Raw genomic sequence first — 72,089 nt, 5'->3', positions numbered from 1 at the left:
CCCCCTCACCATTGTGTCTACGCACATCACTATTATCTTTAATGCATTTATCCTCACAACAAGCCTTATCAGGTAGGGCAGTGCTGTTACCCAACTTTAGTGACAGGAAATTGAGGCACAGTGAAACTGTGACTTGCCTGGGGTCACATGGGACGTCTGTGGTACCACAGGGAATTGAACCTAGGGCTCAAGAACCCTAGACTAGTAGTTTAGCCACTACACTGTCCTGCTGCTGCCTCTTGTAGAGGAAAATGCATGTTCAATACTAATATACAGTTAATTAAGCTGGGTGCTTGAGTTAGAGATTCACAGCCCTTGGCAAGTGCCAAGTTGAGATGGCGTGGGATGCTGGCCATGTCCATCCCCTCACTGACCTTAGCACAGTGATCTAATGTGGTGCCCTCATTATTACTACTGGAGGAGTCTTGTCAAACTCATTGACAGTGGTCTTTAGCTCCAAATTGCAGAGGTTGTGGGGGGGTGTCCCTGAGTCCAGTGTTGAAGTAAAACAAATTAGATTAATTTTACTTTATTTTTAAAGAATCTGTTCCTTTCCTGCACTGTTTTGGGCAGTCACAGCTCCTGACAGAATGTTAACAATAGTCTTTCTGGGTAAATGCTTTTGTTACAGTTTGTATTCTTGTGGCGTATTGTGCTTGTTATCCAGAAAGAAAACAAGCAGGAGGAGAGACGTTTTATAATATGGTCTTTCTGTGCGTGTCACTATGTTTGGAGGGGTAAAGAGGCCACGTTACAGGCATATCAGAGTCAATGTATTTGATCCGGATTCACAGTCATTCTCTTTAAGCAGACACTCCTAGTTGAGGAAATAACAGGACTCTTTTCTTTATGAACTCACTCTGAGAAGCCGCTGAGCATTCTGGCCTTGATCCAACAAAGCATTTAAGCATGTGCTTAACTTTAAGCATGTAGTCCCAAATGATTTCCATGGGACCACGTGCGTACTTACAATTAAGACATCCATAAGTGTTTTGCTGGAGTGGGGCAGATTGGTCAGCACCTTGCATTACCTACATAGACATAACAAGAGGTCCTATTTTAGCCACTAACAAAAGATTTGAGAGGTGGTTTATTCAGTTTGCCTGAGTTTCATCACTGCCAATAAGGAACTGAATGGTTTTAATCTATTATTGACTTACAATCGTTAGCTTTTAGAACCCCCTTGTGTGAGCCATTTTCCTCCCCTCCCTTTAAAGAATGCTGCAAGCGAATGCAGCCCTTTTAAATGCGTATAGGGGAGAATAAGGGGATGAGAAAAACATTCCCCAAAATTGCTTAACCTTTAAAGCCAACCTCTTTGAGGCATGTGGTTATCCTCCCATGTTATTAAATGTCATAGATGTGTTAATGTAGTTTTGCATGGAAGCCAAGCATAATTACAATCTTTTCATCTGTTCTAACACATTTATAATTGGCATGAATTCCCCTCAAAAAGATTTTTTTTTTTAACGTAGGATTTTCATAGTCAGAGAAGGGATATTAGCAGGCACCCATAAAGACGGCTTTTGGCAGAGCAATAAGCTGACTGCCTGGGTGAGAGCCAGTCAGCACACACTGGACCACTTGAAAACTTGCCGTCTGCTTGTTGACTCCCTGCAAGTTGACAACATGACAGTAGATTAAGTGCTACTAATTTAATAAAGCTACTCCTACGATGAGGCTGATCTATCAACAATGAGGCAAGGGGGAGGAGGATGGGAATAAAAAGAACATTGAAATGCCTGAAGTAATACTGAAACCCCCCACTATTGATCTTTCATGAAGTAGTTTATTTTTAGTCACCTGACTCATGTTCACCCAATCATTACCCATATTCATCAGAGACAATATAATGAACAGAGGTATTGATTAGCCGAGGTAGCTAGAGAGATTTCCCAGCAGTGCTAGCTCACACTGATAGGTCTCCAATGGGACTACATGCAAGTGCAGCCCTGTAACATAACTTATTGTGTTCCAGGTCCTTCAATTGATTTTGTTTGAAGAAAAAAAAAATACACAGTAGCTCTCCCTTGACCTTTAGCTGAAACCTCTCTGGAAAGGAGACCATGAAATGACAGAGCAAATAAACATTACCACTTACATTTTCAGATGCAGTGTTAAGGCCCAGTTGTGCTATGAGCCGAGAGCACTTGACTTGCACTGATTTCAGTGAGAGGTGAGTACCCTGCATGACTGGGCCCTTGGTTGCAAGTTCTAATCTTTTGCCAAACTGTCCCAGTATAGACCACCTGATGTAAGACAGCGCTCAGAATTTAAAGTGCCAGTCATATTATACTCCATCAGAGATGAACTATTAGCCCATAAAGATAAACATATGGTTTAGTAAAATTCACATTATGCTAATTCCCCTGAGCCTGGCATGGTTAAAAACTCCATGAAGCCCAGTAGTGCATTGACCCTCAACCTGGGATGCCGGTAAGCTTGAAACTTTCCGAACATTTTCGCTCATGGCAGGAATCCTCAAGCTACAGTTCCTTGAATGCCCTTCATCAGATTTCCTGCATGGCCTTGGATTGGCTTTGCCCCTTTACGTTCTTTAGGATAGTTTGCTGCTGATTACTAATTTGGGCTTTGGTGTGTCTCAGTTCATTGTTATCCACATGCCACAATTATTATAAAACTTCTGCTTTTTACAAGCTACATGCTGCTTAAAAGTCCAATACATGACTGTAAATCAGGAAGGAGGAAATAAAGCGAATGGGAAGAGAGATGGCGATTAAAAACAACCATGTCCAACACGAACAACAAAGTAAGGTCTTCCTTATTAGCTATATTAACAGTACTCAACTTGTACAAGGCCGGCCCTAGACCAAATGCCCCTCCACCCCCGACGTGAGAAGTGTTTTCAGCACACTCCTTCCCTCCCCCCCCTCCCCCCGGTTAAACTTTTGAATACCTTTTCATGGCTTTGAGGCATGATTTGCATGAATGATTTATCCCTGTCATATATGCCGATAAATAAGACGCTAGGCTCTGTAAATCTGTATTTCTTCATTATATACATGAAGCCACATACAGAATACCTGAAACATTTTACTTCAAGCATTCTATTTTCCCTTTTGTTGCTAACAACAAATACAGCACTCCAGGCCCAGTGCCCCCAAGTCCAGCACCTCAGATGGTTGCCTGGGTTGCCTGCCCCTAAATCTGGCCCTGAACTGGTATATTAGTGAGACATTGAGGAAACCATAAGTAGGACTCTTAGCAGTATAAATTTACCGCACCTGGGTCCCAAATGTCCTACAGTATATATGAGTTCAGCTCACCAACATATTCTCAGAACTTTTATGAGCTATTCTTTCACCATAGCTGAGTCTCATTTCTGTTTTTTAAGTGCCTTTACCTAACTCAGTAAACATATCCACCCTATAGTCTGGCCTTTGTTTTTCAATATGATATTTTTTATATTTTTCAATCTTATCTTTTCCTTTTTTTTAAAACCATAGTTTTTAAGACCAATATACTCAGGCCCGTATATTTTGAGCCTCCAGGTTTGGACTGGCATTTGACTCTTTTCCAATGTGCCAGGTCTCATCGAAAAATCCAAAGTGCTACAATAATTATTAATTTCACACTCTACACTGCATAGAGCGGCTTCATGTTATTGGCCAGTTTGACAAAAATATAAGCCAATGAAGTTGGAGTCTATTAGGCTCTGGGCATGTGTCGTGTGAAGTGATTTAAAATTATTATGCCACTGTCAAGTTTTTAGAGCGGTGCATTCTTACAAATTTAAGTGCTATTAAAAATTCAAAGCACTCTCATCATTTCACATCTTTCTGCTGTGTTCTTCACCAGAACCAACATTGCAATATTCTCTTTTTTTTCCCCTCCTCTTTCAAAATAAAAAATTGTGTGCCTCCTTATTTTCACAGTCATTTACAACATAAAAAACTCTGTACTATTTTAGCGTAAACTCCACTCCAGTGCAGAGGGTTTGCACAAGGCCTGTGTACCCCTTAACACAGGATTTAAGTACTGGGTTGAATTTCAGATAGGCACTCTCATACTATGCTGATAGGTGCCTTATAATTACCTAGATGATAGATACATATTCATCAGTTTGGAGGTAAAGTATACAGATATTCCAGAATGTCATTTTTCAATCTTCTGTTTCCTGAAAAACCACAAATGTTTAAATTTGGAAATAAAAAGATTCTTTCATGAAAACATTACAGTTGCTGTATATGTTTTCCCAGCTTGTTTCTCTGGTCATGTCATTTTACACCCAGTAGGTTCCACTTTGGTTTTGGTTTGTTCATCCCCCTTTAGCAAAGGAAGGGTCAGACAGAAAGGCAGGGTGATAAGAAACTGAACTTTTATTTCCCGGCCCGACTCTTATGATTAGGGGGGTCCCCTTTAAGGGGAGATAACACTGGTAACAAACTCAACCTGCCTCCCCAATGAGTAATGTCTTGTGATGGGTGGGTCATGTGGCTAAATCAGGAGTCTAGGGATAGATAAGAGAAGCCTGTGGAGAGCCAGAAGGCAGAAGAGATTATGGGTCCTTTCAGAAGAGCTATGGGAGACTCCAGGCAGAGAGTTTACTGCTTCAGCGAGAGTGGGCGGGTGGGGTGGGCAGCCCTACACAAAGACGCTTCTTAGCTCCCAGTGACGGGCCTAGGGAGTGCAGAGAGCCAAGATTCAACCAGAAAGGCTGGAGTATAGGGACCAAGTTGGCTGAAGGAAAAGCCTCACCAGGGAGTTTTGTTTTCCTTTTGAACATTTGTTAATAAACCAGACCCCAAGAAGTAGTGTTGTTATGTGAAAGCCTTTGTAGGCCCAAACTGTAGCAGGGGCAAGACTGAGCATTCGGCCCAACAAGTGACAAAGAGCAAATCCCCCTGTCATATGAGAGCAGTCAGTGTACACTGACTCCAAGGGTGACTGTTACAGTAATGAAACTCAAACGGGAACTGGTGAATTTCATTGAAAGCTGTGCATTGCATATTTGGTTTACAAGAAGTCAGGTCAAGAAAGTTATCACGTGACCCACTCTTGCACTTTTAATTACAAACCCATTAAATTAAATCCCCAAATAGCTATGCTCTCCTGAAGTTGGTCACAGCCAAGAAAAAGTTTTGCTCTGCGTGATGATGCAATATTTAAAGCCCCCAAATAGGCATTTTTGAACCATGCCAAAAAAATATGATATACTGTTACGCCATTACAAGCTATAGCTACACAGAGCAGGTCACTGAGGTACGAAAGAGGTGCCCTGAAAGACTCCAGAGACTCTAAAGCAAGAACATTTCTGAGTGAAGAAAACCTTACAGCAGAATCTGCCTGATTACCAATTCCAAACCCCAAGAATACACATATATGAGTAGGGTTAGATGCTCAGTCTCAGATCAGAAAAAGTATATTGAATGCAGACTGCTGAGGGAACTCAAAAGGTCACTAAGTCTAATAAAACAGTAATGATGAATGACTTCACTGCTTACAAAAAAAATGGCCATATGTCATGTTAAGACAAGGTTTAGAGAGGCAATTTTTGGACACGTTAAATGACAGCTTCTTGGAATACCTACTGCTGGAACACAAAACGAGCGAAACTTCTCAGCGTAGGTAACACACAGGAGTTGGTTCAAGAAATAACTGTAGTTGAGCCACTAAATAATAATGCCCACAACATAAGGTCAATCAACAGCCTCCAAATAGGAATAGTAACAAAAACTAGGAGTAGGACACTACATTTTAGAAAAAGAGATTTTTTTTTTAAAATATGTTATGGTTAAAAAAGGCCTTCACGTCAAACATGTTGCAACTAAAATCCTTCGACCAGCCATGGAGAAGATTTTAAACCACCCTACCAGAGTCACAGAAGGTGTGCATAATGCCTTAATGAAAAATGAAGCAGGAAGACATGAAAAGAGTAGAATATTTTCTTTTGTAATAGCGACCATTGCATAGGCTGCTGCGTCAGGGATCGTGAGGTACCTTGATTTGTCTGAAAACATCAGTGGGTTTTTTTTTTAAACGCTTACCTTCTCCCTGCACACAATGCAACTGCCATGACTGTGCTGTGCTTGAGATGGTCACGATGCTAGGACCAGGCCAATGAGCACGTGCCTGCCATTAAGGCAAACTCTGGGGGCTCCCAGGGCAGCCATACGCAGAGAATCTTTGGAGTGAGAACCTGAGATGTCACTGCTCTCCAGATACTCTGGACTTACCCCTCCTTACCTGTTGTTCCCTGTGAAGAGGGGGCTTGTAAAGTCTACTCCAGCCCATATAGTGACCGGGAGGGACTCAATTGTTGTTTGTCAGCCTACGGGGTCAGACTTACATCTTTGCTTGTCCCCAAAGAGTTCCTTAAGCTGCTGTAAGTGACTTGCCCAAGACCACACAGCAAAAGAAGGGGAGAGGTGCAAGGAAAACCTGACACCCAGTTCCCTGTTTTAACTCTGCTGCCTGAAAAGGCAGCGCTTTGGTGTGTTAACCGTGTTGTGGCCGATCACCTATTATGAAATGAAGGGCGACGGGTGTCTTGCATGCTCACTGCGGCTTGCCTCCCAGGCACTAAGACCAAACTATTGGTTCTTCTTTGAGTAATGGTCCCTCCTGTATTCCAGTGAGGGTTATGCACATACGACATGCGCCTGGAGCCAGAGCTTTTCAAAGTAGTAGAGTCTGTCAGTCCACACATGTGCCCTTGCATCACTGCATTGTTTTGCCTGAGGCAATAAAGGGTAGGGCAGTCCAACCGTGTCTTCAGTTCCTTCCTATCATTGCATGGCCGAGTTGGAGCTTCTGCTTTTCTCGGTTCCTTGATGACGTTCTGTCTGAACTTTCCAGAAAAACTGTTTTTATTTATAGATAGGCTTTTATTGATTTTGTAGTAGTTTTTTGTGTTTATAGCATTTTTATAAGATTAAGGACTTTGGGACACCAGTTTCCTGCCAAACCTCCCACCCCCGCTAGATCCCACATCTAAGTACTCAATTATGCTGAAGACGCCGCCCTCGCTCGCTTTGGCCAACGCTGTCTGTACTACTTGGGGGAATCCCATGTTGCATCTAGGTACAGTATCTGCCTGCCTTCCCTGCGCATACTCAGGGAGGCCCAGCCCTATGACTTAATAAGCTCGCCATGGAGCTGCCGTTAGCTCCTGGCCAAGGAGTCGTTCCCCCCCCTGTAAATCAGCCTGATCAGTGCAGTCCTCCTACCACAGAGTCCCAGTCCAGTTCCATCGACACCAGCGCTCTGGACCCCCATGCCAGCATCTAGTCATGAAACAAGGATGCATGCACATAAGCATGGCAGTAAGTCTTCCTCAGCCAGCTCCAGTTCTGTGTCTCAAACTACCTAGTGCTGATGGTCAAATGTGACTTTTTGAACTATGGGCAATTGGTCAATTTTACAAATAAACTAACTCAGCAGGATTGTGCCCACTTCCAAACAATTTTGGAGGAGGGGTTTCCAGGACCATACTGCAGTATGTGGTTGAGTCTGTGGACACATCCTCACATACAATGGCAACTGAAATCATCATGAGGAGGGACTCCTGGTTACATTCCTCTGGGTTCCCTAGAGAAGTACGGACCTCCCTTTTGATGAATCACTCCTGCCCCGGCCCCATGTCATTCGCGCAACAGTATTCTTAGCCTAGAAGTGGACTCCCTCCTGCAGAGAGGGGCAGTGGAACTAACCCCTACAGCCTTTTAGGGCACAGGGTTCTATTCCATATATTTCCTGGTGCCCAAGAAGAAAGGGGGATGGAGACTAGCCTTGGATCGCTGACACCTCAGTCGTTCCATTTGCAAGTCAAAGTTCTACTTTGATCATATCCAGGTGAGTGTGCGCCACCGTGCACTGGGTCCCGAAACTTTTTTCCCCTTAGCAAGCCCCATAGGGTTGGCTTAGGCACCCCCCTGGAGTGCTGCGCTCATGCCGCGGTATATGAGGTACTGTTGACCCTGCGGGCCCTCAGTTCCTTCTTTCTGCCCATGACGGTTACTGGAACATCTTGCCTCTTGCCTCCTAGCAAGTAACATTCCCCGTTTTGAACTGTTCTTGTTCTTTGTAGTTGAATATTTAGAGTTAATTAGTTGTTAAGTATAGTTAGCATTAGATTAGATAAGAAGCCCTTAGGGAACTTAGGTTTGGGCCATGCCTGGCTCAACCGGTTTTAAGTCTTGCGCCACTTGCGGCAAGTCCTTCCCGGTGAGTGACCCTCATGACCACTGTCTCTGCTGTCTGGGAGAGCTGCGCAGGAAGGACAAGTGAAGGATCTGCAAAGCCTTCAAGCCGTGGACCCAGAAAGGACGGGATGCTCGCTTGAAGGCTATCCTGATGGAATCGGCGCTCCACCCAGACACTGAACTGGCACGTTCTCCCGCGGCACCGAGTGTCTTCTCGGTGCGGAGCGCTCCACCGGCACTGGAGTCGACCCATCGCCAGTCACTGGTGCCGAGGAAAAAGAAGCTCCAGGGCACCGAGCACCAGGACTCCCCCGCACTGCCTGCGCGGCCTGGAGGGAGTCAGGAGATGCACCACCACAGGCTGTTGAGTTTACTCCGGCACCTGCATCTCCATGCAGGGAGCCTCCCCCAACTCCAGGGGTTGGGAGAGCGCCCCTTGCAAGGACCGTCAACACCGGAGGCATTCCACGCGCCACGCGCCATCATGCCCACACCTCCGTCCCCCCCTCAGCCGAGGCGTGGTTAGCCTTGGTATATGCACCAGTTAGGTACTCCTTGAACAGGGTGGTCATGGTTCCGACACAGGTCCTGACTTCCCTGAACTGATGGACAATTCCCGAGGAAGTACTGAGGGGAATTCTATTCCGAGACTTGGCCCCATTGGTCACCCTCATTACGGATGCTTCGAATATGGAGTGGGGGGTCCACATCAGGAGAGGAGCCTCCATATCAAAGTCCGGGAGCTCAGGGCAGTCTGCTTGGTTTGCAAGGTGTTTCTCAGGTTTCTGAGGGGGCAGGATGGTGCAGGTCCTCATGGACAACACAGCGGCCATGTTCTATATGAACAGGCAGGGGGAAGCGTGCTTCTCGGCCCTTTGCCAGAAGGCCGTTCAACTTTGGGACTTTGCGGTGAGGCACGACTTCCACATATCTGCCTCTCACCTCCCGGGGGTCAGGAACGATGAGGCGGACCACCTCAGCAGTTCGTTTCTACCCCGACATGACTGGTCACTACACCCGGAGGTGATAAGTGTTATCTTCCGTAAGTGGGGTGTTCCCCAACTGGACCTGTTCGCGTCATCCTGGAACAGGAAGTGTCCGAGGTTCTGCTTGCTCCAGGGTCGCGAGCCGGGCTCCATCTCTGACGTGTTCCTCATAGACTGGACGGGGACCCTCATGTATGCGTTTCCCCCCATTCCACTACTGCTGAAGATCAAGAGGGACAAAGTGGCTGTCATATTGATCGCCCCAGCCTGGCCGAGACAGCACTGGTTCAGCATGTTTCTGGACCTGTCCATTGCCCCACCAGTGCTGCTCCCGAGGTGTTATAACCTGCTCTCCCAGGACCAGGGTCGCCTGCTGCACCTGGACCTGGATACCCTCCACCTGACGGCATGGAGACTCTGTGGCTGATGGAGGGAGAGAGAGCCTGCTTGGCGCAGGTCCAACAGATTCTGCTGGGCAGCAGAAAACCTTCCACTCAGATTGTGTACCGGGCCAAGTGGAAACGGTTTACCTGTTGGGTGGAGTCCCGGGACATCTCACCAAGCTGCTCACCTACACAGGCGATTCTGGAGTACCTGCTCCACTTGAAGCTCCAGGGTTTAGCGCTGGCCTCCATCTCCATCTTGGCCTTCCACCAGCCAATGGAAGGGAGGTCATTATTTTCCCACCCCATGTCAGTTAGGTTCCTTAAGGGGGTAGAGAGGTTATACCCGCAGGTCCGTGACCCGGTGCCTCCCTGGGACTTGAATCTGGTCCTCGCCGGACTAACGGAAACCCACTTCGAGCCCATGGCTACATGCCCGCTGCTCATCCTCTCATGGAAGGTAGCCTTCCTGGTGGCCATTACATTGGCTAGGAGAGTCTCCGAGATAAGAGCCTTAACCTCTTTTATAAAGACAAGGTGCAGCTGAGACCCCACCAGACCTTCCTGCCTAAGGTGGTGTCCCAGTTCCATTATAACCAGGATATCTTCCTCCCCGTGTTCTTTCCAAAACAGCACGGTTCAGAGGAGGAGCGGAGATGGCACTCGCTGGATGTGAGATGAGCCCTCGCCTACTACATCGAGCGGACGCGGTCGTTCCGGAAGTCGACACAGCTGTTCGTGGCGGTGGCGGACTGGATAAAATGCTCACCTGTCTTCACCCAGTGCATCTCCACCTGGATCACCGCCTGCATCAGGTGCTGCTACGAGCAGGCAAAGGTGCTGCTTCCAGGAGCTGTTTCAGTGCACTCCACCAGAGCCCAGGCCTCATCGACGGCCTTCCAGGAGAGGGTGCCCCTGCAGGACATCTGCAAAGCAGCTACCTGGTCGTCGGTTCACACCTTTACATCCCACTACGCCATCGTGCAGCAGGCGAGAGAAGACGCGGGCTTTGGCAGGGCCGTGCTCATGAGAGCAGCTCACCAATGACTCCTACCCACCTCCAAGGTATGGCTATTTAATCACCTATATTGGAATGGTTATGAGCAATCACTCGAAGTAGAAGACAGGGTTACTTACCAGTAACTGTTGTTCTTTGAGATGTGTTGCTCATATCCATTCCACACCCACCCTCTGTCCCCGCTGTTGGAGTCAGCAGAAAGAAGGGACTGAGGGCCCGTAGGGTCGGCTTAGGTGCCCCCCTGGAGTGCCGCGCTCATGCTGCGGTATATGAGGCACCGCTAAGGGGAAAAAAGTTCTGGGAACCAGTGCATGGTGGCGCACACTCACCTATATTGGAATGGACATGAGCAACACATCTCGAAGAACAACAGTTACTGGTAAGTAACCCTGTTTTTGGTATGGTCATGCTTACGGCCATCATTTCCTTCCTAGAAAAAGGCATGTGGTTTATGGCTCTCAATATACAAGACACCTACTTCCATGTCGCCATTCACTCAACCCACAGAGGGTTCCTGTGGTTCATGGTGGGTCCTCGACACGTCCAATACAGGGTTCTCCCATTTGGACTTCACACCATTCCACGAATCTTCACAAAAGTTTTCTCAGTGGTAGTGGCTCACCTCCAATAGCACAGAATCCTTGTCTTCCCTTATTTAGACAACTGGCTACTGGCAGCACGCTCCAGAAAGGATGCTTGATAATCAACATCCCAGCACCTTCTACTCCTCTCTTCCATGAAGTGACTGTGCATGTCAAAAAATCAACTTTACACCATGGTATTCATTGGAGAGCACATTGACACAGCCTCCATGGGTGATTATCTGCCAAAAGACAGGTTCCAGAGCCTACTGGACCTGATCACTTCAGTGATATTCAATCCTTTGGTCTCAGCCAGTACTTGCCTTTCTCTCTTTGGCCACATGGCAGTGTGCATGTATGTCACGGCCTTTGCTTGCCTGCATGTCTGGTGTCTACAACTGTGCCTGCAAGGAGCCTAGTCCCCCATGCACCAGCCCATTGAGACCATTCTCACCATCCCACCAGAGGTCATCTGCTCCCTTTGATGGTGAATGGACACATTCCAAGTCTGCTCTGGAATGCCCTTCCTCCCAGCCTCACCGAGCATGACAGTCATAATAGACATGTCTCTCGATGGTTGGGGAGCCTACATGGGAGATTGCATGACACAAGGAACTTGGACTGCTGGAACTTTGGGTGATACACAAAGCACTGGAATGGGAAGTGGTGGAATCTTCATCCTTAGAGATTTTTAAGGTGCGGCTTGACAAAGCCCTGGCTGGGATGATTTAGTTGGAGTTGGTCCTGCTTTTAGCAGAGGGTTGGACTAGATGACCTCCTGAGGGCCCTTCCAACCCTAATCTTCTATGATTCCCACCATGTTCAACGCCACTTGTTTATTACATGAACAAGGAAGGAGGCACAGTGCTGTGCATGTAAACAGTATGCCTCTGGAAATTGCAGACTGGATCCTCTTGTCAGCGGCCTACCTACCAAGGTAGGCCTACCTACCAAGGTCCCAGAAGGTGATTGCTGATGCTGTCAGCAAGAACTTTGCAACTGACCATGAATGGGAATTGCATGACATGGTAATTGTGGACACTTTTGGTCAATGGGGAACTCTAGTCAGAGACCGCTTTGCCTCTCACACAAATGCCAAGTGCATTCATTACTGCTCAATGGGAGGACTTGGTGCCCATTCACAGGGTGATACCCTGGTCATTGACTAGTCAGAGTTGGATCAACTTCCTTCCTTTACTGTGGCACCCTTCACAAACTCCCAGGGGAAAGGGCAACGGTCATCCTGATCGCTCCATTCTGGCCTTGCCGGTTCCGGTTTCCTCTACTTCTCCGCATGTCAAAACATTCTCCACTCCCACTCCCGATGTTTTCAGAACTGCTCACACAATACAGACACCCTGATCCACGGACGCTTCACCTGACAGCTTGGTTTTTTTTTTAGATGGACACCTCCACTAGCATGAGAATGTTCGTTGGCAGTCAGAGATGTTCTCTCCAGTAGCAGGAAGGACTCCATGAGATAACCTTACCAAGCTAAATGGGTGCATTTCACTTCCTGGGCCCAACAGAAAGATCTTGCCCCTAAGGCTGTGGGCACCCCAATGGTCTTAAACTATTTCCTCTATCTGAAAGCCTTGGGGCTCTCAATCAGGGTGCACACAGCAGCTATTAGTGCTTTCCACCTTCTAGTGGAGGGAATACTTCCTGTTTCTGGAAAAGCCGTGTACATAAATACCTGCTCATTCAGGCTATCGCTCCTTAGTGGGACATCAGCCTAGTCCTTTCGTCATTAATGAACCCTCCCTTTTGAACCCCTGCCTTCTTGCTCCCTTTCCCTTCTTTCCATGAAGGTTGCTTTCCTGATGGTTATCACCTCTGCAAGGAGGGTTGGTGAACTGGGAGCCATGATAGCAAACCCCCTTTTCACCATGTTGCATAAGGATAATGTTTCGCCGCATTTGCATCCCAGATTTCTACCAAAAGTGGTTTCCTGCTTCCACCTCAACCAACCCGTACATTTGCCAACCTTCTTTCTCAAACCACATGCCTCAAATGAGGAATAGTGGATTCACTCCCTCAATGTCCGAAGGGCTCTGGCCTTTTACCTAAAGTCCTTCCAAAAGTCCCCTAGACTATTTGTTGCCATAGCGGAGAGAAATAAAAGGCAGGTCATCTCCACCCAGAGAATCTTGAAGTGTGTTGCAGGGTGCATTACTCTCTGCTATCAATTATCAGGACAGTCCCCACCAGATGAGTTACAGGCCCATTCCGTGTGAACACAAGCATCACCTACCACTGTGCTCCATGATGTGCCCCTTGCAGACATATATAAGACGGCCACATGGAGTTAGAAATATACCTTTTCTTCTCATTATGCTTTAGTGCATGAGTCTGCAACCCATGCCTCGTTCGGCACAGCGGTCCTCTGCTCCATGGTTCCATCATCTTCCTCATACTCTCCTCCTAGCTAAGTAGTGCTTGTTAAGCATCCTCATAGGGACCATCAATTGAAGAAGAAGGGGAGTTACTTACCTGTAACTGGAGGTTCTCGAGATGTGTGGTCCCTATCTGTATTCCAATCCCACCCTCTTTTCCCTCTGCTGTGGATCTGGTAGGCCTGCAGAGGAGAAAAAACTGAAGACACAGTCGGTCCACCGTGCCCTTTATCACCTCGGGTGAAACCATGAGGCAAGGCAAAGGTGTATGTGTGGACCGACGTACACTACTACTTTGCCAAGCTCTGGTTTCCGGCACATACACATAACCCTCAGTGGAGTACAGCTAGGCACCACACATCTCGAAGAATCTCCAATTTCAGGTAAGTAACCTCCCATTCTTGTGGCAGAAATGAGGAGCGAAACTCCTTTAAAAATGAGAGTTTCCCAACACGAGTACACTGAAATTTCGGGGGGATGAATTGCAAAAGCTCTTTCAACCAGAACCCAGCATTAAAGCTGTGTTGCCCATGGGTGAGACAGAGAGCTGCATGCTTCAAAAGTAATACGATGTGACTGCCTGGCCACACAAAGTCCTTATGTGGGCTTTCATTGCTAGGCAGCTTGTTTATTATTACAGTACTGTGCAGGCCATGTGGTCTCAGCAACCATTACAGGAGTCAGGGCCTGTGCGCAAAGTCATTAAAGATAAACATATTTTAATCCATAATTGTACAAGATTTATTTAATTTAGGATTTTTATTTATAGTTCGATCAGGAGTGTAATGGATTTTCAGCTTTCCACACTGAGCTCTGTCAATTTTTACTGTGTCTTTTAATTGTGTTCTTCCAGTCCAAGTGCCAGCAGTTTCCCAAAGAAGGCTGTTCATAAAATGCCTTTTGCTTACGCAGGATGGTGAGAAGGGGAAATAACGTATTAGCCCTTAGTCAAGCCACTCTTTAATGGAGATGGTCTTATACGCTGCACCCTGGAGACGGTAATACCTTGAGACAGTCTCAAATCAGCCCTGTTGAGCCATGATCAATCACCAGCAACCGGGTCCTTTCCCCTGATTCAAAAAAATAAGAGGTAGTTTCACCAGTGTAACATGATTTGCACTCACATCCGTGCCTCTGACCCACGTGCCTAGACTCTAATTTGCTTCCATCGCTTTTCCCCCAGCTGGGTCCCTGGAGACGCTCCTTTGGCTCTGCTGCAGGTGAATAGTGGGCCAGAGTGGAGTCCCATAGATTGATGGTTGGGTACCTTCTATCATCTCCCATGCTGACAGCTCCAGTCACGCTTGCTGAATGGGTGCTCACAATTTGGGCAGTGCTGGGTGAGGAACCTGCACTTCCTGTGCTGGGTTGGGGGGGGGGGAGGAGGGGACACTGTGACTGCTCAGAGCCTCACCAACATCAGTTCCCAGAGTGCAATGGAGTGGGTAGTGAATTCCTACGAGGTAGCCCGGGAGGGCAGTTTCCCGTTCAAGGGAGCTGCTCCAGGGTCCTGCGTCTGGTCTCTCAGTGTCCTGCATTTGGCAGTCCTCCTCTGAGGGCTGCAGTATAGCCAAATACCAGATCTGATGCATTCATCTGTGTTGTGGGCAGGCAGCTGCGGTTACTTTTCCCAGCTACCAGCAGCCACTGTGAAGCCCGGCTTCAGGCAGCCTCTTTGTTTCCTCTTTCTCCATTCCCCTGCTGCCACCAGGCACTGTGCAGGCCCCAGGGAGGAGATGATGGCAGTGGCAACAACTGATAAGGAGGGAGGACAAGCAGGGAGGGAGACTAAATAGGGGACAGTGGCTGAAAGGGGGCAAAATGGGGGCCAGAATAAGAGACACTCATGGGGAGAATGGTGGAATGAAGGAAGCTGCCCCAGGTTCCCAAACCCCCTAACAACACCCAGACTCCCACTGCCACCAAAAACCCATTCCTGAGGATTTTCCCCAATAAGCCTCTGAGAGCTCTCCTGTACCTACACCAACACCCCCTCGTCTAAACACTGCCACAAACAGTCCTCCATGATCCCCACCTCCCTCCAGATGACAGAGGATGGCGGACCGATTGGTGGCTTTTCCTCACTGGCAAGAAATGTGACACATGGAGCTGCACAAACCTGGGCTAGCTGCGTCAGCTTGCTATGCGCTCTTGGAATAGCAAGACCTTGGTTTTGTCCTGCAGTAACCAGAAAACACCATGGCAATGTTAATTAAGCAAGAGGCAAAAAACTGTAAAAATTTTAATAGTGACCACCATGGGAGCAGTGCGATATTAAATGTTATTGTGCAGTGTGTGTGTGTGAGAGAGAGAGGAAGAGACAGCGTTGAAGTGCTGACCAACACAACCAAGTTCTGTGTACAATTACACAGCTTCTCTGTGCATATTCAGTATTATTGGAAGTAATGGAGTGACCATCCTTGCCTAATAAAACGGATCATCAGCTGTAGTCACTGCATCTATAGCAGGAAGCTTGAAGTGGTGCTTTGTGTCAGGGACATACATCCAGTAGACACAGTGGCAGGTTCCAATAAAGGCAGTTGTGAAGTATTACACAGCTTTACCTACTGTGTAGTTAAGAGGGCAAGCCAGGAATTCCAGAGTACAGAGAAAGCCACCTCAACTGAATGGCTATCAAAGGGATAATCCTGTTAAAAGAATATATTTGCTTTATGCTGCTGATTTATTTACAAAGCCTGTGTGCCTAGTGAAACCTTTCAGTCCCATTAAATGGAGTAAAGGTCCTATTAGCATTAAATGGGGAATTACATACCCAGGTCCTGGGGCTCTGAGCGAAGAATGTTCCCTTGGATTGGTACAAATGGTGAAATATCCATTTAATTTGACTTGCTACATTATATTAATGTTACAGTATCAATACCCTACATGGGCTAACCTAAAAAAACCATGTGTTCAAAATCTGGATTGCTGTTTAGAAAACTCTTCCTCACAGATAACCATAGTATATACAGATACTGGGGAGCCTTCACCTCACAACTCTTCCACTGTGCCCTGCCCCTAACGTACAACAGCCTATGCTAGTGGGAACTTGGAGGTGATCTATACCACAGAGGAACAAATTCTTTCCTGATTTGCACTTTGTTGTAATCCTTTCAGGGCAAGGACTGCGGCTTTGTATGTTTTCAGTGCTGTAGCCCCCTTGAGTGCCACTGTAGTATTAACTAATAGCAAGTGCAGCACTACATAGTGAAACCTGAAGACCTGGGATGGGGTGGGGTGGTGCGGGGCCAGCTGTGTGTATGTGTGTGTATGTGTGAGAGAGAGTGTGCACGACTGAGAAATCAGGACAGAATTTGGCCTTTAGAATTTAACAGCAACTACCAATTGAGCTGCTTTGTGTCAACTGCTGGTGGTTTTGTTCCTTGGCTAAGTGTCCACCAGTAACTAAGGTGAGCCCACAAGATTCATTACGCTTGTCATGTAAGTAGCACAGACTGCTGTTTGACTGACAGTCAAAGTAATTTTTGGTACTGATGTAGGAAAATATCACACACACTCCTGCAGTTCTTCCAGTCATGTTAATAGGAATCTTGCCTGAGTACATACCACTGGATCAGGCCCTTTAATTTCCTCATAAGCAGTAAACTAAACATGCCTGTTGTTAGTTTGAATGGGTACTTTAACTACAACAAGGTTTTTAAAATGAGGACTCTGTTAGATATGTCATCCTAACAGAGTGGGATGGGAGCAATTAATATCTTCATTCTCCCATTCACAAACAAGCTGCTAGTCTCCTTGATGCAATTATGTTTCTTTACCTGTTTAGAAAAAAACATTGTTGAAGTAACTCCAACATGGGTGGTATGTAGCCTGCAAAAATGGCTGAGGCCTGGGCCTATTAGCCTGACCATGCTGCACTAACGATTTCACTAATGCTTTAACCTCACATGATTGAACAGGGTTTCCCTCAGATGACTGGACAAATGAGAACAGATGATCAGCAAAGTTCATAAAAGTGAAATATCGGATGCTGCACTCCCATTGCTCTTGTGCTGTGGATGAAGCTGAATGCAGGGCGGGGGAGTGAGGAGAAGGAGAAAGGGGGAGAGTTGTAAAACAGCTCCATAATGACTATATGTAGAAAGCTATGCATCAGTGAAAAACTTATTTTAAGAGGCACATACATTGCCATAGGCACTTAGGGCTGAATTCTGCTTTCAGTTACACTGGTATGAATCTGGAGTAACTGCATTGTCTTAAATGCAGTTACTTCTAATATAAACCAGTGTAACTAAGATCAGAATCCATCCCTTAGGTAAAAGGAAATACATTGAGGTTAGGAGAATATTATGCACCCAGAACAAACAAGGGGGACAAATCCCATAAACCCCTTTTATTTTCTAAAAACTGGCCCCTTTCCTTTCACATGACAGGCTGCTCCTCTAGCACGTCTTTGCACCTCCTCACTACCGAGTGGACAGCGTTTGTAAAGTCCTTTCTTTATTATTCTTTTAACTTGAATGATTATTTTATTTCTACACAGCTTACACTGCATTGCCGACAAAACAAGAAGCAATAAATCTTAGTCAAGGCAACTCGGTGTGGGGTGAATAAGCAGCACTGACGCTGATTCCTTAAAAAAACTCATTTCTTGTAACGTGAGCCCTGCTGAGGATGGCCATGTCAACTTATTAGACTTTTTACTTGGCCGTATTGATTCTGTTCTACACCAATGCGGCCCATAATGCTGGCTAATGTTATTGACGAGCCATCAGTCTTGCAGAGAAGTGTGGGGCTTGCAGCTCTTTCTGAACCACAAAAACCTATCCATGGACAATGATGGAGAGAAGGAGGAAGATGCAAGCGAAGCACTCAGGCTGGCTTCATTCGGCCTGTGATACATTAATGAAAGACATACACTGTGGGAAGAGACAGATGTGGCTCTCCAGAAGCCATTTATTTATAAAATAATTATGAATGCACAGTCGACTCATGGATTTTCATTATTGTGTGTGAGTCCAACACCCTCTCTCTCTCTCTCTTCATGTTTTGCTCTATAAGAAATACTGGCATAAAGGGAGAGGACCAGCAGAGGAGACCCAACCCAGATTACTCACCCCTTCTCTCCACTACATTTCATTAAGGCTGCACGTCGGGTACAAACTAGAGTGTGTCAAATAACGCGAGGCTTCGGCTGAAATCTGCACTTCAGTCATGACCCAGGGTGCCAACTTCTTCATCAGTGCCACAGAATCCAAGTCTCCTGACTCACTGAATACTGGAACACATTTGACCAATATACAAGCATTGATTCCAGCCAGTGAGTTTATGTGAGTGAGTTTTGTCTTGAGGACCATTGAACAGGAGGTCTAATAAATCTCAACTGTGGGGTTTTTTTTGTTTTTTTTTTTTTTTTTAACACGGTCTCTTTGAAAGTCTAGGGTAGATTCTTTGAAAGTTAGTCTGCCTTTAACACAATGTGAAAGCAGAGTAAAGCTGTGACCTAGTCACTCAGCATAGTTGTCAGAAACATGAAGAGGGAAAAGATCATGAAGCCACTAAGGAAGTTTATTTATTATCTCACACCATTCTATTTCTAGAATAATAAATGCAATATAAACCATCTTGCAGTTATAGAGAGAAATAGAAAGGAAGGACTTGGAAATAAAACTTTTTATCACCTGTAGAATAAAGCTGTTGGGTCAGATCATGACTTTTCTTGACATTTTCATGTAAATTAAGTCTAATCCTGGCTTTTTAAAATTCCTCATCCATCCTCAAGGGTATTTTCTGTGGTGCAGGAAAGCAAAAAAAGATGAGACTGCTTCCTTCAGGACATGAAGAATTTTAAAGGGCCAGGACTTTTGGTCGTCAGTGATGCTGTTCCTAGCTTGTCTGCTATGGAGGAGGAAGCACATCCCCTCTGCTCCATTCTCTTTTTTACCTGAGAAGGAAAATAAATGGTCACATAAACAAATCTTCCTTCTCATTGAATAGAACTGTTACCTCCAACACAAAAAATGGTGGTTTCAGTAGATACCAAGTCTTGATTGTGCATGGAGAGATAACAGTGTGATGCAACAGCGGGGTGTGCTGAGCTGGTAGATGTGCTGTCCTGTCACAAGAAAGGTAACAAGAAGCTTAATAAGAGGCTGGGCAACATTAAAAAGAAAAGGAGCTAAAATGACATAGTCCTTATTTATGAAAAATACTGCTTATAGCTAGTGCTGAGAGAAAGCCCAAAGCTGCACCCGGTTTCAGCTTACATTAGAAAATTGATATTCAGCCCATTTTCATTGGAAGGTATATAATCTTTTCAAGCAAACCTGAGCCTATTTATGATTTTTGACGTAAAATGGTTGTTGATATTGAATTTTGGGGGTGGAGATGGGTGAATTCACGTGACCTAAAATCAATACAAATACTTGCAGAAATGTCTGTGAAGCACAAAAACAGATGAATTTGGCACACCTCTATTCCAGCACTTTCTCTCTTGCTAGTATTACAAAATAAGCTAATTTTCATAGACAGCAATGTTGAGGCCCCTCACTTGAAAAGAATGAGAGCTAGCAAAATAAGTGTCAAGGTAAACTAAATCACACCAAGCTCCACACCGTTTGCAATGCTAACCCATGCTCTCCCTCACATATCATTCACATAGAGAATTTAAGCACCTTTGAAACTTTGTGCATGATGAATTTTTCACGCAAGCATTATCCAAGGGAAAAAAGGCTTTTCAGAGTGACTGGAAGATAAACAAAGTAAGGACTAGGAAATAGGAGGCAGCAGTCAGATGGGACAGCACGGTGAAATGATCCAGAAGTAGAGTTGTGGCTTGGGATGAGAGGAAGGCAACAAAATTTGCTCTCATTTATGCTGGTGTAAATCTATTTTATAGTAACAGTGCAAGACAATGATGTTATTCTGAATTTACCCTAGGGCAGAAATTGGCCCTATTTCTTACTCTTACATGAGCTTTTGTTGTTGTGTTGTTTTGTCAGCCTTCACTTGTGAACATTACAATTCCCCAAAGTCCTATAATAGTGTTTTTAAAATCTTTTTAAACCAAAAATGCTATGATATTTATTATAGGGTTTTTTCCCCCCCTGATTTCCTTTTAACCGACTTAGGGCAAGAGAGAAGGGCTGTTTGCTGTCAATACATTAGCAAGTAGGGATGACCTTGGAAAAGAGACAATTTTACAGCATGCAAAAGCATGATTTCATGAATGGTTTGATCTCCTCTACTTGGGTAAGGCCAATGCATGCAACAGTAGTGCTATCTTTGGTATATCGTTACAGTGGGTGAAATTCTGGCCTTATTGCAGAATTATTGCTTCAATGGAGCCAGGATTTCACCCTACAATAGCACAAAAGTGCTGGCTATAAAAATGGTTAAAAGATCACCTATTAATTTAGGTGAAATTTACCCTTGTTGCAGATGGCTGGTCCAGGGCACGTACATCATTTAAACTTATTTTCTTGTGAACCTCTGAATTATTGAGGTTTGATTATCTTTTGAGGTTTTTCTTTTGACATTTAAATGATTAACACTGGGCTTATAAAATTCAGTCTATCATCAAAACATTGGTAACTCCAGTTCATTTTGTAGTTGTTTCAGTCTTCTGTTAGCCTTTGCCTCTTCAGCATTGAAGAGTCTTGAAGACAGGAAGGTGGTCTCTTTTCAGAGGTGGTCATTCAGAGGCAGAGACAATCTTTTTTTCCCCAGACAATCATAGTTAATGGGATCAGAGGATGATGTTAAACACAGAATTTGAATGAGCTTTCTTTATGGAAGTACAGTAAAACCTGCCTTAATGACCACCTCTGAAGAGAGACCACCTTGCTGTCATGAGCGACTACTTTTGCTAACTCCCCTGTGGTTGCTCTTGGCAGGTGTTAATGTATTTTCCTTCCTTCTTTTCCAAGTTCCTTCACCATGCCCTCCTCACTACAAAAACAATTTATTATAGCAAACTGTTCACCTAAGTATTAGCCAGTCATCACATGCATGACCCTGTAATGTAGGACTCTTTAGAACTCAGAGGTCTTGAAGATGGGATCTGAAGATTTTGTGCACTTGACTAATAACATTCAATTCATTATAAATCCCACCCGTCAGACATATTCATTTTCTGACCGAGCATGCTATGTACTGTTGCTGTGTGCTGTTAAAGAGCTGCCCTATTCCACCCCAGAGGTGGCTGGATTTCAACAGAGGGTGACATGATTCCTGTACTTGTCCTCTGGGGTGAGAGGCACTACTGCATATAAATGTGATATATTATGTTGCTTAGGGGTGAGGTTGTCTTTCATACCTAGAACTTTAGTTTCTCCCCTCACTGGGCCAAATTCATTCCAATCTTACCTCCATTGACTTCAGGGTAGTCACACTACAGATGAATTTGACTGCTTGTGTATATTTATAAATCTTTCACACATCCTTGCTTTGACTTTTCTTATACATTCCCTGGAGCCTGAAGAGATAGCCAGCACCCCTTCCTTGTTCTGTGATCTGTGAAAATGGCTGTTCATCCATTTTACCCCAAGCAGACTGTCTGATGCCACAAGGAAAGAAATTGTCCGTAAGAGCTGTACATTCCGTGGACTGGTGACGCAGAACCTTGTGCCTACCTATGCATGCAAAGCTCATCGGATGCAAATATATTACCATAAACACAGTTCCCCCTAATTAATTGTCTACTTCTTGCTGAGCTCTTCGTGGCACCACATGAGCCACGACTATGGTACATTTCAGTTCAGGAATCCTTCAGAACTCCTCTGCCATCATGCTATACAGTATCATGTAGGACTCCACTACAGTATCTCTCACATCAAGTCCTGTAAGAGTCAAAGTGAAGCAGTGGAATCTTTTGCTGACACAGGGCAGCATCTTTTGCTGATGCTAGTCAGAACAGCATTTTTAAGTTGATCCTTTTTTTTTTTTTTTGGTCAGGCAAGAGAAGTCAGAGATATGTCAGGATGATGATAACATGATAATAAAATATTCTTTTTGTATTGTAATAGTGCAGACGGTTCACAGCACACTTCAATTTCCAGCATGTGACTATAGAGAAAATGCTCCTGGGCACTCCCTTTAAAAACTAAATCAACAGTATTTTAATTTGCGGTCCCTGCTTCCTTTTACACAATGAGGCACAGGGCAATAAGGAGGAACATATTTCTCTTGCAAGTTAACTCAACATGCAATAAGCAGAGGATTACTCTGGGCTCACTCAGTGCTAGCAGTACACGGTCTTGGAGAGTTCTATTGATCTTAGCTAAAATGCTTAATTTTCTTCTCTTTAATTTTCTTTCCTTATTTGTTCATTAAGTTGAAGTTGGGGGAGGGCTAGAAAATGATACCTTGTATAGTTTTTAGGTTGTGTTCGAACAGGAAAATCAAACTGGGCTTTACTAAATAATTCACAGCACAGACTATGAGGCACTATGGAAATACTGAGCATCAGCTCATAATCCAAAAAGGTGCAGTTTGGATGCAAATGTGGGGATTACTACTATATAATTGTCCATTTTACTCTGGGGAGAGGAGAGTTTTCACTGTCTCCACATTTTAACAGTTTCACATAAAACAAGGAATATTACACTCATATTTGATACTAGGAATTTTTTTTTTAAAAATGATGAACTACTGTCCCTGTATTTGGTCTCCAGCGCAATTGTACCACTGCCTTCTATCCACACACACACACACACACACACACACACACACACACACATCCCGGCACCAAGCCCTGTTACGGATTTACAAAGTTACATCATTTGTAAAAGAAGAGAACTGCTGCATATTTTATTACAATTATCACAAACTGGATCACAAACTACCAAATAAGCCTCCCTTGAAAAAGTGGCTTCCTCCTCTGGACAGAGATAGTGGCCTTTGGCGTTTTCGTTTAAAAATATAAAAGAAGACACTTTTTCAGTGTCCACCATTTATACATGTTTGTTAGAGCAGATGGAATAATATTCATTGCATAATTAGTTTGAAACCCAGTCAAATGGCTGCTAAGTCAGTAGTTCTTAGCCTTTTCCATACCACAACTCCATGTTATAGCAGAGAAGTTGCAGGATTCTTTCATATAAATTTCCAGCCATAAAGAAAAGGAGGATGGATGGGAGCCTCTGAAACCAGGTTTTTACCCCCTCTGCACGTCATGCACTCATGTATGCATTATTTGAAGGCATTTGTCAAATGTTTGGATGAACCATTTTCAGCCTTTGGATTGTTCAGGAACTTAACACTGAGTAATTACAAATTGCTATTTGTGCCATTAGGAAAGGGATAGATAATAAGACAGTAAAGATTATAATGCCACTATATAAATCTATGTTGCTCCCACACCTTTAATACTGCATTCAGTTCTGTGTGCCCCATAGCAAAAAAGATATATTAGAATTTGAAAAAAGATACAGAGAAGGGTGACAAAAAAGATTTGGAACAGTATCCGTATGAGGAGAGAATAAAAAGTCTGGGACTGTTCGTCTTAGAGACGAGTAAAGGCAGATATAACAGAGGTCTATAAAATCATGAATGGTGTGAAGAAAGTGAATAAGGAAGTGTTATTTATTCCTTCACATAACACAAGAAGCAGGGTATGAAATAACTAGGCAGTAGGTTTAAAACAAAGGGAAGTACTTCACACAAGGCACAGTCAACCTGTGGAACTCATTGCCATGGGATGTTGTGAAGGCCAAAACTATAGCTGGTTTAAAAAAAGAATTAGATAAGTTCATGAAGGATAGGGCCATCAATGGCTATTAGCCAAGATGGTCTGGGATGTAACCCCATACTCTAGGTGTCCCAGCCTCTGACTGCCAGAAGCTGGGAGTAGATGACGGGATGGATCACTCAATACTTGCCCTGTTCTGTTCATTCTCTCTGAAGCAGCTGACATTGGCCACTAATGGAATACAAGATATTGGGCTAGATGGACCATTGGTTTGAATCAGTATGGCCATTCGTATGGTGTGTAACTAATCACCAAAGTCACATGCTGTTGTTTCTGCTCCCTGATAGGGGGATGCAGACTTTCTGAACTAGAGAATAATGAACAGCTAATACTAATTAACACACAAACAGGCTGAATTTTCAGAAAAATGTAGATTTGTGCTAAAATGTATTAAACTGTTGCGATATGCAGACTCTTTCACAAATATCCTCATTTTTGAATGTCTGACTCCTCCAATAATAGTGAGCATAACTTGCTGCTTTTACTAATCAAGACCTTAAATGACCTTGCGTAGCTTTTATTTGTTAAAATCTTTGCTAATTGGCCTTTCACTATTGAGACAGTTCTGATAGCTCTTAACCTACTTATGTCAATTCCGTTGTTCAAACAGACCACTGCACCATTCTAAACAATCCTTTTTCCCCTTTGAAAGGGATATAAAGTTGGAGACACTACACAGCATAGGAAGGAGCTACTTAATTCCTGCAAGTTCCTCTTTTTAGTGAAGCCCATCACAGCATATACATAATTAGAACAGCGAGTATATATCTTGGTGTGGTCCAAAACAGTTTATGTATCAGATTTCCAGTTCAAGCCCATCTTGCTATAATGACACTGATCAGAAGAAATAGCTCTCATTTTTGCTCCTTGTGTTATATCTAAAATTAGGCTCGGATGCCATGTATAAAGTTAAGCATGTGTTCAAATGTTAGCAAGATCAGAGACACTGTATGTAAGTTCTGTGGGATCACTACAATTAATAACTGACAATTTATAAGAATTACTTTACCATTTCATTGTTGTTCATATTTTCAGAGCTAGATTTGAGCATATTATCAAATTCTATTTTTTAAAAAAAAAAGCATTATAAAAATGTGTCTTCTAGTAATAAAATCCAATACTCAACACTCTACATTTTCAAAGTTTAAAACCTCATTTTAAAAACCTCAACTAAGTAATTCTCATAACAAGAACTGGTCAGAAAATGTTCCCTCTCCTCCCAAGAAAGTTTCAATTAAAACATCTAATTTTTGACAAACCCTCTTGTCCCCATCCCCAAAAAGAGAATTTTGTCCAAAATCAGAATTTTTAGATTTTAAATTGTCTGTGGAACATGAACATTGTTGATGAAAAATTTCAGTTGAAAAGGAGTTTTGATGGAAATTTTCCAATCATCCCTTTTCATAACATTTTTGAGAAGTAAGTAAAGTATTACTTGCACTCTGCACATGGGGAAACTGAGATGGAGATTAAGGGTGGCATCCTGGTCCCAATAAATCAATACCAAAATTGACTTCAATAGGGCCAGGATATCACCTGAAGCAATTTACCCAAATCCATACAGCAGATCAGTGTCTGAGACAGGTTTAGAACACAATAGTGCCAGACTCATAGCCCTGAGGTCAGTCCACTACATTCTGCTACTCTAGCCAGAGAAAGACTCAGTAAACACGTCTGACTACACACATAAGGTTTTATCTGACCATTAATACAATTATCATCTCTAGTGTTCTATATTCGGGAATTATCACTGCAGAGTGCATGGGAAGCCCATTTGTAAAGCACTATGTACAGCTCCTGTGCTGGTTATGAATCTGATTATTATTATTGTATTTTAAGGTATGCACTAATGGTGCAAATATAATATGTTACAATGTAGATTTCACAATGAAAACAGGAATCAAAAGTACCATAAATGTGCAATATGGTTCAATAAATCTTGTGGGAAAAATGTCAGTTTATGGAATTTCTTGACCTTTGGCTGCTTGATTTTAACACTTTACCACTGCAGCGATATTTGTTTTTACATTTCGTTTTCCTGTTAATGTCTTCTGCTTTAAAGGGCAATGGAGGGGCAAAGGGTAGGGGAGTTATTTCTCATCACACCTCAAAGGTACAACCAGTTTCTAGTTCCCATAATCCAGATGCTGCAGGTTGCTACTTGTTTTCAGAAATTGGGACACAATTCTACACGCTCAAAATCTTTTCCTACCTTCCCCTCCGAAGGGTCCCGTGCTGCTACATACCTTCCTTCATTCTCCCACCCAACTGCCATGGAATTTCCCTGCATTACAATAACATTGTTCTCCAGATGAATATCACATTGCAGATCTGGTTTTCTGTGATCTGGTAGTTTGTAAATATTGATATGATTCCTTTCATGGATAGAACAGATTTTCTTTTCTGCTGTTGCTCCTGTTAATGACCAAGTTCCACTGTCACCTTTCACCTGTCTTGTTCTCCGAAACAAAAACACAACCCTAGAAAACCAAACATCAGATCCGGGGCCTAGGGGAAATAGTCTGAGTTCTAAATTGACTTGCCAAAAGCGTGGGCTCCACCTCTTGCTTCTGGGTTGTTATTCAGGGCAAGATGAATTAGCAGAAACACTTGTTACCTGTCCTAAACAGTAGGGGCTATCTCCTTTTGTGCTACAGCGACCCCTTCCCGAGACAAGTATGGAGAGCCCCATGTACAGTCCTCAGTCAGGAGGGTGATTTTAATGCAGAGGGGAAATTGTGAGGGGATTCTCAAAGTTTGACCACCAACATGTTGGAGGATCCCGTCTCACCCTTAAGACAAAAATCAAGCTGAAACCCCTGACAGTCCAGAGGAACAGTAAAAAATCTAAATAAAAATGATGGCTTTGAAAAACTTCATAGAAATTTCTTCTGCTCAGGAATCAGGATTATATCTGGCTTGAAGTAAAAAGAGAAGTGGTGTTATCTGGGCAAAAAAATCCACCCACATTCTTTTCAAGTGTGTCCTTTTAAAAAAGAAGAAAAGAATAATTGTGCACGAAGAGAAAGCAAATTCAGGGAAAAAACAAAATCTTGTAATGTTTTAGGAGGGCTTATTAGAGTGAAAATTAAGTGTCATGCAGAGCTCTGCTTCGGTCCTGATGTCTTTTATTCAAAGAACCATCACCCTGTAAACCCACTTTAACAACTCCCTTCAGATGAAATATAAAAATTAAAGACATTTACAACACAGCTTAGTAGCAGATGTAGTCTTACTGTGGGGGTTTATATCAAATGATGATGTAACCCCATCAGAAGGATTATGGCTCTTATGAAAAATCACACCAGAAAAATCTTGGCTAGCTGACAAAATGCGGGGTTCTTTTTTGTTTCAAATCCCGTTTCCCATTGTCAGAGTGGCTTGACCTTTTTATTTACCTTTGTTTGGTGGGGGAAAAAAAATCCAATTTTGCTCCTGGAGGCCTACCTGTTTCATTATCGTTCTTCAACTGTGTGTTTGGGTGTAGGATAAACAAAGGGGCCTTCCAGTGCTTTACCCTGGGAACGGTGAGGGGCACAATGTGAAGGGGGCCAGATTGTGGGGACACTTGTAGGCAGATGGGAGTCAGGATGGTTTCCCGAACCTTCCGGAACAATTTAACTGGTTAAAAACCCTGTCGTGCTGTTTTCCTTCTCCTCACTTGAGTGATTTAGAGTGTGATCCCAGAAGCAAAGCCTTTCGTAGCAAATCCTATGGAAAATCAAACCAAAAATCAAAGGTAGGTAAAGTTATGACTCTGCACTAACTTCTGTCCTGAAGAAGAAGATAGAAAGGAAAGTATATTATGTGATGCGGATCTTGTTACAATTACCCGTGCCATTGTCATCTGGAGATTAGACTGCTGCAACGCTCTCTGCATAGGGCTAAACTTCAGGGGCAGTTAGAACAGAAGGTAGTACAGAATGCTGCATAAAACTTGTGTCAGTGGGGTTGCCTGTTGGGAGCATGTTAGACCAGTTCTAATAGGCGTCTGGGTAGAATTCAAAGTGTTGGGTTTAACCTGCAGAGGCCTAAATGATTTGGGACCTGAGTGTTCACCTGTCTCACTGTAACATGCCACCACACTGCAGAGATCAGCAGTTATGTTCAAATGAATATAAACCGGGTGATTTCTAGAAGGGGTCCTCAGTTTTGGAACTTGCTCCAGAGGAGGCCTGGTTTGTTAACATTTCCAAAGTCCATCTGTTCTCTCTTTTCTAACATGGTTGAGTAGCAGGTGGGGGTGAAGTGGATGCATTTACGGGCAGCATTTTGTTAGTTTTGTGATTTGTGATGTATGGGATAGGTGCCCAGAGCACAGGGTGGGTGCCTGAAGTTACATTTTAGAAAACTGAAGAAAAATAAAATATCCAGGCCTTTTTTGTGGCACCTCAAGGGGGCAAGCATAGTCTTAGGCATCTAGCTTAGTTGTTTCTGTAGCACTCAACGCTATAGTATTGGAGCATGCTCAGGTAACTTGCAGAGGGGAGATGAAGTTGGCTTATCAGTTGTGGGGTCAGGAGAGGTCTTAAGAAGAGGCTTGCCTGGCTGGTGCCAAATGCCGGTCCCGAAGACAGGGAGAGCATCATAGCCATACTTGGCACTCTTTGAAATGGAAGCGCTCCCAATCTAAATTCACAGGAGACTAACAGAAGAAGATGACAACAGAAAGAGGGGCCGGAGTCTGCAGGACACAGACAAACATTATCATGAGAGGCAATTGCCTGGGGTCTTGAGGGTGACAAAGGTGTTATTGTTTAATCCATATGAGACTCCAGTTTATAAGCCTCCTTGAAGGAATAAGCTTTGAGAGGGACTTGAAGGAGGAGGTGAGAATGAGATTGCTGCATATAGGGCTGTGGGAGATTTCAAACATAGGAGGGATGGGTGAAGAAGGCATAAAGGAGGCAGACAGGTGGGCAGATTGGACTAAGAAGTGGAAAGAGATGAGAGCAGAGAGGCAGGAAGAGCACTGAAGGTGAGCACAAGCACTCTGATTCAGGAGCCAATAGGGAGTCTGTGAAGGGACTGTCAAAGACTAACATCAGGTGAGGTAGATGACTTTGTCAGAGATACTGTCAAGAGATTGTGTTGTCACAAGAGAAGTTGGTGGAACAAATTGATAACCTAAAGAGCAACTGGTAACTGGGACCAGATGGCATTCATCCAAGTGTTCTGAAGGAATTTAATGAAGTGATTGAACAGTTACCAAAGTGTATAATTATTCATATAATTTAGACACTATACCGGAGGACTGAAGGGTAGCAAGTGTACCTATATTTTAAAAATGGAAGTGGGGGCTTCTGGAAATTAGAGGCCAATGATTATTTCAGTATCAGATACATAGGTTAGAACAATAGTTAAAAATAGAACTATATAACAACTAGATTAACATGATATAGTAGAGAGAAACCAGCATAGCTTCTGTAAAGGAAAAGTGTGTTTCTCCAATTTGCTAGAACTTCTTTGAGCATGTCAGTAAAATGATGAATGAAAGAGACCCCAATGACAATTTATTTGACTTTCAAAAACCCTCACAAGAAACAGTTAAGGAAACAAATAGTCAAATGGTCAGAGACAAAGTACTGCCGTTGAACAGAAACTGCCTACGAGAAGGAAAACAGAGTGGGGGTGGATGGTCAATTTTTCAGTATGGCAAAACAGTGGGATACTACCCGATTCTGTACCAGCACAGAGATATTGAATGTATTTATCAATATTATTTTAAAAACTGAGTGACAAAATGAATAGTTGGCATATTTTAGGATACAAGACAAGAAGGGACTGAGAAATTTCAGAGGATGAATGGGTGAGCGTAGTGGCAGAAGAAATCCAATGTTGATAAATGCAAAATAATGCACACTGGAGGATTAACACATTTCTGGCTTCTATGTTTACTGAAAACACACAGGAAAAAAAATGAACCGAGCGTCATTGTGGACAGCTCAATGAAAACCTCTGCTTAATGTGCATTGGCAGAGCAGCATAATATAAATCTTCTGTGTTTAAAAAAGAAATGCTATTAATAGTGTGGTTTCTTTTGGATCCTTTATACACCCCTTCCCTTCATATGATCCTCCTGCCCCCAACCCACAGAATATTTCTCTTTATGTTTTCTCTTACTGTTCACATCTGTATTCTCCAAGAAAATAAAAAGAGATTTTTTTCTCACTTAGTGTAAAATATAACGGTGAATATATATACATGGTATGGATGATAGTTGTCACAGAACTGATCTCTGATCAAATAATGATATGCAAATGACATTTCTCAGCACATTGTGGTCAACTGCAAGAATAAGCCAGAAGGCTCAGTCCTCATCAGTGATCTGCTCAGTGCAACTGAGAAGTGGGAAAGGAAAGATGGAGAAAGAAAGCTACCTCTAAAACTCCTTTACAGTTCCCTGACCTTGGGAGCCAGACAAGAGACTAACTTAGGGCAGCCCCAGGGTTTGGTTTAACTTGCAACAGCTACAAGGATTATGCTAGGAAGGGATCACCAGAGTGTATGGTGCTCTGGCCACATCCCTTATCTTCTGGCCAGACCCCTAACATTTCCCCTAAACCCAGAAGATGTGAACAGGGAGCAATGTGTCCACAAACATGCTAGCTCCACACCACCTGGATAGTCTCCCACATGAGGGAAATTCTCAGTTGGCTGGTTAAGCCAGTTTTGGCTCCTTCTTCTTCAAGTACTTAATCATCTCCATTCCATTGTAGGTGTGTGCATGCTTCCGTGCATGGTTACCGGAACTTTTTTCCCCATTAGCAGTACCTGTAGGGCCGGCTTCAGTGCCCCTTGGAGCCCCACGCACATGCCACAGCATATGGGGAACTGCCGGCCCTACGCCCCCTCAGTTTCTTCTTTCCGTCTGTGATGGTTGCTGGAACTGCTTCAGCATGCATCGCAAGTGCTCAATCCCTTTTGTTCTCCTTTAATTGTTTGTTGTTTGTATTAGCTAGGTAGTGGTAATTAGTCACTTAGGATAGTCCCGGCTGGGAATTTGCCGGGAGCGGGGCATGCCCTGGTCACTGGGCTTCAAACCGTGTGCCTCCTGTGGGAAGGCCTTTCCACTGAGCAACCCCCACGATAGTTGCCTAAAGTGCCTGCGGGAAGCTCATCGTAAGGAAAAATGCAAAATTTGTAAGGCTTTCAGACCTTGGACCCAAAAAGACAGGGAGATCCACTTGAAAGCCTTACTAATGGAGGCAGCACTCAGACCAGCCTTCAAACCAACCTGTTCTACTTTGGTACCAAGAGTGGCATAGGTGCAGAGCGTGCTGTCAGCACCGGCCCTGCCTCAGCACTGGACTTTTCCTCTCCGTCGAGGAAGAAGTAGCGAAAGCAGCACACAGAGCGGGGTCGCTCCCCTGCACCGTCCAAGAAAGCAGGGTCGAGCAGAGGGACGGCTGGAAGCCAGACAGTCGAGACTTGCTTACCATCGCCGGAGCCTATGTCTCCAACCAGAGAGGCACCCGACTCCTGAGAGTGGGAGGGCATCTCTGCACCTGCCAGTGCCGTTTCAGGCAGCACAGACCTTATTGGCCGTGCTCACATCGCCCACGCCCCGGCCTCCGCCCAGAGAGAAGGGGCCAGTGTCTCAGGGGAAAACCATGTTGGGACCCCCTGGTTGGCTTAGGCGATCCCCGGAGCAGGGAGGAAGGTCTCCAAAAACCAGATCGCCCCAGGTGTAGGGGTCGACAAGGCGCCACTCCCCCAGAAGTCACTCCAGGTCATGGTTGCTGGAGCACCCCGCATCAGTGGGACATGGAGCAAGCTCGCCCTCCTGGCTCTGGTCACGATCCCCAGCACTGGGCAAAATTTGCTCCAGGAGATGGCACCTGTCTGGGTTGCCTGCAGAAGGCCATTCCCCAGAGGGAAGGCAGCAGCACTCCCAATCTCCGGCACCAAGGAGTTCGCTCGCACTGGTGCGGTGCAGAACCCGGTCACTGGAGGCTGACTTGGCACCAAGGGGGAAGCGGCGCTGTAAGTCATCGGTGCCCAGTCATGGCTCCGGGTGCTTCAGTTCGCAGTTGGAGCCTGGTTCCCCATGTCGGCACCGGTCGCAGCACTGGCACCGGGTCCCATCCTCATCACAATCGACAACGCCAAGAAGCCATTCTGCAGAGCGCTGGAGCACCCACTGATCAGGTCATTGTGCCCCCACCACTCAGCACCATACAGCAGGAGCCTCTGAGGATGCTCCACTGTGGTCATCTAACAGTGAGTCGGTGTCCTCTTGAGAGGACGGCCACCAGGTGAGTTGTTGCCAGCAGCAAAAGATGCCGGAGCACCCTTCGGATCAGGCAGCCCCGGCATGGCGTCAGGGGTAGTGGCCAACCCAATGGTCATATTGGGCACCTGGGGGTTTCTGGTTGGGCCAAGTCTGCAGTCGTTCAGGTTGTCTCGGGTGCAGTCTGCACCACCGGCACCAGAGAAGGGCCATTGTTTGGCCTCTGATGACGATTCGGACCCCCAAGAAAGGATCTCTGTTGGGGCCCCTCATCAGTGGGAAGGGATGCCACCAACCACCGCACGCTTCCAGTCCTCCTCCTCTTCCTCAGATGAGGTGGCCACCCAGGGACACTCGGCACCCCTGGATGATTTCAGGGTTCATCAAGAGCTTCTCAAGAGGGTGGCTTCCAACTTGGGGATGGAGGCAGAGAAGCTGAAGGAGGCGTCAGACAGTCTCTTTAATCTCCTGGCAGCAGCTGCCCCAGCCCGGGTTGCCCTCCCCATGCATGAGAGGGTATTGAAGATAGTGAAGGTCCTGTGGCAGACCCCTTCATCAGTGGTCCCAACTTCTAAGGGGGCCAAGAAAAAATATTATGTCCCGGCCAAAGGATTCAAGTACCTTTTCACCCACCCCTCTCCCAGTACCCTGGTGGTAGATGCAGCCAACCATTGGGACAGGCAGGGAAAGCCTGGTTCCATGCCAAAAAATAAAAATAAGAGATTGGATCTGTTTGGGAGAAAGGTTTATTCAATGTCAAGCCTGCAGTTTCGAATTGCCAATCAGCAGGCTCTCCTGGGCAGGTACAACTTCAATCTCTGGGACTCGCTAAAGCGCTTTGCAAATGCTTTCCCCCAGGACTGGGTGCTGGACTTTAGTACCATCCTGGAGGAGGGTATCACGATGGCCAGAACAGCGCTGCAGGTGTCTTCAGACGCAGCAGATTTGGCAGGCAGAGTCATGGCCTCCGCCATCTGCATGAGTAGGTACTCGTGGCTGTAATCCTCGGGTCTGTCCCAGGAGGTCCAACAGTTCATTCAGGACCTCCCCTTTAATGGGTCGGCCTTGTTTTCAGACCAGATAGATGTGAAATTGCATGGTCTGAAAGACTCGAGGGCCACACTTTGCTCCCTGAGTCTTTATACACCCCAAACCTCTAGACGCCAGTTCCATCCTCAGGTCCAGCAACAGCAGGGATACCAGCCCCAGCGCCCTACAGACAGAGGGACAGAAATAGGGGGTCAAGGAGACGTTAACCAACACCAGGGTCCTCCTCAGCCCCACCAGCAAAGGTCGTCTAAATGATCAAGTAACCGAAGGAGGTCAATTTGAAGGTGCCTGTTCCCTGGATCCCTCCCATCCCTTCTTGAACTGCCTAGCTCCCTTCCTGTCTGAATGGACCAAGGTCACGTCGGATTCCTTGGTCCTTGGAATAGTTTCAGAAGGCTATGCCCTCAAGTTTGCTTCTACCCCTCCCAAACACCATCCCTCCCCGTCCCTCTTCAGGGACTCCTTTCACGAGCAACTCCTCATGCAAGAGGTAGAGACCCTTCTCAGCTTGGGGGGCCATAGAGAGGATTCCACTGGACAGGAAGGGTAAAAGGGTTTTACACGAGGTACTTCCTCATCCCCAAAGTGAAAGGGGATCTAAGGCCTATTCTAGACCTGCGTCGTCTCAACAAATTTCTCAAGAAGTTGAAATTTCGCATGGTCTCTCTTGCCTCCATCATCCCCTCCCTGGATCCAGGAGACTGGTATGCTGCTAAAGGATGCATACTTCCACATCTCTATCTTCTCCAGTCACGGGTGTTTCCTCCATTTTGTGGTAGCTGGTTCCCATTCCCAGTTTGCATTGTTGCCCTTTGGCCTTTCCTCAGCCCCGAGGGTGTTTACAAAATGTATGGCTGTTGTGGCAGCACACCTGAGGCACAAAGGGGTCCAAACTTTCCCCTACCTGGATGACTGGCTAATGAGGGGCAGGTCCAGGGCCCAGGTCCAGAACAGTATAGATCTGACATGCGCCACCTGCTGCCAGCTGGCCCTGCTAATAAACTAACAGAAGTCCACATTAGCCCCGATGCAGCAGATTGAGTTCATCAGGGCGGTCCTGGACGCTTCCCAAGCCAGAGCTTTCCTTCTCCAGCCATGCTTTGAGGCCATGTCTGCCATCATTGCTCACCTGCACCTCTGCCCGATGACAACAGCCAGGCACTGTCTGCAGCTATTAGGCCACATGGTGGCCCACACTTACATGGTAAGGCTGGCTCACCTAAGACTCAGACCACTTCAGTCGTGGTTGGCCTTGGTTTATGCCCCGAGCAGACATTCCCTGGACCGGGTGGTCTCAGTTCCCTCCCAGATCCTGGCCACACTAGACTGGTGGTGGAACTCCTGGGCAGTGTGGAGGGGTGTGCCATTCGAAGAGCTAGTCCTTGGTCACCGTGGTATTGAACACATTAGACTTAAGGTGGGGGGCCCATATCAGTGCCAACCTCGACACTCAAGTAGTCTGGTTGAAGGAGGAGAGGTGAATGCATATCAATGTGAGAGTGTTACAGGCTATTCAACTAGCATGTGAAGTGTTCCTCTACTTTATTGAAGGGAAGGTGGTGCACGTACTTACAGACAATACTGCAGCCATGTATTACACCAACGGGCAGGGGGGAGCCTGTTCCTCAGCCCTCTGCAAGGAAGCCATTTGTCTGTGGGACCTGGTGGTGAGGCACATTTTTCACATAATAGCCTCTCACCTCCTGGAAGTGAGGAATGACAAAGCGGACTGCCTCAGCAAGTCATTCTTACCCCGTCACGACTGGTCACTGCATCCAGGTATGGTATCTATGGTTTTCCAACGGTGGGGCTCTCCCCAGGTGGACCTGTTCGCATCAGCATGGAACAAGAAATGCCTGCAGTTCTGCTCCCTCTGTGGTCTGGAGGCTGGGTCACTCTCTAACACCTTCCTTCTGCAGTGGTCGAGGAGCTTCATGTACATGTTTCTACCCATTCCACCAGCCTTTGGAAAGGAGATCAGTTTTCTCCCACCCTATGACAATTAGGCTCCTGAAAGGGGAGGAGAGGCTCTATCCACAGGTCCGTGATCCGGGTTCTTCATGGGATCTCAACCTGGGTCCTCTCATGGCTCATGGGGCTCTCCTTTGAGCCCATGGCTACATGCCCGTTACTGCTGCTATCATGGAAGGTGGCCTTCCTGGTGGCCATTACTGCTGCAAAGAGGGTCTTTGAGATTAGGGCGCCGAACTCGGTGTTCTATAAAGACTGAGTTCAGTTGCGGCCGCACCCGGCCTTCCTGCCTAAAGTGGTTTCCCAATTTCATCATAACCAAACTAATTTTTCTCCCCATATTTTTTCCCCAAACCGCATGGTTCAGAGGAGGCGAGGAGGTGGCACATGCTAGATGTTAGATGGGCATGCTACATCAAGCACATGAGACTGTTCCAGAGGTCTACACAACTCTTCGTTGCGGTGGCTGATCAGATGAAAGGTTTACCTTTTTCCACCTGGTGCATCTCATTGTGGATAACTTCCTGCATGAAGTTCTGCTGTGAGCAAACGAAGGTGCCACTTCCAGGGATAATTACAGCCCACTCAACCAGAGCTCAAGCTTCATCTACAGCCTTCCTAGCGAGAGTGCCTGTGCAAGACATCTGCAGAGCTGCCACCCGGTCGTCTGTACACACCTTCACGTCCCACTGCACTATCGTCCAGCAGCCACGGGACAACATGGGCTTCGGCAGAGTGGTGCTGCAAGCAGCTCATCCGTAACTCCGAGCCACCTCCAAGGTATTGCTTGTCAGTCACCGACGATGGAATGGACCTGAGCAAGCACTCAAAGAAGAAAAGACGGTTACTTACCTTGTAACTGTTATTCTTCGAGACGTGTTGCTCATGTCCATTCTATAACCCACCCCCCAGTCCCTATTGCCGGAGTTGTGGCAAGAAGGAACTGAGGGGGCATAGAGCCGGCAGGGCCTCATATACTGTGGCATGTGTGGGACTCCAGGCGGCGCTGAAGTCAGCCCTATGGGTTCTGCTAAAGGGAAAAAAGTTCCGGTAACCGTGCACAGAGGTGCGCAAACACTTACAATGGAATGGACATGAGCAACACGCCTCAAAGAACAACAGTTACAAGGTAAGTAACCGTCCTTTTCCACCACCAAAGCAGTGCAAAAGCGGCCATGCTGGACCCAAGGAAATGCCCATAACATTGCTACAGAGCTTATGCTACTTCCATTCAAAATGTTCAGCTACTTTAAATAAGAAAGGAAGCCTGATGCAGATAATTAGTAGCAGAATGCTGGTGAAGCGGTAAGCTGTGTGTAAGTACAAATTGTCACATGTGTATGTCTATCATATATGTAGCTGGTGTGTGTGTGTGTGTGTGTGTGTTTATTTACATCACAAACACTGTTAGCTTTAGGCTACTGCTGCATCATCTTTGCATCTGACAAGGATGTGCCCCAGAGAAGAGACTGTCAAGCTGCAAAACCTTTATGGTACTGCCCTAAGCACCAGTACATTGCTGCTGTACTTGCTTTACTCTCGGGAGCACTGATCTGGCATGGGAAAGAGCTTGCAACAGATCTCCTTAGTTGCTGGTACCAGCTGTAAAGCACTGCTGCAGCTCAGACGAGGTGAATTCCAGACCCCCCGTATCATACTGCTCTCTGACTCTCACCAGCACAAGGATTTGGTTACTATGACCAGACAGTCTGTTACCCAGACTCTGTTAAAACTGATTCATTTCAAGAGAAAGACCACAAAATTCCCTAGGAGCTGCATGAATGGTGGATCTTGAAGCAGCTGGGGAGATCTATACTGCTGGACATAGGACCTGAGACAGTAAAGCAAGTATGGGGAAAAGAATATTTTCCCATCCCTTTAGCCAGGAATATATCCGACACCTTGTCTGTTCATGTGTCTTTTAGGTTATTAGCTCTTTGAGCTAGCGGTTGTCTCTTCATATGGGATGGAGAGAGCCTAGCACAACTGGGCCCTGATACTGATTAGTATAGATGAATAAAACTAAAATAATGAGCCAAGAACCATTTCCCTATCCCCAGCTAGGCTCTGAGGAAGAGGGTCTTCATGTGGCTGTTAAAAGTACCAGCCCAGAAACCAGGGTGACCAGCAAATGAATGGCCACGAAGCAAAAAGTATCAAGACAGTGGAGTTGATTCAGTCACAGGCACTGAAAATCCTCCAGCTCACCTCAGAGAAAAGAGCCTGGGAGAGTAAGATGATGCCTGTGGGGGGACACTGCTTCAAGCCTAAGGGAGAAAAGAAGGGCATCTCCTAAGGTGGAAGATGAGGCTTTGAATGGAGTATCTACCATATTTACAGTTGCAACCCATCACCTTCACCCGATCCCCCCCCCTCAGAATTAGAAAATTTGAGACTCAAGATAAGGAAGGAGACCTGGATTCTCTTCTTGGTTCTGCCCCTGACAAAGTATAACCATGGGTAAATCGCTTAACCATTCTGTGCCTCAGTTTCCCCATCTGTGTAATGGGGTAATACCTTCCTACTTTACAGGGTGTTGAGGCACCATTCATTAATGTCCATAAAATGCTTTGAGAACCTTGAATGAAAGTACAAGATGTTAACTTTCTTCTTCTTCTTGTCTCTTAGACACAAGTAGCTGCAAGGAAAAAATTGGCATGAGGGGCTGAGGCTTCTGCTCCCCTCTTCCACAACTTGGAAACAAAGTACACAGGGGAAGGTGAGCTTCTTACTTGGTCTATATGCTTTACCTTGAGACTGCTTTTCCTTCTTGTTTCCTGAGAAGTGGAGACAGGCCACTCTTTTTCCTGATAGGTTTGTTAAAAGTGGAAGGAGAAGATGCTCAACTAGAAATTTAGGAAGCTTTTCTTGTGCATATTACACCATGGCAGAATCAGCTTCCATCAGCTCCCCAAAGTCTCTCAGTTTAGGATTAAACATCATTGATAAATGCTGTGTTTTTATTCTTTTTCATCTTGTATTTAGACAAATGTTCTTTCCTGATGAAGCATCCCTCCCTCACCCCATCTGTTTCAATAAGCTGGGCTGTGCCTGGGTCTCTGGGGGCAATCGCTGGAATGTACTTTACTCTGTACCCCAGAAAGCAGTAGCTGCAGTTCCTCTGTGAAACATGGCAGGGTTTGTAATTGTAAAAATGATAGTGTTCAGCTAATGACAGTGCCTATGGCATTTCTATGCCAAGAGGAGAGAATGCATCGTATACAGTTTCCAAACCTCAGAACATGCAAAGACTCTTGTAGGTCTGGAAGGCAGACTGAGACTGAGACAAATTTGTCTGATCATCTGCCTGCCAGTGAGATCAACTTTCCTGCCCCTGGGAGAGGTTTTTAAAAAGTAGCCAAAACAATTAGCTGTATATCTAGTCACTCCTGACCCTGAAGCAACATGCCTCTTCCCCCATTCCTCCACAGCTCTCAGATGTTATCGGAGGAAGCAGAAGAATGTTTTTAAAGGACATTTAATTTTAAATAAGCTGACATTAACCTCTGACGTGTAGGACTGGCGGCCCACTGTAGCATTTAGATCTAATGCGGGCGCAGGATGCAAAGCTCTCCAGTGGAATGTTACCTATGTTGACCTCAAAGTTATTTATCAGATGGCTTGAAATATAAAAAAAAAAAAAAAAAAAAAAGATACAAAAAATGTTGCTTGCAGTTATGGTGCTTGAATGGACAGATTAATGGAATTAGAATGTGAGTACTGTTGAAATGTTTTTGGATATGAAGAACACCTGAACAGGTGAGACCAGGGTACATTAAGGTGAGTGAGAGGAAAGTATATAAAACTCCAGTCAAAGAACTGCCTGCTCTCTTGGACTCCCAGGTCTTCAAGTCATCTGGATTTGTGTGTTTTTCTTCCTTCTTCACTTCCAAGGGAGAAAGAACTTGCCCTCTGCTCAACACGTCAAGCACCACATTTAAAGGACACTTGCAAGACCCATCATATTAAGTGGACACTATTAAGATAAGAGGCACATTTAAGCATAGAGATGCATTTGCCTAATGGCTGAACAGTGTTTATAGCTGTGAATATAAAACCTTCCAAAATGGTATCTAATGTTTGAATTCCATTTAAGAACTGACATCATCACTATCAGCCAATTCTCTTCTTGGCCTCATTATTATTATTTCAGCTCATTTTCTTCATTAAAGCAGATGTGGTGTAAGTGAGGGCTGTTAACACACATATTCCATACCTAATGATTATATATTTTACTACCTTGGGCATCAAGCTGAAGGGGACCAATGTCATTTGATGCAACATAATGTAAAAGACAGATTTCAATCACTACCATGCTAAGAAAGAAAGAAAGAAAGAAAGAAAGAAAGAAAGAGCCCCCATTTCCCCAGATCAGACACTCAATCTGCTAATGTATTCTGTCTGAACATATGATACCAAGTGCAGGAACCTCAACCCAGAAAGCTCAGTGGATAGAAGAAAGCTGACTACTTAAGACTCTTGCAACAGGTTCAGTGCATCTCTAGACACAGCCTGAAGCAATAAAGAGTGAAAGAAAAATTCTTTTTTAGATTAGATACCTAGTTTGATATTTAGCAGCCTTTTTAGCAGTTGGAGACTTTAGCTTATAAATCTACGATACATACAACTTCCTATGCATTTATTCAGCTAGTACTCTACAAAATTCAGGGGCAAGTTGTCAACCCTAGGTGCAAGATAAACACCCACAAAAATAAAATGTCCCTGTTGCATATTTGAATACCATCATGTGTGGTAATTGTATACGTATGCACATCAGACAACTGGCACATGAGAGAGTTGGGTATTTTACTCCATGTTTGTACAGAACCTACCATAATGGGCCCTGAATGGGGGTTCTTGGCACTAAAACAAATAATCATTACCGCAATCGGAGATACAAAACACTCAATTTATGTCAGCCACCACCACAGTGCTGGCATAAACGTAGTGTTCCGCCTGTGCAACGGGAGCATGTGCATTGTTTGCACAGCTACCCGTCATGTTTGCAGTTGAAAATTTGGCCCGTATGACTAACATGACATATCTCCCATATACGGTAAATAATAGGGAAGTAAATCTTTGAGCTGTAGCAGAGGATGGGGCTGGGCACTGAGATCAGTCTAGTCATAAATGACCATTCAGCAGAGATACAAGGGAATGACTCGTGTGAGAAAAGATTATTCACATAAGAAAGGGTTTGTAGGACCTAGAGCAAAAATGAGGGGCTGAAAATGAGGCATGAGGTGTGACAGTGCTAAGGGGCAAGGCATGCACATCCTGTGCTTGCACCAGGCTGGGCACCAACCAGTGCTTACCAACCCCCAATGTCACAAGCACTAAATATTTGTGCACATTTAAAATAAATAGCACCAAAAGTGGGGGTAAAGGGAGTTTTTAGTTCAAGATCCAGCTCATACAGCTCTGAGGAAATAAGTACTGAGTGTCGAATCCCAGTGATGACACTAAAGGTAAATGGATTTGGTTTTTTTTCCCCTCCATGTACAGTAGTAGCAATAACAGCAGTGACAGGGCATTTGTAGCTGCACATCACATCTGCTGAAAATATTTCATTTGGGAAGCATGGCTCTTATCACATAAGTTGGTCCCTTTGTTTTACTGCCTAATGTTTCAGATTGCTCGTGATCATCACTGGAATCCTGGTTGGAAAGCATCATTCCACTCCAGATTCAGGAAGGCAGGATATAAATTGAAGCCAATACATTTGCTATCAGAGAAACATGTATTATTATTAAAAATCATACATCACACACTGAAGTAAATACCTTGCATGGGGGAATTGGAATCATTCACAGAGAGCTAGATCCATCACTTTCTAAATCAGGTACATCAGCTAGTGAATCAAATGCATCACCTTTGAATTAGATGGACTCCCCGTTGAATTAGATGCATCACCTATTGAATCAAATACATTACTATTGAATCAAAAACTGTCCATCAACCAGTAAATCATGTAAATATTATCCACACTGCACGTTGAACAGCTGCATCACCAATAGGTTTAACAGCTGACATGTTAAAGCTGCTATAACATTTAAACAATTACCTTAAGGAACAAACTCAATACATCAGTCACTAGTCCTGGTAGATAACTTTGCAGAGCCAGAAAAAAAAAAAATCACACTGAAGATATTTGTATTTTTAATATAATATTTTTTTAGCCCATAATGGCTGGATAGAACCAGCCAAAATAAGGAGAGAGAAAAAAAATCTGTCTCGACCAAACTGCCATTTTAGATTATGCTAAAGGAGATGTTTAGATGCTTAGGGAGATGTTTATATGATAGTAAATAAGGTGTCATGATTGTGCTATGCATTTTAACCGTGAGTGTGTGTAAATCTGCTCAGAGTAGACTGAGATGGTGCTTAAAGAGGTGTAGGCAGCCAGCAACCCAACTATGCTAAGGCACTTCCAACTTTGCTAACACCAGTGAAGCTGAATCAGTGGTAGGAATGGGGGAGATGTTTTGCAAAATGGTCCTAGTGCAGGCCAGACTTAGGAACTCTGAGTCCACATGACATTCACCTGATTTTCTTTTTCATTTCAAACTCAAAACTCAATCCAACATCCTTCTAAAGGTGAGCACCTCAAACAAAACTGGAACTGAATGATGCTTTCTTCACAAAATTGCAGAAAATGTGAGATTTCACAGGCTGTTTGCATGACACCAGGTGAAAATAGGTAGTTCCAGAAGCATTACACTTTGAGTTCTAGGCTCCCTTCAAACTCAAGGGGTGTGGCCCCTCCTGAACTGAAATGGAAAGGAAGATTTTCACTGATGCCTGTGAACTCAAAAGTCCAGTTTTCATACATTGTTGTTAATAATATTCTGCATTTCTTTAGCAATTTCCACTGGAGGATCTTGAAGCACTTTAAACACATTAATACATAAAGCCTCACAACCGCCCTTTGAAACAAGCATTGATAGCCCCATTTTGCAGACAGAAAAAATGAGGCAGAGTGCAATTGGGTAATTTTTTTTCCCTTCCAAGGTCATACAGTATCTGTGGCAAAGCTAGGCATAGTACTCATATCTCCTGACTCCCGGTGCTGTGCTATAGCCACAAGTCCATCCTTCCTCATCTTTGCAGCTATATCACAAGCTATTAGAAATGCGTTCGAACTCTTGCTGGCTGGCTCAGGCGCATGAATAAGCTACAGCTATAGTGATGCCTACAACAGTGGGGCACAGTGGATGGATCTACTGAAGAGGGATCCAGGGGCTTTGTGCAAAGTGATCAGAAGCTGAGCTCAAGTACTTTCCCCCAGCAGGAGGTGAGCGCATAATAAGCATGTCTGCGGTAGAGGGATTTCTCACTGTTTCAGTTTAGTTGGGGGGCCGGGGAGGGGAAGAGGGAAAGGGGTGAGGGAATGGAAGAATGAAATAGAAGCAGAGGTGGGAGAAAGCTCTGTGTGGCCTGGGTCAGTCCAAAACATAGTGGTCTCACTGAAATTCTCCACCAGGCTATTAAATTATAAAATCCTTTCAATGCATGTGGCCAAGATCAACAGATTCTTCAACCACGTGGGATAGAAAAAGGCAAAGGAAATGCAATTAAAAGGCAAAAAAGAGGAGAGAGGGGGAAGGAGGCTGATCTGGTCTAATTGGACACAATCTGCGGTGGTCCCTCCTACCCACTAATCTCTTTTCTACTGGCTCAAATCTTTGCAGCAACATTCTAGGAGTGCCCTTATTTCTCTCTTTCCATGGAGAGCCACGTCCACAGTAGTCTGAAGTACACTGATGGAGATACATAGGGTCGAACCTGCACAGCACCTCTCATCACCATGTCTAGCTTAGGCTAGTGCGATCAGTAGCTCATTTTTCCAAGCACTCTCATATTTTAGAAAAGAAAAGAAAATGTTTAAAAAAAAAAAAAAATCCAACAGAAAAGCTCTTAATGAGAATGGCCTGACTTTCCCAGCCTTTGTCATCCTTGTGACCATGATTGTAAGAAAGTATTGGAAATAAGATATCTGAATTTCAAAGCCCAGTCATCCATAACAGACAGAAGTTGCACGCTGTACTCTTTAACCTTTGAAATATTCTGTATTTTAGAGTGGTTGGTTGTTCCACCTTTTTTCCTCCCAGGTTCCCAAGGCTGTAAAAGGGGAGAACAGGAATCAGTCAGCCAGTCAATCCAATTATAGCACATAGAGTCTATTGCTGTCTTTCACTGAGGGCATGAGTGAGAAATGAAAAAGTCTCATTTGTGCGACAAAGGTTCCAGGGAGAAAAGAGAATGAGCACAAGCAAAATATATTCCTCTGCCAATGGCTGGAATGAGAATGGGGACAGGTTAAACCTCCATCCATCATTTTCTTAAGGCGGTTATCTTTTTAGTCATTTCTTGATGTAGATTATGCAGAGCTCTCCTCAGCCAAAACATTCGTGTTGCTTGTGCCCTCATTCTGTTTATATATCAGTATCTTAATCCTGACATTTAGGTCTACCAGTGTTGCCTGAGCTTCAAGAGCAGGAAGGATACCATCTGTGTCCGGTCCTGGAAGTAATAGCTTTAGTAGACGTTGTAGCACCTTTTCCAAATACAGCTGGTCTGTGTGGCTGTTCACTTTGCAAAGTACAGTATTGGACTCAATATGGAGATGATTTACTAGATGCTCTGCCTGTCTAATTCACAAGGGGAGCCATCTGTTTCAAAAGGTGACTTACGGGATTGGCGTCAATAGATGACATATCTGATTTAGAAGTCCAGCTCAGCATTGCAGTATGAAATACTGTATATGTATTGCAGTTCATTGTGCAGTGCATCTACTTCAGCTGTGTGAGACAGTGGGGCAAGGCGGGGTGGAAAGAAGGCTGGGATCTAATCAGTACTGACCCCATTTCTAGAGTTAATGGGCCTGACTCATCCTCGGCCCAGTGTTCCCAGTTCCGTTTGTACAGTAAATACCTTCAGAAGCCTTTGTGAGTGTTTGCCTTTTGCTGGAGCTTTGCTGGAAGAGGCAATGTTAAAAAAATCCCATGAGCGTCAGTGATGGCTGAATCTCAAAGGGGGTGGAGGGTCAGTTCCAAAAGCACTGGAACTAGGTGAAACAAGGTGGTTTTAAATTCACAGGGGCTTGTCCAATCCTTTTGTTTGTATTCACATGATTTTACATCGCCTAGTTTCACATACCATTGGTACCTATATTCCACAGGGAAGGGAACATTAAAAACGTGATTAGAGTTATGTCCTAGAATTGTCCATGTCTTCTTATGATGGACTCTGACTATAGACACACCTCTTCTACCCACACCCAATAGGAAGACAAGCCCCTGAGCAATACTCAGCAGCAGGTATCCCTCTTCCTTACAACAACTTTCACATACGTATATACATATACACAGGTGGCACTTCTGGATGGGATGTTTCAGTGTGCTTGCTGCTGGTTTGGTCATGAAATATTGGTAAATGTCAATAATCACACAACTGATGTTTCAGCAGCAGGATTTTGGGTTGGTGGATGTACAGAGAGAAAGGAGCTGTGGGGTGGTGCTTTGAACCTGCTCAGGTCTTTCTATCACAGTGGGACTGGGGTAGAAATTGAAATGGAGAAGAAACAAGAAAGGGGTGGAAAAAAATTATTTTGGGAGTCAGAAACTCCTGAGTTCTAACCCCATGTCTAACAATCATTTTCTCTGGGCAAGTCACTTAATTGCTCCGCTTCAGTTTTTCTGTCAGTGTAAAAGGAATAATACAACATAGACCTTATCTCACTAGAGTGTTGTGAGACTTAATGGACTAAATGCAGCCAGGAATAACTATCCTGGAGAAGTCTGGGCTAAAGTTGGCATTGACAGGAACAGTGATGTAAGAAGCAAAGTAGTATAATTTGTACCCATTTAGTATCCTGCAAAACTAATTTAATGTAAGTGACAAGATCTAGATGCTGATCTCAGTTACACTAGTGAAATTGGTGGATTTGCTCTAAAATCAAATGAAAGTAATTGGGGACAGATTCTGAAAACTATCACTTCTAATGGAGTTACTCTGGGTTTATGCCAGTATACTTAAGAACAGAATTTGGACTGACATGTGCTAGATAAGTGCTGCAAAATAAGTAGAAAACACCATGTTCTAATAATCAGCCTTTCTACTCTTTCACCCCACACACCTTTCTCATTTATCGGGTGATGATGTGCTTTGTAGGAAAAACCTGACCTTGTTCACAGCATTATGCTTCGTTATCATAAATAAAATAAATAAATAAATGTTAATTTTCTTTAGCTATTTCTTCTCTATCTGCAGGCACCCCCAGGAGAAGGGATGCAGGAATCTAAAAGTCCTCTCTGTACTATGCCCCCTTGATGCCTCTTGAAAATGCTTCTCTAAATGGGCTCAGCCATCACTTCCTATTAGTACAACCAGCCTTTTCAGTGATGACATTATGCAATGTGTAACACTGTGATTACTTGGAGTCATAAGACAGGTCTTGTGAATATACCCGTGTCCCACTTTGTGCAGAGGCGAAACCGTTTAGCTTTGTAAAACTAATGCAAAGATTTGAAATCTCAAGAGGTCACAGAGTGGAATATGGCTGCTCTCAGAGGTTTAATGTTTACTAGCATCCCTGTTTTGCATCTGCCCTCCTCTGTGTATGCGTGAGACACGACCTGTGGCACCAGACTCACCTTCTAACTAAAATCAAAATGAAAGCTCTAAGTCCCATGCTCTTTACAAGACTAGAAGTCTCCCTTTGCAGAAGGCACACTAGTAATAGCCCAGCTCCTCCGCGGTTACTTTACTGAACGGACTTCAGTAGAACTATAGTGCTTTATGCCAGCTGAGGATATGATCTCTGCTATTTCATTCAGGGCTTCCACTGATATTCGATGTGGGATGGACTTGTTGTTTTCTGACAAAAGAATTTTATTTCTTTATAATTTGGGCTTGAGCATCTTGTTCAAATACATTGGAACAGCCTTTACCAGCAGCAGACCTGCCTATGTCCTCCTGTAGAGCTCTCTGTCATTTTAGTGACCCATCTCACTTCAAAATTTGGTATCAGTACAACTAGCAAGGGCAGGGTGATTATTAGAAACATTGAGACTGAACTGCCCCAGTGGATTAGTGATAGAGTTCTATGGCCAAGCAGAAGACCGGAGTTAGACTCCCAGTGCGATCTCCCTTTCCTCTAGCTGGTCACGTCTAGGGAATGCTACAGCAGCAGACAGCACTTCATTCACTGCTTTTTGCATGGACCAGAAGTTCCTCCTTCCCTTGAAGGGCCTTCCCCCAGAGGCAGAAGGCCAGCATAAATCCTGCGCAGTACATAAGTCCTGCCCAAACCCTCAAAATATGACATAAGTGGGACATAGGTGGTTCCTAGGACTTGTTCTTGCTTTTTGCACAGGAGTGAATTTTGGATGAAACATAACTACAGCTGTCCCAATGGGTTTCAGTCAGTCCTAATCATCCTGAGGAGGAAGAACGGTATGTGTGACTGGGTTTGGTAAGGAGAAGTAGGCTCGTAAGCATTGTGTAATAAGAACTATGACAGGAATATGAACAACCTCCTCCCCTGAAAATATTCCACTAATAGTGAAACTAACCTGGGGAAGTTTATTGCATGATAAATGCAGTTTTTCACTTTTGATGTAGATTCTTTGTGCTATATAGGTCTGCTTTAAAAACAAGCAGGCCTCCCCAGAAAGGCTTTAATCTGTACTGGTGTAAATCAGGAGTAACTATTGATGTTAGGGTCATTACAATGGTGTAAAATAGGTGTAAATGAGATTAGAATCAGGCCCACAACAGGTGACTCCATCATGGACATGCCCATGTATACTGTTCTTAAAGGAAGAGCATAAGAAAACATATATGAGCCGATCACTTCACAGAATGTATGTGAAACCTTCTTCATAAATATTTAAACAGTCAGCATTGTGGTGCAGTCCCTTCAGCAAAAACAAGTGCATTAGCACAGAAGAGCACTGCTTGAACAGAGCATTATTCCCAGCTCCCCCTTGTTCTTGTTCTCTCCCATGGTAGCGATAACCTTCCCACCCCTTCATTCCTTTGTGCTAATTTCTTTTTAAGGAGCACAACACAGAGAAAAATAAGTTATTGGTTTAACTAAAAAAAAAACCCAAAAGTTAAGAAAAGCAAATCCAGTGAGCTCCATTAAAAACCCCACTCTTACTGCCCCCAGAACCACAGCACTTGTGTATTATGAATAGGAGAAGCCACAGTGCTATAATTGCCAGACTGGGTGCAACAGTCGAGTTTTTCATGAGGCCAACTATGGGCAAGCTGCAGGAGGGCACTGTCTCCCAAAACAATAATTACTGGATGAATAAAATCACCATGAAATGGCCCTTTCATAAGAGAGAGAAGGGATGGTCTAGTAATTAGGATGCTAGTCTGGTGCCCTGGGTTCAATTCCCTGCTTTTCTACAGAGTTCCTGTGTTACCTCAAGCAAGTCATTTAGTCTCGCTGTTTCAGTTCCCATCTGTAAAATGGGGCTACTTCTTATTCTTCTAATAACACTTAACCTACCTTCCTGGACTGTTGTGCGGCTAAGTACATTAGCGATTGTGAGGAGCTCATCCTACAGGGAGGGTGTCACGTAAGAACCGAGGATAAAGAACTTCTGTGCTACCTCACTGTTTGTGCCACTCAATGCCATTGCCAGTGGTATTCTGCAAAGTGACAGGGCTGTCCTTCCCATTAGCATCTGGCTAATCCCAGGTGCCTCTTTATTAGGCTGTGGCTGTCATAAGCAATTTTAGCTCTAAAAGGGGTCTCTATGTTTACAGGCACCAATAATTGTATTCACAAATCCAGACACAAATCTTCCTTCATTCTAAAAGGGGAGATTTTTAAGGGGGGTCCAGTACGTACACCTGCAATCAGTTACACCTGCAAAGGTAGGCACAAAACTGAGGGCAATGAGAACTCGAACAGCTCAGCACCTCTGAACACCAGGTCACTTGTATTGAGATGCATAGATACAAAATATAGATGCAAATGCCCATTTTTAGGCAACCAAGTCTGACAATTTTGGACAGATTGACAAGTCAGGGACGACATTGACATTACAACCCAATCCTCCTTGCTCCCATGCCAGTGTCCTCACCACTGCACCAGACCTGCTGCCACTGGGCATGTGATACAGTAATACAACATCTATTAGTTTGGGTTTACACACTCAGAATTATTTTGGTATTAAAATGGGGCTGACTTTCTGCACGGACTGAGACTGTTTTGTTTAGGGCACTAAATTTAAGGAGCAGTGAAACAGGACTGCAATCACTATGGTCACTCAGCCACAGATCAGTTTCACACTGATCTCCTCTGGCTTTGGAGTTTGTGCCTAACCAGCTGCCCCCCTCCTACACAAGGGTATTTCAGTTCCTGCTTAGGCACTTTCGGTGCTCAGATAAACCTAGGAATCCTACATAATGGCTACAGCAACACCTCAACTAAAGCATGACAATAGACAGAATAAAGGAACCCGGGATATCTTTGGAAACAGAAGTGCCATTTTTGGAAGAGAACAGAAGAGAACACAGACAGGAAGGATAGTCTCATGGTTGAGGCACTGGCTGGGATTCAGGCAGTCTGGGTTCAGTCGTTGGCTCTGCCACAGCCCCCTTGTATGACCTTTGGCAAGTCACTTAATCTTTAAGTCTGTCATCATAAAAACGGGGATAACACCACCTCCTACCCATTGCCTGTCTTGTCTATTTAGACTGCAAGCTCTTTGGTGCAGTGGCTGTCTTTTACTACATCTGTCAAATGCCAAACAACAGAGGGCTGATCTTGACTAAGCTTCTAATTAGTTTTACTATAATAATAATAATTAATAACAATGGTACCTGGGCAGTGTAGGAAGAGGTGAATGCCCAAATATTCTGTTGCGGAGATCACTGCACCTGAAACTGGCCCTGTAAAAATCATTACACAAACGAGAGATGGGCCGGATCCATTAAGTTTAGACCTGAAATTAGATCCTAATGAAGTCTGAATTTGGGTTTCCTGTATAGGCTTTTCTCCAATAGAGAAATAAAACATTGTTGAAAAGGGCAATGTGTTTCCTTTTTTGTTTTGATTAGATGAACTTCATCTTTCAGTTATGCAACACAAACCTCCTCTCTCTCACACACACACAATTGATTCTGGGTGAACCAAACCCAGACAAGGAAGAAAATGAGAGGAAGAGAAAAGATCAGGATCCTATTTTGTTTTGAGGGTTTTTTTTGTTTTGTTTTTTTAAGTGAGAGCTAATGGAATCCAATAGAGCTGCTGAAACCTTGTCATCCTTACTATCAGTGAGAGCCTTTGAATACGATAAACCCTTAATCAGGCTAGCCTAAGACCCCTATGACTATGTGTAGAAGTGTTAGTCCAGATAAATCCTTGAAGGTTTCAAAGATTTGAAGAGCACTGGCACGTCTCTGTGTAGTGCCTGCCCTTTGTCCTTTCCTCCATGATGTCATTATTGAAGTTTTACACTCACTATGCATGGTGTAAGTTGACATTGACAGTTTCAACACTTTCACACAGACTCTGGAGGATTGTTAGCTTTGAAGCTATTTGGCCTTGAGCAGTGAATTCTTTTTTTGAGCTCACATTGGCTTATAATATCTGAGAAGGTTTGTTTCAGTGGAGCCCCAGCTTGAATTATGAAAGGAGGCTGTTTTCCAAGTTGGAACCAATACCAGCAGGATAGGAATAGGAAATATTATCCTGTTTTGGATGGGCAACAAAGTTAGTGTTCTTGAATCCCCCTGGGACTGAACAATGAGTTTTCATTTTAACATCCCCGTCAAAGCAGCATGGCTTTGCTCATAATCAGAACTCTGAAGAGCAGTTGGGCTTAGAAGTGCCTGTAAGAATACGTGGTTTTCTGCCCTGCAATCTGTTTGTTATTAGGCTCTTTTGGAAACGTCCGCATGGAGCTGGAGGCATGTTTCAGACAAGTGTAATTCAAATATTTTATGAAAATAAAAACAAAAACTCCCCGTGACAATGTACATGCTCTGAATATCAAATCACACAAGTGAACAACAAAAGGGGCCTAAGCCTGCAAACACTTACTCCCATTAGTAGTCCTTGCTCATGTGAGTCGTCCCATTGAGTTCAAGAGAGGACTACTCACGGGAATAAAGGTTGATAGGTTTGGGCCGAAGGTTTTTGTAGTAGTCAGTATGGACCTAATCCTGGGAGGGACAGAATCCACTCCACTGTCCAACTTCCGTTGGGACCAAAAGGGCATGAATTAAGTGAGAAGGATCTTAGTACAGAGTTTGTGTGTGTTAATTCTGTGGCTGTAGTTAGGAAAATTTCTATCCTCGTGTGACATTCTCCTAATGAAGGTAAAAAAAAGGAGGCAAATACTGCAGCTAGTATCCAGCTCACTGAATTTTCCTCACAAACCTCTTTCAGCAGGTAATGTGCTATCAGTGGATAGCTTAATAGAGTAACAATGATATGGCAGAGTTCAAGATACGAGTCCTAGGTTCTGCTCTCATTAGGTGTAAGTCCACTGTAAAACGGCTATGAGTCAGAACAGAATTAGGCCCCATTGCTTTAGAATATTTGTTTTGATCTTTTAAAGGAGAAGAGACAAAACTGAACCAGGACAAAAATATTGTTTTGACATGACCATTTAGTTATCTATACCCTTCTGCCAGATGTTGTCAGCAGAAACAAGGGTTCAAATAGCTAGGTGTCTCTCTTACCACTCCACTGGTTGGAGCCCCCACCCAGAACGGTTAGCATCATTAACTACCTCTTTACTGGAAGCCCTTATTAGGCAATGCTTCCCAATTTGCACTCTTGTATGAAAGGGAACACAGCATCAACTTGGGAAAACACAGCCCCACTCGACCTAAATGAATCATAAATAAAACACTCACCAACAGTAACTTTGGCAGTAGTCCATCAACTCACTTCCTCAGTCACTGATGTGACCATCTAATAGGTAACGGTCCTCTTACCAGGACACTTCCTCCTTCCTCTGGCCGAGCCTTATCCATTAAACCCACTCATGGTTTGGTGTCAGTGGATGATGTAATCCCAGACTCTCACGGTACACTTGGGAAAGCCTGTCTCAGCTCCCTTGCCCAGCACTGACCAGTCTTGCCCTGAGGCTTTGCTACCTAACCCATGTAGAGCGATTTCAGCTTTATTTAGTGGGTGGAAGCAAAATCCTCATCAGCGTTTCCTCAAATTCTCTCCAATTCTTTGTAGCTTCAGCAAAGAATCCTTCTAACTGGACTGATTCCTCATGTGGCTTAGCTTACAGAGCTGTTGAGCACCTTACCATACATTCCTTGCCGTAAAATAAGAACCCTCTCCCCTTTGTTTAGTTCTACTACCTGTAGCACATCCACACCAGGACCCCTGCTGCTCAGGTCCTTTGCCCCACAACCACATGCAGATTGCAGCTTGTGCTCCCACCAGTGCTCTTTATTTACAGGCTTCCTCCCCCATTTACAAGTACAGTCCAGGCTCAGGGGCCACACTGTCTCAGCCCCTAATTCAAGGCAGCTCCCCTCCAGCTGGGGCTTCTCCTCCTACAAGTCTCAAGTAAGCCCCCCAGACTGCTTTCCTGTGAGCCTTTATAGGGCAGGTCTAATGAGTGTAACAACTGCTCCCTGTTAGCCTAGTCCCCCACAGATTCACTCAGCTGGCTCCACTCTCTCTTTGATTAAGGTTTCAGGGGCAGAGGGCTGACTTAACCTTCAGTTCTCAGCCAGCACCCTGTCACACCACTTAACCAATTTTGAGTTTATTTATAGTTATGGTGACTCCCAGAGCGTCACTAGAGGAATTCTGGATAGCTCTCTGGAATAACTCATCTCCCTGTTCACCAGTAGATGGGGCAGAGACCTCCTTCCCTTGTGGAGCTTCTGTCCACCTGGAGTTCCAGGTAAATGGCTTATACAGATGAAGCAGCTCAATGGTCATTCTTTGCCCTGTTCACCAAAACACATGGAAGCAAAGAGCTCTTCACTTTCCAGGGCTTCATGCCACCAGGCTTACATATTATCTTTCCTTTTGTCTGAGAGTCAATCTTTCAATATATTACTTATGTACATAATCTATGAGATACAACTTTAATAACTATTCTTAATGACCAAATTTATTTTCTGAGTATACAAGCTTCAAAATAAAAACAAGTTATAGTCCTTCCTATTACAACTAGAGCAAACTTTTTGGCTGGTGGGAGTAAATAGAGGTAACATCAGAGATGGGTACTTCCAATCAGGAGTAACTCCACTGAAGTTAATGCAGGTAAAGTGATATCAAACTTCTGTGAACCAAATTCTACTCTCATCTAGACTGTTGTAGATCTGGAGTAACTGCAGGAACATCTGTGGAATTATTCTAAACTTACACTAATGTAAATGAAATCAGAATTTGATTAAAATTGATTTCAGTGCAATTACTTCTGATTTATACCATGGTGGGTGAAAGAATAATCATGCCCATTGTGGCTGAAGTTTAAGTAGAATTTTAATGTTCCAAGATTATTTGCTTCCTGGAGGAAGACTAGCTAGGAGGTAAATTGACTATCTGGACTGATTATTATTTCATTAAATTCCTTACAAATGACAATATGTATTTTATTATTCCAACTTTCATGACAGGATAAAACAGAATAAAGTCTAATGCAAAGAAGACCTCAGACCACATCCTCAATGTAAATCGGCATAATTCCATTGAAATAAATGAGCCTATATGAGGATCTGGTTGAATATCTATATAATATTTTACACTGTAGTGAATGATCCTTGCTATTTGTAACAACTCCGGACATGCCTACACTGTTGTTGTGGAGTTTGTTAGTGATACTATACCTGCAAAGTGCTTTTGGCTGTCTTTTCAGTAAGTCACCAAAAATGTAAAAAAAATCAATATGGGGAAAAAACCCTACTTGGTGCTATGATTTTCCTCCACTTATATACCAGCCTTAAAAGTCCATGGGAAGAATACCTCTGAGACACCAAATCATCATTCTCTTTTCAAGAAGTTAGAACCACAATATACATGTGCTCCTTTGGTTTTAAGCTACACTGTGGTAAGGAACATCTTTGGGGTCTTTTGTATGATTCCTTTTGCAGAAAGAAAACCAGTTGTAATGTTGTGCTCTGAAGAGAATCATGGCTTCAGTATAGTAAATGGCAGCAAACCTTCAACAGGAAGGGTCAAAGTTTGCTTTGGGACCAGATCCTCAATTGGTGTCATTTGGCATAACTCTGGGCCTTGATTAGGAAAGGTGGTTTTAGCCTTGCTAGTTAATGCTTTTCAGTGTTTCTCATTTAGGACCCACTCCTGAACCTTTTATTTATACTATATCTTTTATCTTTACCGCTGAATAAAATTCAGTACACTACAGGCCTACTCCTGCTGCCATTGAACTCAATGGGAATTTTACCATTGACTTCAGTGGGAGTAGAATTGAGCTGGAAGGGCCTGATTCTGCAAGCACTTTCTTACATGAGCAAGTCTTATGTTGGTGCCAAAGTGAGTCTCATCCCTGAACTGAGGGCCAGCACCAGGTTTATGTATCACATAAACACCAATTATTCTCTGTTTTAAGGGCTGACTTAGGGTCTCAGTTGTACACAGGCCTTGCACTGGCTCTCTGCTCAGGGTGAATTGCTCCTTAGCCCGAGGATAAGAACTACTTATATGAGTGATTGCTGGATCAGGGTCTTGCAGAGTGTTTGTGCTCAGGTTGAAGTCAATGGTAAAATTCCCATCGACCTTCAATGCCACCAGGATCAGGCCTTTCAGAGATTGTACCGCTAATGGCCCCAGATTTTAAGTCCTCCCTCTGTCAAAACTCCCACTGAACCAAATCCTGAGATACTGAGAACTGTCAATTCCCAGTGAATTCAATGAGAGCTTGCTCAGCTGGTTATCCGATCCCTTAGTCAAATAGTGATATGCAAAGCTACAGTACTAGTTCCCATATTACATATTCAGAACCTGAGGTTTCCATGAGTATTTGTGCAAATTGGTGAATCTGCATTGTTGTGAATTTTTCTAATGGCCAATAGGGATTTTCACCATCAATGCCATGTGAAAGATGGTGAATTTTCCAAAAGAAAAGTTTCTTTCCCAGCAAGATACTTCCTTTTGTGGCAAAGCAGCAGGTGTTCTAGTGACGAATCTAGCGATGAACAAATCCCCAAAAGTTCAGATGTCAGTTTGGTTGAGCACCCCAAAACCTAGATACTTGTCTGAAAAGAATTAGAATTATCTGGACATAGGTACATTTTCGGAAGTCAGAAAAACAACTTGAAGTAAACATTTAATATTAAGAAACCACCAGCTCTGTGTAGGGGATGGGAAATAGAGAATGAAACTTAATTCTTATCTAGCTTTGAAAGAAGGCAGGACCTGCCTGAGGTTTGGGTTTTCCATTAATTTGCCTTTTTTAAAAACAGGAGTGTAGGTTGTATGTGTGCAGGGGAGGGGATAGCAGGATATCTGAAATATGTACAGAGTTTTGGAATATTAAAGGGAGTGATGGAGTATGGAAGGTTAATGCCATCGTTAATATGGAAAAACTACTCTCTCTGTAGGACATATGCTTGTGGGATAAGCTTGATATATGTGTGTGCACATTCAAAATGTCAGCCAGCGTTTCATTAGTTTCTGCCTCCCCCTAAAACACTTCTCTACAGTCCTGAAGTTGAATGTTAGAGTCTGGAAATGGATAAGATCCAGATTACATAGACATTGGGGTACATTCTTTGGAGTGGACTATAAGAAATCAGTCATGTAGTTCCCCTTTAACACTAATGAGAAGCATGGGGTTCATGTTGCATATCTGTTCTCTGGTACCCATCTCATAGCTATGCTACACAGGGACATATATTATTGTACCAAACCCTCGGCTCCAGGGCAGCAGCCTGGCAAAAGCTGATTGTCAGGCTATGAAGAAAAGCAGATTTTAAAAAAATATGGCATTAAATATAAGCCTCTTAATTTTTTTTCTCCCACATCTATTTAACGTTGTAACGGGATTATTCCATTCTGGAAAGTGGTTAAGGACACATTTGCTAGGAAATATGCTGTACAGAATAAGATCTTGATTCCATGAGGTGCTGAAAGCCTCACAGGATGGTTTTGAGCATGCTCAGAAGACAGCCTTCAACTCTCACTGATTTTAGTGGGGGTGAAGGTCACACAGAGAGGCTTTCAGCATCTCAGAGGAATGGGGCCCTAAGGCTGTTTAGTGTTTTACAGAGGTTTCCCCATTTCCTGGTACAAATCTGCCCCTCTCATTTGGCCCAGAATTTGTGTGGTGACTCGTAAATGTATCTGAATTCCGGGGTCATACTTCAGGTACACCTAACAGGGTGGGAGGAAACATCCAAAGTGGGCTTCTCATTAACCCTGTCAGTGAGATGTGTTTTACATTCCCATTCTGAACCCTAACAACCCCAGATGAAATATTATTGGGCTCCCTGAGAAATTATCCACATTGCTTCCTCTCCCCCCGACTGTCAAAGTTTCAGCTGTAAGTAGTCCATGTCAAATAAATGAATAAAAATTCTCTCAAAGCTTGGTAATATTTATAGTGCCAAATTCCTGAGGTTGCCTTAATGGCAGACCTATTTGCAGCCACTTATTGAAAAATAAAGATTTTCTTGTGTATTATCTAGTCTAGATTCTGAACTGTCACCAAATCCACATTGCAAAAGACAGCCATTCACATGGCAGAGCAGTAGAGTAACACATTTAGAGCTGCGTGCTGCACTTATTCAGCACACGCAACTGCCATTGGAGTCAGTGAGTGTTACTATTAATTACTATTTCTAGCTGATGGCGTTACATACAGGAAGACACAGTCCTTGCCCAAAGAGGCCTTGGAATCTGTGACTCTCTAAGAGCTTTCACAGTAAGTCAGACAATAAGCAGACTGAAAGAGGCAAGAGAAGGCAAGAGGGACCTGCAGAAGGAGAGTGAGGATGCCTCGCGTGCTCAGGATACTGGAGGGAATTTCAGGTTTGAAGGGCAGTGTGGGAAAAGGCAGAGACTCAAGTGGAGCAGCAGAAAATTAGTGAGTTTGGCAGAGTTGGCGGAGCAGGAGCAGGGCTGAAGCAGAAGACTAGGGCAGAGCTATAGGGCTAAATTCACTGCTGGGGGCAACTCCAGTGAAGGCAAAATAATTGTTTCGTCTTATGTGACTGGGGTGAAATCCACCCCCTTGCAGGGGGCTTGCATAGGTTTATATACACTACTCAAGACCCATGTAAGCCCTATTTTGAGTAGTAAAATGGTGGAAAGGCCTGGCACTGGCCCTCTATGTTAAGGTGAATTTAACCCATAGTGAATGTTGCTGAAAGAGAGGAGTGACCGTGTGCAGGGCATGGAGTTCGAATGGGCTGCAGAATGAGACTGGTAGCAAGTGGAGGTATTTGGTAGGATGGTGATGTGGGCAGAGCATCAGGCAAGTAAGTTAATGTTAGCCATCATGTGTTGCCTGGATTGGAGTGGACAAGAAGGGGAGGAAGAAGGCTGAGATGAGGAGGTTGCAGAATTTTAGCAGTGAGGAGATGGATTTTGGAAATGATGCAAACAGTGTGCCAGAAACTGAAGAAGGTTGGGCAGGAGGGGGTCAATGATAACCCCAGCATTGCAAGCACAAGTAATCAGATGGATAGCAGAGATGTTCTCTACAAAGACTGAGATAAAGGGGAGAGGAGATAGATTAGGAGGAAGCAATAGGATATCAAGGGACAGATATCAGGGATCTGTGTATGTCATGTGATGTAAGAACATGGTTCTCAGTAGTTACAGCAGCACAGTGGCCCAAGACAGCATTTGCCACTAAAATAGCTGCCCTGGACAATAGCAGGAACAGCAGGTAGAGAGTTACAGGCATTAGGAAAAGAACGAGTTATTTAGAATACATTTCTATGAGATGCGACTGAAAACAAGCGTGGGATCACATATTTCTCACAATAAAGCAAACAAGGCAACTGGCAGAGTACTATAGGGAAAATGACATCACTGCAGATTTTTAGGGATAATCATTTAACTGGATTAGCCCCAAAGTGCTGTGTCTAAAATCAGCATCCCTGTCTCTTTATGTACTCCAGATGAAACACATTAGCAGAAATATGGCAAGGGACATTCACAATACACTGTTCTACATTATCAGCATTTTTTGCAAATCTGCAATTAGTCTAAAGGGCCTGGGTAAATTAGGCCTCTTGATAAATGAAGCACCTAGACGGGTCTCAGATTTATTGGATCTAGCTGTCCTGCTGTCCAGAGCCTAGCGCCTATGTTGTGGAGTGGAGATGGGAGTGGGAAAGACAATGAAACCAACATAACTGAATTGTTGAGCAAATGGTAAAAATCCCTGATTAGAGCTGCTGACTGATTAGCCTTAAAAGTTTCTGCCAGGAATGTTGCAGGTGTACTGGAAAACACTTGTCAAGAAATGAGTGGAGTATTTAAGGGGCCCTTCTTAAATCTCTCTGCACGTGTATATGTAATACAGGTGTGTGGCAGCATGTGTTATGTTATTATGTGATACACACACAGACATTACACATATAAAATACATATGTGCGTATATACATGTTTATGTGTGGTTTCTAGGTGAAGCGAATGCTAGTATTTCTCATATTGTATGAATAAATGGAGAAAGAGGGGCAATACTCGTAACTCCCCTCCTCTTTCCCCATAAAAACCATGTCAGTGGCAATTGTTCACCTTGTATAACAGCAGTCTGATTGCTTTTGTTGTTTGTCTCTCGATACAGTTTTAAAGGAAGCAATAGATCTCACACATGTGCACACACACATATTTTTGTCACCTTTTAGGACATGGATTGGTTGGAGTGAGGGAACCATGGATTGCTGGTCAGATTATTCTAATTTATATTTTGGGATCATCTGCAACAATTTCCAGCTAACGTCTGGTGACACCTGCCAACTCCTCTGCTGTTGCTGCTGCTGAACTCAGCTGAACAAGCCAGTCAGGATTTTCCAGCAGATGTTCAGATGTTCCTGCTCTGTGTGTGTCTCTCTCTCTTTCTTTCTTGCCTTCTGTTTTAAAAAAGCCCTGCAGAATGCCTGTAGAGACCTGCAGTTGTCCCTTCCTTCCTGGGACAAAACGCCATCCAAAATTCCCAAGTCTTATCATTCAACGGAGCCCTTAGATCAGCAAAGCTAATGCTTACATGCAGGAGTGTGTATTTACATTGGGGAAGGAGGAGAAAGACCTAAAATATCTGAACCTATTTGTTCCTAGAAAAAGTGCACTGTGCTGTCCCTTCCTTCTCAGTGCATTATTTGGTGTTCTTCAGTAAACCCATATTGATTTTCTTGTTCATTACATTCATTCCAGTCACAAAGAAACTGTCAGTACCAAACAAATGAAAAGCATTTTCCTGCACCAGTGCTTAGCTCTCCCATACTGTAAAATGTTCTCTTCACTGGGGTAGGAGCATGGGCAAGGTTCCACACTCTTTTCCAAACAAGTCCTCACTATTTCACCTTAAAAAAGAAATCTCCTATGCTTATCAGGGACCAAAATCCACACTGAAAATGCATAGTATATCCAATTATGCTGCAGTTTGATCCTGCTACTTTTCAAGGCCTTCTAAATTATGGAATTAAAATGGTTAAGTGGAGAAAAGGACTGGTGACACTAGGAGTGTTAAGAATTTCGAATGTGCCTTCTCATATATTAAAAAGGCTCTTTGAATACCATCAAAGAGATTTAACAATTTTTATTCCTTGTTAAAGTTGTTTTAAAACTGATTAGACTTTTTTAGAATAGACTTCATCTTCTATCTCTTTCTCTCTCCTGCTGATTAATCAAACTTTTTTTTTTTTTTGTTATCATAGGGCACGTGTGCCAAAATACTATGATAGTGTCAAACAATGTGGGCAGTCCAACACGGAGTCCTGACACTGTTTTCTGCTAAGGCCTCCCAAACACTGTATATTTAAAGACAGAGAAGAATCATCACTTTTCCAACCACTTACTCTTTCCAACAACAAAAATCCCTGACATTAGTCTTGTAGTGCTGTTACAAAACCAGGAGGAAACCACAAAGTGAAGTTGAATGTTCTAGTGGCCTGAGCACTTGAAAAGGATACGGAAGCCTGCATGGGGAATGTTGGTGGGTGTCTGGGTATAGATCAGTGGGGAGTGTGTGCATGTGAATATGTATATGTATACATGTGAATGAGTCTTGGGTGTGAGGGGTATGTATGTGAATGGGATTGTACAGTGGGCACCATTAAATTGCTGACAATTACCATTTGAAATAGCACTGCTGTGGTATTAAAATTATTTACTGTGATCGGAAGATGCACCATAATGCAACACTGATTGGTTTCCAATAGTAAATTGGAACTACAGCATACGGGTGGTGTTATGTATGTATGTGTATACATGAGCATGCATCTAAAATATAATGTGGCTCATTGTCTGCCAGAAATAGCAGGATTCTACATACTTTACTCCCATTCAAGAAGGAAAATAAAAGAGATGAGGTAACTCATGCATGGCATGAGGAAGAGAGAGAGAGAGAGGCTGACATGCTCTCTCCTGTTACCTGAAGCGGGAGCAAGAATAATCTTGTGAATAAGGCACAGGACACTGAGTCAGGACAGCTGGGTTTTATTCTTAGCTCTGCCACAGTTTGACTGTGGACCTTGTACCAGTATCTGGGCCTCCATGTGTCTCGATTCACCCATCTGTAAAATGTGGATAATAGGCCTCACTTCTTTGAAAGCGACTAAGAACTTTGGGTGTCCCAGTTTTCAGTTGCCCAACTGGGGAGATCTTAAAGCAGCTTGATTTTCAGAGAGTGGTTGCTTGGCTCTTTCTGAAAAAGTCAGGCCTCTCTAGGGTGTCTCATGCTGGTTGGGGTTGGTCCTACTTTGAGCAAGGGGTTGGACTAGATGATCTCCTGAGGGCCCTTCCAACCCTAATATTCTATGATATTATGATTCTATGTTGGACACCCGAAAAACTGAGGTACCCAAACTTACTGGTCATTTTTTAAATAACCTTCATTTGCAGCACAGTGTCTCACAGGTCTATTTGTGAGGCTTAATTGATTAGTGCTTGTCAAGCATGTTGAGATGTTCAGCGGCATGGTGCTCAATTGCAAAATGTTCTTATTCTATTAAGATCTGCCTATGCCTAAATCTAATTGGCCTCATTCTCTTCTCATAATGGTGTAAGTCTAGAATAACTCCAGTGAGGCTGACAGAGTTACATTATTGAAAAGCTGATGTTAATGGAGGAGAACTGGGCCCAGTTCTTTGTGTTGGTTTATGTTTTTTTCTTGACACTGCATTCTTTGCCCAATTAAATGAATGTAAATGAAACAGAAGTCTAGTTCACCTCATTCAAAGCTCTCCTAAAAATTCAGCTAAGCCACACTGCCAACAAGAAGTGAGATATTGTCCTTAGGGAATATATAGTTCAAAATCAGCAAAAATGCAGTTACTCCTGATTGATTCCACTGTAACGGAAATCAGAATTTGTTTTTAGGGGCGGGTCTTTCAGAAGTGGTCAGCACTGGCCAAATAGAAGTCAAGTGTAAAACTCCAATGGAGGTTTTATAATTGACTTCCATGGGATTAGAGTTAGGCCAAACACTGAGTGCTTTTGAAAATTATCCCTCAGACGTGTGAGTAAGAAATGTATTGGAAAGCACATCTGAGATGTCCCTGTGACATAATTTCCTGAGTTGTGACATTTAAAGCCTTCTGGGGAGTGAAGACAAATACAAACAAGTGAGCCAGCCAATTTAAGGCTGAGTCCTGCAAGATCCCGGAAAGCCCTCAGTTCAGTGGGTGATAAAAACACTTAGCACATCACGTGATCAGGCCTCTGAGTATATCTGTGAGGATAACTGGATATTTGGGATATCTCATGGGCAAGTAGGCAGCTTTGATCATTCTGGCTTTCGCCTCTGAGATGCTCTGCTTGGACAGGTGCTGTGTGTGAATTAGGATGGTTCTGAATCCATGAGAAGATTCAGTTTCACTGCATTTCTACATTTTTCTAACCAAATTTGTCTTCAACTTTCCTTCATTATAGAATCATTAAGACTTGTCTCCTATGGCATCTTCCCCCATTCTTCCAGTGTGGTTACTTGTTGCCTGAATCTAAAGAAGAAGAAGAATATTCACTGAGCCTAAATTATGCCCTCAACCCCATTGAGTTTAGTAAAGTTTCAGGGTGTAACTGAGGGCACAGTTTGGCTTACTGTATCTAACACCAAAGCAATTCCAGCTCACATGTGCTCAACTTTCAGCAACGTTCTATTCCCCAGTATGTAAATGACAGAGAAAGAGGTATTGCGGTACTTTCCACTGTTATGGTAAAAAGAAACCAGTGGGGACAACATGGTGGGTAAAGACTACAATGCTTTATATTAATGAATGGGGGGGGGGGAGCGGGTGGAAATTTCCCATAAAGCCCTACCACACTGAAATGAAAATACATCCCTTCAGTCTTTGTTTGATAATGGCAAAGGTGTTCTGTGGTGTGTATAAAGAACAATTCAGCACCATGCTGCTTCTCTGCTGTGACTGTGTGCACCTTTTAAGAGGAGAGAAGTCCAGATATCTGAGCTTGTCACAAGCTCCATGAGAATGTACTTGTATCCTTCTTGAGCTTCTTGTATCATCACTGGCTGCTAGCACTGCTTTTAAATGCCAACACCAGCAAAGACTATCTCTCTCTAACAATATCCTGCCCATCTGAAGTACCGTAAAACATGACTGAACAGGGAATATCAGAGGCTGTTAAACATGCTTTAAAGTTCTTTAATTCGTTGTGCCACAATAATAAAAGCAATCTCTTGTCTTAATCGCCATACAATAAACTGTTATTTATATGAGTCAACTCACAGAGCTCAACCTTCCAGGTGTGCCTCAGATTTGAATCGTCCACGAGTGCCACAGGGATAAAGCTGTCTGATGGAAACCAAACAAGGCTTATAAAAAGGTGCCATTTTGCCTAGTCACATCTAGTGGTGTGCCGGCAATATTCAGCTCCTGGCACAACATGGCACTTTCAGTGCTTTGATTTATTTCAGTATTACATTTAATTGTTTCCTTCTTGTCGAAGCCTTAACATGCAATGCTTGTAAATATAACCTGAACCCTCCATATGGCACTCTGGTTTTCCATTTTCAAACGCAATCGCCCTGGAATAATGACTGTGGTATAACTCAATTTGAGCTCTGCTGCTGGGGACTTTATTACATAATGCTTTCTAATTGACCCTCCTAGTTTAATAAGACAGAACATTTCGCCAGAACATTGACAAAAGTTATTAATTTTCACTTCAGCAGAGACCAGTGTCCAATTAAATCCCATGATAATGCCTGACTGACTGACTGACCTCATTATGGCTAATGCTTATTAGTCCTGCAGAGAGGATAACATCACACACTGTTAAAATGCCTAAATGAGCACATACAACTATTCAGCGTGATTATAATTTACATACATGACTAATTTTACTCCACCAGTCCTTCACCAGTCTGGTGAAACTAATGCAGTAAAGGCCTGTCACACAACAAGATAGCTGTGGAGAATTTTGAGCTTGTCATAAAAATAGTCCTGAAGTGTATTAAAAAACTACACCCAGTTAAATTATACCTCCCTTCTTGAAAAACTATTATAAATAGGCATGCCATGCGTCCTCAAAGTGGTAATGTGCTTGTGCATGTTTCTTTTAAAATAATTACTTCATTTTTTTAATGAACTAAAAAAAATGGTTAAGAGACCAAACCGTTGTGCCAGTATTTTTATGTGCTCTAAAGCTTAACTTTTCCTCCTTATGCAATGCTGTATTTTCACATTTTCATAGCAGTTTTTTTTATGTACCATAGGTAGCAGATTTTATATTAATCAGAACGCTCTCCTCCATTCCTTTAATAGTTCCTCCATAGGAAAACATTTAAGTCAGAATTCTTTATTAATAACTACAGTAACCACATGTTCAAAATGTCACCTGTTTCGAAAAAACCCTTCCAAAAGGTCAGCCAGCACAGCTGTATTTTTCATGTGCTTTTAAGTAAAAGCAGGTAGTGGGGGGTAAAAGAAGTAAATTTTTATGGAGCGCCTGAAGTTTTTACACTTTCTTGTTACATTTTAAAATAACTTTGAAAAAAAAAAAAAACACACATCACAGTATCCAGCATTTCTTCTCCCTGATACTTCATGAATTTCTGTTGGTTGTTGTATCCATTTCCCACAGGGATGCGTGATTTGACACATGACAGCAATGTAGCAGCAGATATCAAACTTCTGTTTGTTCAGATGGAGTGTGGTGTCAAGTTGCAGTAGGAAAAAAAATAAAGAGCAATATAGAAGACAAGCCCCACCGACACAGGTAGATCGAGGTAAACAGCAATTACCATTGCCACATACACAGATGTATCCAGGATTGGGTAAGAATATAGGCAGTATGGCTAAAATTTCCAAAAGCATCAAAATGATTTAGGAACCTAAGTCACATTGATTTTCAATAAGATTTATACTCCTAATTGCCTTTTCAAAAATTGAACATAGGTGCTTAATGACTCAGGCACCTTTAAAACTATTTAGGGCCTGTGGCTGTGCCCAGGACACCTGATTCTGGAATCATAGAATCATAGAATATTAGAGTTGGAAGGGACCTCGGGAGGTCATCTAGTCCAAACCCCTGCTCAAAGCAGGACTAACCTCAGCTATATCATCCCAGCCAAGGCTTTGTCAAGCAGCAGCTTAAAAACTTCTGAAGATGGAGATTCCACCACCTCCCTAGGTAACCCATTCCAGTGCTTCACCACCCCCTAGTGAAAAACTTTTTCCTAATATCCAACCTAGACCTCCCCCACTGCAACTTGAGACCATTGCTCCTTGTTCTGTCACCTACTACCACTGAGAACAGCCTAGCTCCATCCTCCCTGGAACCCCCTTTCAGGTAGTTAAAGGCTGTTATCAAATCCCCCCCTCATTCTTCTCTTTTGCAGACTAAACAAGTCTAGTTCCCTCAGTCTCTCAAGTCTTGTGCTCCAGCCCCCTAATCATTTTTGTTGCCCTCCGCTGGACTCTCTCCAACTTCTCCACATCCTTTTTGTAATGGGAGGGGGTCCAAAACTGGACACAATACTCCAAATGCAGCCTCACCAATGCCGAATAGAGGAGAATAATCACTTTCTGCGATCTGCTGGCAATGCTCCTACTAATGCAGCCCAATATGCTATTAGCCTTCTTGGCAACCAGGGCACACTGCTGACTCATATCCAGCTTCTTATCCACTGTTACCTCCAGGTCATTTTCTGCAGAACTGCTGCCTAGCTCGTTGGTCCCCAGTCTGTAGCTGTGTATGGGATTCTTCCATCCTAGGTGCAGGACTCTGCACTTGTCCTTGTTGAACCTCATCAGATTTCCTTTGGCCCAATCCTCCAGTTTGTTTAGGTCCTTCTGTATCCTATCCCCACCTTTCAGGGTATCTACCACTCCCCCTAGCTTAGTGTCATTTGCAAACTTGCCGAGGGTGCAATCTATCCCATCCTCCAGATCATTAATGAAGATGTTGAACAAAACCGGCCCCAGGACTGACCCCTGCGGCACTCCGCTTGTGACCGGTTGCCAGCTAGACATGGAGCCATTGATCACTACTCATTGAGCCCTATACTCTAGCCAGTTCTCTATCCATTTTATAGTCCATTCCTGCAACCTATACTTTTTTAACTTGCTGATAAGAATACTGTGGGAGACTGTATCAAAAACTTTGCTAAAGTCAAGGTATATCACGTCCACTGCTTTCCCTACATCCACAGAGCCAGGTATATCACCTTCCTCTCTTCCAAGTGCCTTAAAATGTATTCCTTGAGGACCTGCTCCATGATTTTTCCAGGGATTGAGGTGAGGCTGACCGGTCTGTAGTTCCCTGGATCCTCTTTCCTCCCTTTCTTAAAGATGGCCACTATATTTGCTTTTTTCCAGTCATCAGGGACCTCCCCCAATTGCCACGAGATTTCAAAGATAATAGCCAATGGCTCTGAAATCACATCAGCCAACTCCCTCAGCACCCTCGGGTGCATTGCATCTGGCCCCATGGACTTGTGTATGTCTAATCTTTCTAAATAGTCCTGGACCTGTTCCTTCAGCACTGAGGGATGTTCACCTCCTTCCCATTCTGTGCCGCCCAGTGCAGTAGTCTGGGAGCTGACCTTGACTGTGAAGACAGAAGCAAAAAAGGCATTGAGTACCTCAGCTTTCTCCACATCCTCTGTCACTAAGTTGCCTCCCCCATTCTGTAAGGGGCCCACACTTTCCCTAATCTTCCTCTTGTTGGTAACATACCTGTAGAAACCCTTCTTGTTCCCCTTCATGTCCCTTGCTAGCTGCAACTCTAACTGTGCTTTGGCCTTCCTGATTTCTTTCCTGCATGTTCGAGCAGTATTTTTATAATCCCACCCTAGTCATCTGACCAAGCTTCCACTTCTTGTAAGCTTCTTTTTTTGTGTTTAAGTTCACCAAAGACTTCTTTGGTAAGCCAAGCTGGATGCCTACCATATTTGCTATTCTTTCTGCACATCGGGATGGTTTGTTCCTGCGCCCTTAATAAGGTTTCCTTAAATACAGCCAGCTCTCTTGGACTCCTTTCCTCCTCATATTAGCCTCCCAGGGGATCCTGCCCATCAGCTCCCTGAGGGAGTCAAAGTCTGAAGTCCATGGTCCATATCCTGCTGTTCTCCTTTCTTCCCTTTGTCAGGATCCTGAACTCTACCATCTCATGGTCACTGCTGCCTAGGTTGCCACCCACTTCTACTTCCCATACCAAATCTTCCTGGTTTGTGAGCAGCAGGTCAAGAGGAGCATGGTCCCTAGTTGGTTGCTCCAGCACTTGCACCAGGAAGTTGTCCGCAACCCTCTCCAAAAACTTCTTGAATTGTCTGTGCTCTGCTGTATTGCACTTCCAGCAGATGTCAGGGTGATTGAAGTCCCCCATGAGAACCAGGTCCTGTGAACTGGAAACTTTCCCTAGTTGACTGAAGAAAGCCTCATCTACCTCGTCCTCCTGGTCTGGTGGTCTATAATAGACACCCACCACGACATCACCCTTATTGTTCTTGCTTCTAAGCTTAACCCAAAGACTCTCAATTGGCTTACCTCCAATTTCATACCGGAGCTCAGAGCAATCATAATGCTCTCTTACATACAGTGCAACTCCTCCACCCTTTCACTCCTGCCTGTCTTGAAAATGTGAAACAAGAATAACAGTTGCTTGTCTGAGTTTGCAGATAGTCATATTCATATTAACCCTATTCATATGCCCTATTCATATTAACTCTGTAACTTCCTGAAACCTCAAGGTGGGACAGGGCCATGGTGTAGATATGGGGTTAAGGAGTTTCTCATGTCAGGTGTGTGTAGAGCCCTGGATTACTTTAGTTAGACCCTGTGTCAAGCGCACATTGCATACCTCTCTTATATATAAACACAGAGCTATACAGAAATCCCAAAAGCTCGATCCATCTATCTAGTTTTTATACCATGCTCATCACTATGGTATCTAAGAACTCACATAAACCCCCTAGACTAGCAAGAAGGCAACTAAATCAGTGGGACAGCAGGTGCAATGACAAGGTTTTTTCAAGGAGAAAACACACGGAGGAAAGACGACCCAAGTGTCTACTGTTGAAAGAACACATTCTAAGGCCCAATGCTGTACATCAGATACATTAGTCAAAATTAATCAATTAAAAAAATCCTTTCTTCAAGATGAAATTCAAAACTCTGTTAAGGTCAGTGACAGCAGTTTGGGTTATCTACTGCTGCTGTGTATATTCCTGAATAAGACCTTCCTGAAGCTGCCCTGTTTCATACACAAGTCTTTTCAGAATTTTTTTTTAATTCACAAATCCCTTGACTGACTGAGATTAGGGTTATCTTTTCATCCTCATTTTCAACCACATTTTCATTTTCCATTTCTTCCAGTCACATATCTCACAGTTATGTCTCCAACAGATGATCCTATTGAGCCTCATGTCCCACCTTCCACCATATCACTTTGGAGGGTGTGTAACAGATTTTGTCTACAATTTACAAACGCAACCCAATGGATAAAATTGTAGATCTTGATAGACCTAGTACATTTCAGTAGGTTTTGCATGGCGAAAACTGAGGGCAGAATGTGGCCCCACATTTTTAAAATAGAGCCCTTAAGGTCAATGTGCTGAAAATTTGCTAATCAAACTGATGATAAACTCTTGATCTAAACAAAATTATTCTCATTTATCATTTAGCTATCATGTTCCATTTTCAATATTATGTGTCATGTTTGCCAGCAACATGATGAAACACAGTGGAACATTCGTCTTTGTGATGTGAAACAAGTCTAGCCCTTGCATCTGCATAAGGGAAACATCTGATCACAGCATACACATATAAACTTTGCCTGCTAACCAGCACCAAATGCTGAAAAACAGGTATTTAAGAGTGGTAAAGATCTTATCCTCTACTGTGTTTGCCTATTGTTTTTAAATCTGTCAGGAAGTCTGGGAAGGTGCCCTCCTGATGCTGCATTTTGGAGTAGGTGTGAGTAAGGGTGAGAAGTTATTCTCCAAATCTAAGATGTTGACTTCTGGATTTTCATTAATATCAACTTGCTCCTTCAATAAGGCCTGAGGATATCCAAAGGGTACCAGTAGCCAAAATGGAATCCTCTCAACCAAGTGAAAGAACACAAGATCTATTGATGATTCAAACGTGTTCTTATGGAAACTGCTTAGGAGAAAAAGGAAGGGGTCAAAATATAGATTAAGTGAATTTAAATGTGTATATTTTTAATGCCAGGGTAACATAACTAACTGTAAAAAAAAAAAAGAAGACTATAACTTGTAGTTCTGCTAGTGACTCACTGAGAACCCCAGCTGAGAATGGAAGGGCTGAACAATTGGTGCAGGAGGTTTGCCAGGTGCTTGGGATTTCTTTTTTGAAGCAAAGTGGGTCAATGTAGGTGAGAGGACAGATGGGGGACTGATGTACTAGTTAGAGGAAAAACAGAGCTGTAGGGTAACATTCAGATTGGTGGATAGGAGAAAAGGGCAGGCCTGTGGAAAGAGTCTATTCACAAATCAGCAGAATGGAATAAAGAAGCAGCCAAAGTAAACAGATGGTTTAACAAGGAGAAAATAATGTTGATGTTAAGCAGTGACACAGGTAACACGAGGCCTAGAGAGACAAAAGGAGAAAACACTCAGGAAATAATTCTAAAATCATAGAAAGCCATTGGACAGTTCATGAGACAAAGTCCCTACATTGTCATGTATTTGCTTTAGACCATCCTGAATGGAAGGAGCAACCAAATGAGGCAACGTTAACAGAGAGCAGCGTGGTTTGTAAAATGGATGAACTAGTAGGAAAGGAAGTATTCAGCAGCTTAAATAACTGCGCAATGAAAGAAAGCAAAAACTGGACAATAAATTTGTGTGTATGATAAGGACCATTTCCTCATTCAGCATGAGCCTAATTCTGTCCTATTTACACAAGAGGAGCTGTGGGGGCACTTATAAGGGTGGGATCTGGCTCTGTGTAATGATAGGAATTTAGAAAAGGACGGGTCATCAATTTATTTTGGGGCAATAATGAAGATTGCAAAGGTCACAAATTCTGTTATGGGAGTTGAACCCAAATAAACTGCCTTCTTATTAGAGTTTCAGTTTCAGCCTGCCTGGACACTTCTGCACACATGGAAATGTTTTTTCACTGGTTCATAATCCACAGAGTCAGCTTCTAACACCTGTGTTGAGCCCAGCAACAGCCCGATGCCTTTATCCTTGCTATGTGGACCAGTAGCATGACTTCTACAGCTGGCACTATGGTCTCTGTGCCAGCCTGCCCTAATTCTTCTACAATGTCCCGTACATCAGGAGGCCATAGATCAAATCTCACTCTCCAAAGATTAGCTGTTCTTCAGGCACTTGCAAGTGGGGATTATTACAAGAAGTCCTGGCTGAAGCTGTTGGTCTGGTGATAGAGTTAAGCAATCATGACCATGCTCTGGTTAGGTTTGTAATAAGACTAGAATGAGAATGTAAAGGGCAAAAATAAGGAAGGTAAAGTTCAACCGTGCAGAATTTGAAAGAATACAAGAAATGCTGAGGTACCAGTCATGGGAAAGAAAGAAGGGAAATAGAAAGTGTCTACAAGTAAATTAATGGGTCTGCAAGGGTTATGTATGAATTCTAGAAATGAATCATTGGTACAAAGAAAAACAATAACAACTTACAATTAGTACCTTTCATCCTAAAATGTTTTAAAAATGAAGTAGAAAAACCAATATACAGACCATATATTCAAAAATCTTCAGCCCATTGCTTTTGGGATAGAACATGGCATCTCTTTAGTGGCTGATGGTAACACTGCATAACGGATTAGGATCAACAGTAAAGATTAATATATCTAGTTGAAACTACAAGGGGAATTTAGGTAAGCAGAATGTAATCTCCAAATCTGGAATTTGGCTGGGACACAGGAGTTAACACACCTATTCTTGCAGAACGTATCATGAGATTTTTAATGAGCACAAGCAATCAGAACCCAAGTTTCCCATCTCATCTGAAAGGTGTCACGGTACCCTCCTGACTTCATTCTGGGGCCATGATTCAGCATTGATTCAGGGGAAGAGTGCCATCTACTGAATTGCCAACACCTAACAAAGAACAAAAAAGGGAAAAAGAAAGAACCAGAGGTGAGGAAAGGACACGTGAAAAGTTTAAAATATCTAATCTAAAATGAGCTGGAGAAAGGATAGAATGGAAGTGCAAAAAAAAGAAAAAGAAAGCAAAAGTGAAGAATGGAGAGAAGTTTGCCACACAGATTAAGATTTAAAACACATTTTTCAAGTACATAAAAAACATGGGGGTCAGAGAAAGAGATTATAGGGCCTTTAAGAAATGGCAGGAGTAATTTATTGACAGAAGAAGGCTTTGTTTAAAGAAAGAAAGAAAGAAAGAAATGAAATGATTTTTTTTCTTTCTGTGTTCACAATGGAAGATGGGAGACACATGCCAGAAACAGATCTAAATTTCCCAGGGGTGGAAAAAAAAGATATTGAAAGAAATCAGGATCATGTCAGAACAGGTGATCAAGAAATTAGAACATCTGAAGACTGACAAACCTTTACAGTCAGATCAGATCCAGCCCAGAATTATGAATAAAGGGGAAAAAGAAAGAGGGAAATTTTTAACGGGTATTATGGTATAGAATCTAAAATTGTGCTAGACTGGTTCACAAAAAGTTCAGATACTGTAAAGCCAAATATATTAATAAATACATTATGTAGTACTCACTGCCCAGTTCTATTCAGTCTTGGAGGAGCAGTAAGGGGGAGCCTTCAGAAGGGGTTCTCACTCCCTCTGAGGCCATTTTGCCTCTTGTCTAAGTTTTGAATACCTAGCATTCTGTCACTACTGGCAGTCATTTCAGTGGGGCTATACGCTGGGCCAATAACTTTATATCCCTGGTGTCAGGCAGAACTATACTCCCCATTCTCCTTAAATCAACATTGTAAATGTGTCAACATCGTCAGGTGGAGTCATTAGAAAGTGTTATTTTAAAGTATGTAGGGGGTAACTTGGATTTTTTCCATTTGAGTTTTGTTTAGGGAGGGACTCTCTGCTATAAAGGGTTCCTGTTAGCAGCACCCAGCTATCAAAAAGAGAAAAAAAATAGGTTAAAAAACACAGAGGCAAGTCCACATTTAGGATAAGCAGGTGCATTTCCCAAAGGTGGTTCTCAGACAAATTCAGCAGTGGACATAAATGGTGATGTAAGCAGGCCAGAAAATGGCTGTACAGGGGTAAAGTATTTGCACTGATTTGGCATTCAGTGTGTCTAGCTCACATGCTGAAAGGGAAGAAAGGTCCGTAGTAGAATAAGCAGCTAGGAGGGTGCTAGATAAAGGAGGATGTGGGGCAAATCAATGCAGGTTACATTACTTTACTATTTACATCTATTTTTCTGATCAGCTTGCACCCAGAGTCTATCTTAGACCACTACTTATGTCACAACTGAATATGCTCTGTGGTTTGATTGGCCCAATAGTTGCAACAGCAGGACACCCCTTGAAGTTAATGGGAGCTACATGTGGCAAAAGATAGGATAATTAAGGTCCTGCAGTGAGGTGGTCTGGGAATTGTTTGCTTTTGTTATTTATTCTCTGGTGTGTGAAATAACTGTGGTTCTTTAGCTACATGTAAACTAGAATACTACAGACTGATAGCACAGTACTTTATAGCGTTGATTCTACTGTTGTGTGTCCTCCAGGCTTGAAGAATGTTCATCAGATACCAAATTAAGGACTACAAACATATCTGCACGTGTGCCCCAGCTTTCAGCAAATGTGAATATTCCCCTTTGCTAACGCAGGCCAAGGCCTTGGTATTTTCATACTATAATATTTCAGCAAATTCTTTCAGCACACTTAAAATGTTTATGTAAAAAGTAATATAAAAATATGTCATCCATACCAATGTATAGTCTCACTGAACTAGACATCCTTTATAATTAGTATGGCTTTTCATTTTTGGTTTATTTTAATAAACTTTAAACA

At 43.5% G+C, this 72,089-nt stretch overlaps 1 long non-coding RNA gene across 2 annotated transcripts; it reads right to left on the bottom strand.

Moving 5' to 3' along the window:
- Positions 1–19,327: 19,327 nt before the first annotated feature.
- Positions 19,328–51,976, bottom strand: LOC137156532 (uncharacterized). 2 transcript variants are annotated; one of them, XR_010920786.1, is made up of 3 exons: positions 51,383–51,976; positions 41,278–41,407; positions 19,328–19,434 (listed from the first exon to the last, which is right to left on the bottom strand). It is a non-coding gene; the product is annotated as an uncharacterized lncRNA (long non-coding RNA). The 2 variants fall into 2 exon arrangements; XR_010920785.1 differs by lacking the exon at positions 19,328–19,434 and adding an exon at positions 27,857–27,951.
- Between the last annotated feature and the right edge of the window lie 20,113 nt (positions 51,977–72,089).

Source organism: Emydura macquarii, unplaced genomic scaffold (assembly GCF_026122565.2).
Source record: "Emydura macquarii macquarii isolate MOO-44397 ecotype Brisbane River unplaced genomic scaffold, CSIRO-AGI_Emac_v2 contig_1451, whole genome shotgun sequence".
Taxonomy (NCBI): domain Eukaryota; kingdom Metazoa; phylum Chordata; order Testudines; family Chelidae; genus Emydura; species Emydura macquarii.
Note: the sequence above shows the minus strand (reverse complement) of the source record. Positions and strands in the feature narration are given on the sequence as shown.